Here is a 72089-nt window from a genome sequence, read left to right on the forward strand (position 1 = left end):
AGTCTGTTGTTTCAGGTCCAGTTCAAACTGTTGCTTCTTGTCCCGCATACAGGTTTCTCAGGAGACAAGTAAGCTGGTCTGGTATTCCCATCTCTAGAAAAATTTTCCACAGTTTGTTGTGATCCACACAGTCAAAGGCTTTAGCATAGTCAATGCAGCAGAAGTAGATGTTTTTCTGGAATTCCTTTGCTTTTTCGATAATCCAACAGATGTTGCAATTTGGTTTCTGGTTCCTCTACCTTTTCCAAATCCAGCTTGTACATCTGGAAGTTCTCAGTTCATGTACTGTTGAAGCCTAACTTGTACATTTTGAGCATTACCATGCTAGGCATGTGAAATGAGTGCAATTGTCCAGTAGTCTGAACATTCTTTGGCATAGCCCTTCTTTGGGACTGGAATGAAAACTGACCTTTTCCAGTTCTGTGGCCACTGCTGCATTTTCCAAGTTTACTGACATCTTGAGTGCAGCACTTTAACAGCATTATCTTTAAGGATTTGAAATAGCTCAGCTGCAAATCTAATGCCTCCACTAGCTTTATTCATAGTAACGCTTCCTAAGCCCCACTTGACTTCACACTCCAGGATGTCTGGCTGTAGGTGAGTGACCACACCATCACAGTTATCAGGGTCACTAAGACCTTTTTTTGCATATTTCTTCTGTATTCTTACCATTTCTTCTTAATCTCTTCTGCTTCTGTTAGGTCCTTGCTGCTTCTTATTGCGCCCACCCTTGCATGAAATTTTCCCTTGGTATCTTCAACTCCATGATATACCATATTTTGTTTCTCCAGTCATGTGCTGATGTAAATTTGGATAGTTTCCACCTTTTGCTTATTATGAAGAGTGCTGCTATGATCATTTGTGCACAAGGTACACACCTAGAAGTAGAATTACTGGGTCATATGCCAACTCCATGTTTAAGTTTTGAGACTGCCAAACTGTGTTCTATAGTGATTGCACCTTTTTACATCCTTCCTACCAACATATGAGACTTCTAATTTCTCTGTATCCCCACTAATACTTGTTATTTTCTGTAATTTTTTTTATTATAGCCATCCTAGTGGGATGTGAAGTGGTATCTCATTGTGGTTTTGCCCATCCCTATTACTCCCTCAAATACCAACTTCCTTCTTCAGTAAAGATCTAGAACATTAATTTCCTATTACTTTCTAGCATTGCTTGAAAAATATATCTGTGAAATGGTATGTGTACACTTCACGATACCACTTTAGATCCTACAAGTATCTTTTAAATATTATACTTATCATTTTAGAAATGGTCACTCACGTTTCTGGCAGTTGCTCATAGCTGCCTGTCCCACCTCGGTCCCTGGTCCCCCGCGCCCTGCGCTTTATGTAATAAGCACACAATAATGTAAACGCGGAAGCGCAGGCCCTTGTGCTGGCCTGCGTTTCGTCTCTTACCTGACTTTGTGCTTTCTTAAGTAACCAAAACCAGTTTTTGCATGTGGTACTTTTTCCTGTAAAGGTGACAAAATGTGAGGATTTACGGACTGAATAAAAACAGGTACACTTAAAAGGTGTAGGACTTTATTCAGAGTCAAATATGGCCAGACAGAATGCAATATGAGGAGGAGAGAACACCATTCCAGATGTGGACTCTTACTGAAAATCTTTTACCTTCCTTTCCCCAACTTAGGGTGGTAGCTTTCCCTTAATAACAAAAGAAAATATGTCCCATTAAGTACCAAAAGTATGTTTATGCATTTGAAGCAATAAAACAAGAAGACAGGGTGGAGATGCCTTCTGCAGGTGCCACACAGGTTGAGAGGCATTTCCTGCCAAAGGAGTAGCTACAGTTGGGACACCTGGGGTAACGACATATGCAAATGAGTACTGGGAAAGTATTCCTGGGATTCACCTCCATTAAGTATTATACTCTGAGGCATCATTATAGGTTATGAAACATTATAGGTCAGAAACTAAGTTTCTAATGAGAAAGAAGTGAAAAGAAGTTCAATGAAACACTGCTGTAGTTGAACAGATGAACAGGAGTGGTGGTTGGAGAAAGAAAAGGATATGATGGATCCAGGTTTTGGAAAGCTGAGGTCTTGTGAGCTGCTATACCAGTTGAATGGGGAAAAATATCCTTTTCCCACTATATAGTTCAAGTAAGCACTGCCTCTAATAATGTTGTAAATAACTGGCTTCCTTATATGTAGAAGGAGTCACATTAAAATGATTACAATTATATGAAAGTTGTCTCTCCCTCTTTTTTTTTTTGTCATGGTCAAGTAGAAGACCACTGGTAGATAAGGGTCAGTATGATCAGACTTCACACAAACTCGGAATTTTACGACCAACATCATCAGCAAAGCAGTTCAGTACATCAGCAAAGCAGTTCAGTCCAGGTCTTCAGGAGCCTACTTTATTCACAAGTAATCTGGCTAATTGATACATGTAGTCAAAGCTGTAGAGACGAAATGGGTGGTGTTTCCCAAGCGTCTTGCTCAAGAGCTGAAGAGACCCTAGAGATTAGCTAGAGTAGAAAACCTTCCTATGACACAGGTCTGTCAGGAGCTTGAAATCACTGCCAAGTTATTTCATTTCAATCACTGTTCCTTTTGTTAGGTAGGTAGAATAGGGAAAAGGAGTCCAAAATGGCGGTGGCTAAAAGGCAAGGAAGGGAAAAGCCCGCGAAAATAGAACAAAAGAAGGTCCGAGGACTGGAGTGAGGACCTCAGGTAAAAAAAAAAAAAAAAAAACACACTCCTGAATGGCCCAATTTACATAGGACAGGCCCAGGGAGAGAAAAACATATAAATAGAGGAGCCAAAGCTAGGTCTCTCTCTCTCTCTCTCCCACACGCTGGGGCGCTCTTCTCTTCGGGTCTTTGGATCGATGTGCCCTCACGCCTCAAAGATGGATTTTCCTGCTATCTTCTAAATAAAATAGAGCTGTAACATTGATTTGTCTACGAGCTATAACATGGCCCTTTTCAGACCTGAGAGCTATTAATGTCCGTCATTCCAAATCTTGGTTGTGATGAGACGAAGAACCGAGGAACATACACTCGCGTGACACTTTATTACTAAATAAACAAGGAGGAAAGACTGTGTATATAAAGTGCCTACAATAAAGAGGTTATTTAGGGAAAACGTACTAAAATATAGTACTTGTGTTTTCCCAACCAGTACTTGTGTTTTCCCAACCAGCTCCAGGCCGTCCAGCCTCAGCCTGAGTTCTACCCTAGAGGATGCTGTAGCGCATGTTCCTTTTGGAAAGCGACGGTGGGAGAAGGGTATCAAAGCTAATCTTTAACTGAGACTTTACTCTGTGAAAAACTCTTCTGCGGTTCTTAGTGGTAACTCATTTAATGGTCAAATAATCCTACAAGGCGGGTCCAAATTTACCCCTATTTTTCAGATGAAGAAATTGAGCTAGAGATGAATTACTTCCTTAAGGTCACACAGTCACTCAGCGACGGAGACCACTGCGAAAGCAGGCATTCCGGAGAGGAGCACAACCGAGGACACAAGAAGGGAGGGAAAGGGGGAGAGGAAGGGGCGGGAGGGGAACACACAGGGGAGAAAGAACCAGCAACGTCTTGCACTGATTGATATGCATATTTTCATCACTTTAGCTTCTGGCGTCACCTCCCGGAACGGAAAAGACTTCTATCTCTGTAAGGTTCAGCCTCGATAACAAAACCCTTGCAGAGGAGACGCGGGGAAGCTCCCTTTCTCACCCGCAGGTTCCCCGGCGCCGCAGGGCGGCCTCCAGCGGCGAACTACAACTCCCACTATGTACCGCGCGGGGGCCAGGGGCCCATGCGGGGGCGCACGCGAGGGTGTTCCAATGGCGCCTTGAGAAAAAGAAAAAAGCATACATCTTCCGTTCGTCTCCAGCCTTCACACTGCTCTCACTCTCAGAGGGATGCAGTCGTCTTTTTTATGATCAGCTAATACGGAAAAGCGTGTAAAGTCGCTTCTGTTTTCAGGCACAACAGAGGGCAGCTGCAACAACAGCACCCGGGAGCGAGGTCCTCGGGCCAAGCGCGGGGCAGAGCCAGCGGAGGCGGGGCGGGAACGCGGCCGGAAGTGTGCGCGGGCGGAGAGAGAAGCCTGAGTGGTTGCTGGCGCGCGCTTCCGGCTAGTGCGTTGACGTCGGCCGGCTGTACAGGGTGCCGCTGAGGGCTCTTCGGCCGCCGCGCGTACCCTGCTCTCCCCGAGGCGCTTAGTCTCCTCTCTTCTCGTCGTAGGCCGTGACGACATGAGCAGCAAAGAAGGTGGCATCCTCAACAGCTTTGGGCGTGATTTATTTATTTAATCCAGCGTTTTTGTCGCATTTTCCACTTCCCACCCTTGAAAGATGCTTTCTCCCCGCGCAGACTCGGGGGGCGGCGGCCCTGGTGATTTCCCCGGCCACATTGGCCCTATTTACCTCTTTTCCTTAATCCTCGAGCCATTTTTATCTTAGTTCGGTAATTGCCCCACCTTGTTCTAGATCAGGGAACCTATTGTGGGAGGTTTGGATGAGCTTAAGGTTTGGGAGGTGGTGGGGGAAGGTAGGGCTGCTTTTCTGTCCGTTTGCTGAGAAAGTCTCTGCGATGACGGTCCAGGGGAGGTCTGGTTTTAAGGAAGAAAGGGGTTTACGTATATTATGTGTTGTCAAGTCCTGGCGATGGGAGAGCCCTGTCCAACCTTTTTTTCCTTCTCTATGTAAGGATCAGGAGGGTTCAGGAAAAGGAAGCATGACAATTTCCCACATAACCAGAGAAGAGAAGGGAAGGATGTTAATTCATCTTCACCTGTGATGTTGGCCTTCAAATGTAAGTTCTCTATCATGTACACTGGTGAAGGGAAGAGAACTAAAGAGGTTGTAAAAAGGATCACTTAACTATGTTATGCATCAGTCTCAGAATTTTCCTGGAGGTTTTGCAGTGGTGCTCGGTCTGTCATGAAAAATTGAGATTACGAAAGTCTTGACTTTATTTTTCCCTTTTAAGTTTCACAGGTAAACATTAATTAACATCAGACCTGCCACATAACTGAAAATTACTGTGCACCGGATACACAAGCATACATATCAACTATATATGTACGGATATTTTAAACGTGTATTGGTTTTCTTTTCTCCGCTAGGCTTTTGGAGACTTTTTGGGCTTTTTTTTTTAAGATTTTTTTTTGATGTGGAACATTTTTAAAGTTTTTATTGAATTTGTTATAATAACTGCTTCTATTTTTTGTTTTGATGTTTTGATCATGAGGCATGTGGGATCCCCGACCAGGCATCGACCTCACACCCTCTTCATTGGATGGTGAAGTCTCAACCACTGAACCAGGAGGGAAATGCTGTATTTTTGTTTTCACTATATCTCTTTGCAGAGAGTGGGCACTCAAGTGCATGTAAATTTTATGTGTATATTTATTCCCAGATTCTCTTTTCTCAGTATATTAACTTGGGAAAAATGTTTCTCATTGCAAAACAAAGTATAAAACAAAATACACGTAACTCTTGTCCTCTGTCCAGCATCCTATTTTTTTTGGACACATTGTGTGGCAGGCAAGATCTTAGTTCCCCTACCTGGGATTGAATCCATGCTCTTCTGCAGTGAAATTGCAGAGACCTAACCGCTGGACCAGCAGAGAATTCCCTCAGCATCCTATTCTTTATAGTTTCTGTAGTTCAGGAATTCAAGACAGGCTTAGTTACCTGTTGGTTCAGATAACTTGGAGTCATCTGAAGACTTGAATTGAGTTGGAGGATCCACAACTATCAGTCACTTAGGCCTTGGTCTAGCAGCCAGCTCTGTGTTCCCCCGTGTGGACCCCTCCATAGTACTACCTGAGTGTCCTTGTGTTACAGCATTTGGCTTCCCCAGATAGAGGGAGGGAGAAGACCACAGTGCTGTTATGTTCTAATCTTGGATATCATACATGTCATTTTGCTGTAGTTTATTAGTTAGAAAAGAGGCAGTTTTAAAACTCAGCCTCATGTTTGAGAGAAAGGGAATTAGGTGCCACTTTTTGAAAGGAGGAGTATTAAGTAAATTGTGGACATACTCGAGGATTTTCACAGCACATAACTGTGATCTTACGTGGTGTAAGACAACTACTTGTGACTGAGGAAAGAGAGTATTGATAGAGCTATATGCGCAGTGGAGAAGCTGCACTGGGCCAAGTGCTCCCTGTCATTATGGGCTCATACACTCCATTGCTTGTTTCCAAGCGTGTTTTGCGGTCTTCTGTTTCTTCCTGCCTTTGTCTTTGTAGCTTGTTAGGCCTGGAACAGCTTCTAGCTTGGTGCCCCATTGCCCCGCTGATGTACTGCTCTTCAGGCCTGGAATAGCTTCTAGCTTGGAGAAGGCAATGGCAACCCACTCCAGTACTCTGGCCTGGCAAATCCCATGGACAGAAGACCCTGGTAGGCTGCAGTCCATGGGGTCACTAGGAGTCGGACACAACTGAGTGACTTCACTTTCACTTTTCACTTTCATACATTGGAGAAGGAAATGGCAACCCACTCCAGTGTTCTTGCCTGGAGGATCCCAGCGACGGGGGAGCTTTGTGGGCTTCCGTCTATGGGGTCGCACAGAGTTGAACACGACTGAAGTGACTTAGCAGCAGCAGCAGCAGCAGCTTCTAGCTTGGTGCTCCATTGCCCTGCTGATGTATTGTAGTTTTTTTAAAGACCCATTCCAAGTAGCTTCTTCCTACTTTTCTAATTTTTTTCTGATTTTTCTCCCAAGCAAATTTGGTGACAGACATTACATTCATTGAACATCCATCCATTTAGTCAAGATGTATTTATTGAACATCTGTGTTCTAGCAAGGGCTTCCCAGGTGGTGCTAGAGGTAAAAAATCTGCCAGCCTAGGCAGGAGATGCAAGAGACATAGGTTTGATCCCTGGGTCGGGAAGATTCCCTGGAGTAGGAAATGGCAACCCTCTCAGGTGTTCTTTCCTGTAAAATCCCATAGACAGAAGATCCTGTGGGGCTGCAGTCCATGGGGTCTCAAAGAGTCAGGACTGAATGACTGAACACTACTAATACTGTGTTTTCGCATATGTTGATAGTGAACAAGAAAGACATAATTCCTGCTTTACTGAACCTTTTCTATATATTTATTATAGCATGATCACATTCAGTTTTCTTTCCATCTGTCTCATACTGGACTGAGCTTGAGGATAGAAACTGCCTTATTTAACTTTTTATTCATAGTATCTAATTCACAGTGGTCATTAATATAGTCAAAATGTGAATGCATTTGATTGTCTTCAAATATTAGGCAAAATCCTAGCCTAACTATTATCTCAGTAATAAACGACCAGATGTATTTAGGCCTTTGTCAGCTGCTAATTTGGTTAATAGTTCATTCAAGTTCTGAATACACTTTTGTATTCAGGTTCAAAGTATGTCTGTGGACTGCCAGACAACTTGCTAGTTCTTTGGAATGATAATTCTTCTAAAATAAAGTGATTATTAAGTAAGTGCTTTATGGGTATTTCAACAGCTAGGGCTTGAGAATTCAGAAGTTGATGTTATTAAGGTTTAAAGCATAATTTGAAAATCCTGGTTAATTTTTTGTGGATATTTACATTGTGCATGGTAAGGTAATTAAAAATAACTACATAGTGAAGTAGTTGAAAGTATTTTTTGTAAGTAGTTATATGTGGTAATTTTGTGATAACAATCTCTTTATTAGAACAGATAATTTGTTACACTATATATACATCTCATTGTGAGGCTCTGAGTGGTAAAATCTAGTTAAGGCATACCTGTATGTAAAGAAAGAATATCTTGGTTAGTAGTAGAGTTTTTGATTTCCAAGTATTTTAAAAGTAAATAAGTTGATTTCTCCTATATACTGACAATATTGTTTCATTATACTTTCAAATGTAGAACAAGCATGCTTATGGTCATAATAATGTGTTTTTAGCATTTCAACAGGAACTTGATGCAAGACATGACAAATACGAGAGACTTGTGAAACTTAGTCGAGATATAACTGTTGAAAGCAAAAGGACGATTTTTCTCCTCCATAGAATTACAAGGTAAGTAAATATCTTTAAATTTGTTACAGTTGGATACAGGTTGATATGTATTTTATATTTATCAGGAAGTCAGTGGGCGGTACCTAGCTGACTTTTTTTGAACACCAGGATCAAGAGGATGTTAGTAGCAGGTGGATTTTATTTTAAGAATAAACATTTTTTAAAAAATAGGAAATTTTTCTTATTTTCAGAACAGCTAAGGATTTGCCTTGTTAAGATCATTCACAGAGATAGAACTATTGTTTATGAACATATTTAAACTTTAATGGTTTATTAGAGCCTATTAACATTAAAGCTTTTCTTGGATGATATGTGCAAAAATTTTAGTATTAGGTAAACATTGCATTCTGCTTATCTTCCCATTCATTTTTCAGTTCATTGGACATTGGGCTTTCTGCCTCACCGAACTGAAATTGAAATTGCCTTTGTTCACTCATATTGATAAATCTAGTATATACTCTTCTACTGTTTTCTTATTTAATTTTTGCAGCGTGTGGTAGTGTTGACTGTTTAATTCTTTGGGGGAATTCTGAAGTTCTTCCACCTTCAGCTCTGTGATATTCTTAAACTATGACTTGATTGTTTTTCTAGGTGAAAGTATTAATTGCTCAGTCCTGTTTGGCTCTTTGCGACCTCATGGACTGTAACCCACCAGGCTCCCCAGGCAAGAATACTGGAGTGGGTTGCCGTGTCCTCTTCCAGGGGATCTTTCCAACTCAGGGATCGAACCCCGGTCTCCTGCATTGCAGGCAGATTCTTTACCGTCTAAGCCACCAGGGAGGCTTAAATTCTTAGCAAGTTCCCCCACCTTCAGCTCTGTGACATTCTTTCTGTAGGACTTTACTGTTTTTCTAGGGAGCTCTGTATATTTGATAGATTTCTTTGTTGCAAATAAAAGAAGCGAACTTAAACTAGCCTAGATTAAGAGGAGGGAAGTGGAATATTTTATGAATGCAGCTGGGTATCTCCATTTTCTCATCTTTGTTTTTGTATTTCATTTGACTAGCTTTCTTTGCTTTTCTGTTCTTCATTGAGGTAGAAATCATCCATCCTGTAGCTCACAAAGAGAGATTTTTGTTACATTGCCAATTCCAAATGCCTCTAGAAGGCTAGCAAGGATTGGCTCCCCACTGTGTGTCTGACAAAGTATTTAAGCAAGTCCAAGTGTAATTTATGAGCTTTTTATTATTATTAAAGTAGTACTGAAGTATTCTATTCACACACAGCTTTTTTTTTTTTTTTTAAGGTGGTCTACTATTGAGTTTATTCATTATTTTTTTTTTTTTTTTAATTTTATTTTATTTTTAAACTTTACATAACTGTATTAGATTTGCCAAATATCAAAATGAATCCGCCACAGGTATACAAGTGTTCCCCATCCTGAACCCTCCTCCCTCCTCCCTCCCCATTCCATCCCTCTGGGTCATCCCAGTGCACCAGCCCCAAGCATCCAGTATCGTGCATCGAACCTGGACTGGCAACTCATTTCATACATGATATTTACATGTTTCAATGCCATTCTCCCAAATCTTCCCACCCTCTCCCTCTCCCACAGAGTCCATAAGACTGTTCTATACACACAGCTTTTAAGGTAACTCTGAAATACTTTAATTTTTCTTCCATTAAGTGGAAACAATTTGCCATATGTAGATTAGTGGAATGTGGCACTATTAACCTTTTCTTTTTTATACTTGGTTCTAAAATTAGTTTTTTGCTTGTTTTTTGAACCAGTTTTCAGGTAGCTTATACACACTTGAGCTTGTATTATGAAAAAAAGCAACACTGATCTGGTGAATTATGAACACTTTTTTCAATAGAATTTTCAGTTCTAAAACAATTGTCAATATTCAGCAGTTTAAAGAAATAGTAGAACTGTAACAGGAGAATTTCATATTTTGGAGAAAACCATATTACTGTGTAACGTCATCTTATGGTTGTCTACCAAAAAATAATAAATATTCATTATAGTAAACTTAGAAAATAAGAATCTTTAGAAATATTAAAAATGACAGAGAAGTTAAGGTACTGAGTGAAAGAAGTCAGTGAATGAAATACACTGACAGCCATTATCAGTAAGCAGATTTCATATGTTATACTTTTTTATCCGAATTGTTTCCATATTGTCCATAACGTTTTTTGATTAGTAAACTAATAGTAAACTTCAGAAAAATTATAAACTAGAGAAAGTAAAACACTTCATGAAAGAAATCAGACAGAGTACATAAAGATAACTACTTTTAATGAGCGCTTTTCATATTTTAACTATACTTTCATTTTCTTTAATAGATAAAGGCTAAAATAAATAGATAAAGGTAGATTCCACTTTCATGCATTGGAGAAGGAAATGGCAACCCACTCCAGTGTTCTTGCCTGGAGAATCCCATGGACGGAGAAGCCTGGTAGGCTGCAGTCCTTGGGGTCGCACAGAGTCAGACACGACTGGAGCGACTTAGTAGTAGTAGTAGTAGTAGTAGTAGAAGAAGATATCTCTTTACCAGTGAGCTTTGGTATTTTGATCTTTTAAAAAAACATTTTCCATTTTGTTTCATAATGTTCTTTTCTTTCTGTAGAATCTGTTGTAATATTCTCTCTCATTCCTGAAGTTGGTAATTTGTATCCTCTCTTTTTCCTGATCTCTCTGGCTAGAGGTTTATCAATTTTATTGATCTTAAAGGACTACTGTTGATTTCATTGATATTCTGTATGGTTTTCTGACATACTGATTTCTACTATTTCCTTCTTTGTGTGTACTTTGGATTCATTTGCTCCTTTTCTGAAGCATTTCTTAAGGTGGAAGCTGGGATCAAAGAAGAAACTGAGATCCTTTCTTCTTCTCTAATACAGTGCTGTCCGTTTCCCTTTTACATCTCTAAGTACATTTTAGCCACATTCCACAAATTTTGATAAGTTGTTTTTCATTTTCATTCAGTTCAACATACTTTCTAATTTTCATTTTAATCTTTGATTTCATCTTGGGTTGTTTAGATGTTGTTTTGTTTCCAAATACTTGGGAATTTTCCAAGCATGTTTTTTATGATTTGAATTCTTTTAAATTTACTGAAACTTGATTTTGACCGAGAATATGGTCTCTCTGGACCTTGTACACTTGAAAAGTATATGTACTCTGCTGCTGTTGGGTGTAGTGTTCTATTGTGTCAGCTAAGTCAAGTTGGTTGATGATATTGTTCAATCATCCAAGACGTTTCTGATTTTTATTAACATGTACTTGTTCTGTCAATTATTGAGAGATATTGAAATCTCTTGACTAACTGTGAATTTGTCTATTTCTTTTTGCAGTTCTATCAGTTTTTGCTTGATGTATTTAAGTTCTTTCATTTGATGTATTAAATGACATTTAGGATTGTTCTGTTGACTTGACTTGATGAATTGACCCATTATTATCATGATTATATCCCTGGAAATATTCTTTGTTTTGAAATCTGCTTTGTTATTAATAACTACTCTCATTTTCTTTTGATTAGTGTTAACGGGGTATATCTTTATTCATCCTTTTATTTTTAATCTATTTATGTCTGGACTTCCCTGGTGATTCAGACACTAAAGAATCTGCCTGCAATGCTGGAGACTGGGTTCGATCCCAAGGTCAGGAAGGTCCCTTGGAGAAGGGAATGGCAACCCACTCCAGTATTCTTGCCTGGAGAATTCCATGGACAGAAGAGCCTTGTGGCTTCAGTCCGTGGGGTCACAGAATCAGGCATGACTGAGTGGCTAACACTTTAACGCTGTATATATTTAAAAAGGCTTTCTTACCTTTCTTGCTTTTTAATCCATTTATCAATTTTATCTAATCTCTCCCTTTTACAGAGGTGTTTAGACCATTTACATTTAATGTGATTATTGACATGGTTGGAATTCAACCTGTGATCCATTTTCCTTTTTTTTTTTTTTTTGCCTTATTTTGGATTGAGTATTTTTTATAATTCCATTTTTTATCTTATTTGTTGGCTTATTAGTTGTACCTTTTTTCGTTTTTGTAGTGGTTGTTTTATGGTTTATAATATATGACTTGTCACAGCCTGCTGTCCTTACTTTGTACAATACCATGTTAACTTGAACTTGTGCATTTCCGAAAATCATGTCTTTCCTTTGCATGGTTCTGTGGTAATAGTTACTTTGTAAATTGAGGTCACAGTGTTGCTATGCACAGATTTCAATTAACATGATACTGTGTAGAGTAAGGATGGCTTGCATATCACTTTGCCTGTAATATATGAACCCTATATAATTCTGTTCTTTCTTTTCCATTTCACTTTTACAAGCTTGGTTGGCCTTTGTACTACTTCTGAAATACAGCTACTTCTATCTTATTTATAATCCCTATGGGTTTATACTCAGTCATGTCTGACTCTTTGTGGCCATATGGACTGTAGCCCTCTGTGCATGGAATTTTCCAAGCAAGAATACTGGAGCTGGTTGTCGTTTCTTACTCAGAGGGATTTTCCCAACCCAGGGGTGGAACCTGCACTTCTGCATTGGCAGGCAGATTCATTACTACAGTGCCACCTGACTTAGCCTATAATCCCCATAGTATACCAGAAATGGTAAATATCTGGAAAAAGAAACTTTTTAATGAAAAAATCATATTGTTTAAGTAAAAAATAATAATTATTTTGGGGATTATTATTTTTTGGAGAAGGCAGTGGCACCCCACTCCAGTACTCTTGCCTGGAAAACCCCATGGACAGAGGAACCTGGTAGGCTGCAGTCCGTGGGGTCGCTAAGAGTTGGACACGACTGAGCGACTTCACTTTCACTTTTCACTTTCATGCATTGGAAAAGGAAATGGCAACCCACTCCAGTGTTTTTGCCTGGAGAATCCCAGGGACAAGGGAGCCTGGTGGGCTGCCGTCTATGGGGTCACACAGAGTCAGACACGACTGAAGTGACTTAGCAGCAGCATTTTTACTTAAAATTTAAAAATAATATTCTTTAAATAAAAGTACTAATCCCCATAATACATTATTATTTTTAAACAGTATGATTTTTTAAATTAAAGTTATCTTTTTCCATATATTTACCATTTCTGGTGTCCCTTATTCCTTTATTAATAGGACTATGTTTTCATCTGGCATCATTTTTCTTTTGCCTAAAGAACTTCCTTTAATATGTTTTGTAGTGTCAGTGTGCCAGTGATGAATCAACTATTTCTGGTCTTGTATGGGCTCTTGAGATTATTTTGTGTGTTCACTTAGAGTGGGCCTTTTTTCAGCTTCACAAGTTCACACTAATCATAATTCAACTGAAGACATGAGTAGTCCCCTTCTGTAGAGCTCTGAAACTCTCTGCATGTGTGTTCTCCTTTGTTTCTTTGCCTTGCAAGTTTTAGGCATCTTGACCACTGTGAACTCCCATCTCCTCCACCTCCACTGCGGGAGACTCCCAGGGTCACCTAAGTTTCTCATGCCTACACTGTCACTTGGAAACTCTGCAGGCAGTCAGATGGAACAGTCATAGGGCACATGTCCTTTTTTTCACTCATCTCTCATGTTGTCCTATGCTGCTTATTTCACAATGTCTGAAAACCTTTTTATTTGTTTATTTTTTATATGTTTGTTTCTCTTTAGTTGTTTATGGTGGGATGACAAATCCTGTTCATGTGCCATCTGACTAAAAGTAGACCTCTCTAGATGTCTTGTTGTTGCTGAGGATAACTGCTTTACAATGTTGTGTTAGTTTCTGCTGTACAATAGTGTGAATCAGCTGTGAGTTTACATATATCCCCTTGCTCTTGAGCCTCACTCCCACCCAACCCCAACCCACCTGTCTAGGTCATCACAGAGCACCAAGCTGAGCTCCCTGTGCTATACAGTAGCTTCCCATTAGTTATCTCTTTTACACATGGAAGGAAATCAGTCCTGAATATTCATTGGAAGGACTGATGCTGAAGCTGAAGCTCCAATACTTTGGCCACTTGATGCGAAGAATGGACTCATTGGAAAAGACTCTGATGCTGGGAAAGATCGAAGGCAGGAGGAGAATGGGATGACAGGATGAGATGGTTAGCATCACCAACTCAATGGGCATGAGTTTCAGCAAGCTCCGGGAGTTGGTGATGGACAGGGAAGCCTGGAATGCTGTAGTCTGTGTGGTCCCAAAGAGTTGGACATGACTGAGCAACTGATCTGAACTGAGTGTATATATGTTAATGCTACTCTCCTAATTTGTCCCACTGTCTCCTTCCTCTGCAGTGTCCACAATCTGTTCTCTACATCTGCATCTCTATTCCTGCCCTGCAGATAGGTTCATCAGTACCACTTTTCTAGATTCCATATATATGCATTAATATACAATATTTATTTTTCTCTTTCTGACTTACTTCACTCTGTATGACAGACTCTAGGTCCATCCACATCACTGCAGACAACCTAATTTCATTCCTTCTTATGGCTAAGTAATATTCCACTGTATATATGTACCACAACTTCTTTATCCATTCATCCATATATCATTTTTATGAACATAATTTCTCTTGTAGTTATGGTTATGTTATAAATACAGCTTCTTATACTTCTTTACACTGAATATTACGGTAAAGCATTTTCCATTTTTTAACCTATTTTTAATAAATTATAGTTGTACTTTTGAGTTAGAAGTTTCAAGATACATAGGATATTTATTTAGCTGTGCATTAGTTGATATGTATTTTATTTCAGTTTTTCACTATCAAAACATCTGACTGATATTTTAAAAGTTCCCAATATCTTGATTGTAGTGCTCCTGATATGGAAGAAATATTGACTGAATCAGAAGTTAAATTGGATGGTGTCAGACAAAAGATACTGCAGGTAGCCCAAGAGCTCTCAGTAGAAGACATGCATCAATTCCACAGAGCCATTACTACAGGTGAGTCTAGGTTTACTTTAGTGGTAACGTTTAAAAGAAAATAGTATGTTCAATGATTTATGTATGCATTGCATGAATTATAATTAACACTTAGTGAAATACTATTGGCTTTAAAAAATTGGGACTTCCGAGTAGTAATATAATTTCTTACTTGGCTTTATTTTCCTGTGTAGTGATGATTATTTATAGATTTTGATAAAGTAATTGAGGAGACACTCTTAATAGAGAAACTGTATTCTTGAATGAGTAGAGTGTATTCAGACAGGGTGTATCTCATTCCCCACTGAGTATATTTCACTTGTGGCTCTTAAGTTTCAGTCACAGTAGTTTCATAAATAGAGGATGTATCACTTAGCCAGATGGACCAAAACATCTCATAGTGTGACTCCGTATTGGGAATTCTAGGATAATACTGCTGCTGCTGCTGCTGCTAAGTCGCCTCAGTCGTGTCCGACTCTGTGCGACCCCATAGAGGGCAGCCCACTAGGCTCCTCTGTCCCTGGGATTCTCCAGGCAAGAATACTGGAGTGGGTTGCCATTTCCTTCTCCAATGCATGAAAGTGAAAAGTGAAAGTGAAGTCGCTCAGTCGTGCCCGACTCTGGGTTTTATATATTCATTTAAAAAGTTTCATGGAGTATTGGATCTTGGTGATTATCACTATTTATAAATCAGTTGCACAAATGTTTAAAGTACTTGATCTGATCCTCCTCACCCTTTTCTTGTTGTGAGTTCACTGATAGGAGAGAGAACTGTATAATTCAGGCATACCCTAAAATTTGAAGAAAGACAAAGTCAAAGTTTGATTCATATTTACAGAAGTAAATGGAAGTTGCTTTCTATCAAAGAGCTGATTCCATTGAGCTCAGGTCAGTTCAGTAGTAAGAAATGAGTTCATTTGGTATCTGTTCAATATATGTTCAGTTTTAGTCTGAATATTTATCGTTTCAGCACTGTTTTTCAGAAATGTCAACCTGTGGTTGTTGAAATGTCTTAATATTAGTAAGAGAAAGTGCCTGCATACATGAGTTAAAGTTGAAGATACGTTATTATAAGCTAAAGTGATAAAATAGTTTTATGAAGAGTCATTATGGTATCTTCTGAAAGGAGATATATTTCCATCCTCATAATTTATTATTTACTATCAGGGATTTATTTGATTTTTAAATTAATAGCACACATAATTTAAAAGGCTTTATGAATTCCGTTTATATTGTCAGGCCGCACATCCTTGCATATGACAAATTTGGAAGGATTGGGAGAGAAGATCAGAGGTAATGATAGGAAGAAAGGTGAAGTGAAAGTTAAGCAAGCCTCTAGAAGAAAACATAGGAGAATGTCTTTATGACCTTGTAGTAGGAAAGATTTATTTTTTAAATGACAGAAGAAAGTATTAACTGCTAAAGGAAAATTGGATCAATTGAATTTTGTTAAAATTAAGAAATTCTCTTTATCAAAAGACATCATTAAGGAAGCAAAAAGGCAAATTGAAGTCTGAGAGATGACGTTTAAATACATACTTTAGATAGAGAACTCATATAGACTGTGGAGAATTCCTACAAATCAATAAGAAGTCAATTTTAAAAATGGACAAAAAAAGTTGAATAGGGGCCTCAGAATGTGAATATTCAGATGACTATGAATATTCACGAAAAAGTGCTCAGCATCATTGTTCACTAGAGTAGTGTAAAGTGAAACCAAATGAGGTACCATTCAGTCACCAGCATAACTAAACTGTAAATACTGACCAAACCATTTAAACAAACAGCTTGGCAGCATCTAGCCAAAAACCTGCGTCTACCGTATGATTACTTCTGGGTATGTACCTGAGAAAAATAGGATTATATCACCAGAAAACATGTGCAGGAGACCTCAGAACAGCTATAATCATAATATCCTGAAAGTAAAAGATCAACAGGCCAATGGGTACATTGTGGTGTAGTTGTCCAATGCAGTACTATGTAGCATTAGAAACGGTTAAAGGTGTGCAGCATCAAATACGAATTTCTCATTCTGTTGGACAAAATAAGCAGACACAAAAGAGTATCTAACTGTATAATTCCATTTATGTGAAGTTCAGAGAGGCATAATTAATCTAGAGATGTTGATTTGCTTCATTTGGCCCAGTAGGTCCTTCACTGATCAATAAGTAAAGTATAAGGAAAGGCTTTAAATAAGAGCAAGGACCATATGGATAGTGACACGCAGAATGTTACTTAAGAAGTCATGCTTGGCTTTTAGAATAAAACCGAGGAATGGGGGAAAAAGGCAAAGTGGACATTTCATTGAATCAGTAGAGTGTTTCTTAAATCAGGAAGGAAGCACTAATTCTTGGAAGAAGTTTAGTTAGGGCATTAGTAAGATAGGAGGAATCTTTCTTCCGATAGTCCCACTTCAGTATCACTGAGGATTATGAATTATTAAATCATAGTCATAGGATTATGAATTTTATGAGGATTAGTGCTTATAAGCACTATATTTCATTTAGGGCTTCCCTAGTAGCTGCCCACAATGTGGGAGACCTGGGTTCAGTCTCTGGATTGGGAAGATCCCCTGGAGGAGGGCATGGCAACCTACTCCAGTATTCTTTCCTGGAGAATCCCGTGGATAGAGGAGCCTGGTGGGCTACAGTTCATGGGGTCACAAAGAGTCAGACACGACTGAGTGACTAAGTACATATTCCATTTAAGACCTTTGTTTATGATTTGTACGTTTTGAGATTACCTACTCATGAATTAAATATTTAAGGCTTCTCTGTATCTCACTTTTCTTTAGGAAGTCTTTAAAATAAAATGAGGTTCTTTAAATTGATGCAATAAAGATTTATTTCCTTGAAGTTAAGGAATAAAACAGTCAAAAGAAGTGTCTGGGACTTAAAAATTTGCTCATAGATATTTTACTTGATAAAATAAGTTTATTTATAATTAGAGTAGCAGTAACAATGTGATGCTTATGAATAGCTTGCTGCTTGTAATTGTTAAATGCTTGTTTTGGTGTTACTCCAAATAGTTGTTCTTTTGACTTGAAGATAAAACAATTCTGGCATTGAACTAAAGGAGTTCCGTGCTTTTCCTCATTAAGAATAGTGCTAATGGCACGCAGAGCATTTCCCTGAGGGATACTTGTGTGAGCTCAAACATTGAGTATCCTACTAATAATTGAACAACAACAAAAAGTTAGGTCTGTTTTCTACGCATTTCTTATCAGAGTACATTACAGATTGTCCCAAGGGATTGTTAAACAAATGACAAATAATTAGTTACTTGAAATAAATCACTTAAAACTTTTTGGTGCCCTGTCATATTTTTTTTTTTTCCCTCTTGTTGAAAAATTAACAGTTGGGGGAAATGCCCTCCATCTCAAAGAAAAAAATATTTTTTTTGGTTTAATTTATATCATTGTGATAATATTAAAAATTGTCATTTAATTTTGAGACATCCTAGTGCAGAAAATTTAAGTTCAGACACTAACTAATATTTCAATTCTCTTATCCAAGAATGTGAATGAGTGAGTGAGTGTTTTGGGCCAGCTACAGATATTTTTTAAAACTGTTGTTCTTTATATATTAAATATTTATGTTTATGTGACCTTTGCAGTATCCCTGAGTCATAAATATTTTTACCACTTCATAAGTGGGGAAATTGAGACTTACAAGAGTTAAGCAACTTGTTCAAGGTCATAAGCTAGTAAGTGGTACCACTGCTTGCTTATTGTGTGGATTCAATTTACCTGTTGAGCTTGAGAACCTTACCGCAACTAAAAGCTTTATATTGCTTAAATTTCTCTTTGCCCAAATATGAAGGTTTTTCTTAAATAAACCAGGACACATTATAACTCTTGTGTTGCTCTCCCCCCCCCCCATAGCACTTAACAACTTTGACATACTCTCTAATCTCCTTATTTATTATGTTTCTTTATTGTTTCTCTTCCTCTACTAGAATGTGGACTCTGTAAGTCTTTACAAAAAATTTCTTGTTAATTGTTAACTGGTGTATCCCAGACACTTAATAGCTGTTTGATAAATGTTGACAGAATGAAGAGCAAAAGTATTTTAAAAGGGCTTTTTTGTTCTTGTTGTTCAGCCAAATCTTTTATCTAATGATTTGCTTTTGCAGATTTTTGTTTGACTGTTTTTTGTTGCTTCCAAAAGGAAACATGTTTCCAGGGGCTGTTGCTTAGATATAATACAAAAACAGGATCAATATTAATCTTTACAGACATTCTAAAGCGCATATCAGTACAGAAAAATGTGATATCATTTCAGTATATTAGCACAATTGAGACAGTTTAGTGAAAAAGTGAACATGAAGACATGAAGATCTGCAAGCCTTTGGAATAAATAATGGAAGAATTTAGTGAAGGGAAAAAGATACAGCTAAACATTGAATTTTTCTGTTTGTGAGACTTTGTATGCAGAGATGTTAGTTCAGGTGCTTTACCTGAACTAATGGGAATGAAGCTTCCCATTCATTCACAGGAAACAAATGGATAAACTTATGATATTTTGGTGGCTTAACAAAATAGGAATCATTTCTTTCTCATCTGAAGTCCAGGCTTTGCAATGGTGGTTTGAGTGTGCTCTGCCTACTTAGTCATTCATAGACCCAGGATCTTGGGGCTCTGATATTACCAGTATGTGGTTTCCAAGATGAGCCAGGACATCAACATACAGCTGGCAGGTTGTGGAAAGGATGAGTACAGAGTCATGCCTGAGGTTTTTATGGGCCAGCTCTTGAAATGGCATCCATCACTACTGCCCACATTTTATTGGCCAGTTACATGTCCACACCTAACTTCAAGGAAGAATGGGAAATATGCCCTCTGTGCCAAAGATAATGAAATATGTTTGATGGATAGTTAATTTTTCTTTGCCTAATTCAATAATTTGATGTCCATTTGGTTTAGTGGGAAATCCAGGCATATGCATGTTGATGGATTTATGGTTTTTTTTTTCATGTATTTTAATTTGGTTTGAAAGCATTCATTTGCCTAATGTGAAAATAATTTTAAAACTGAAAGAGACGTTGGAAGACGTCTTGTGCTACCACCTCATTTTGTAAATGAGCTTAGAGATGGTATTGGAATTGGCATCTGACTTGTTTATCTACCCTGATAAACTTTATATACTAACTCACTTTGCTAGTTAGTATTTGGTACTTTACACTGTAATTGTTTTCTGCAAAGCCAGCAGCTTTTATTTGATGATCTTAGATCCTATATCTGGTTAAAGACTCTCACTTCCTTTTGTTTTACATAGATAAAATATTTTAGTAAAATATTAATAAATTTTAATAAAATGTTTTAATTACATAGATAAAATATGTAGTTTAAATTTGCATTAAAATGTGAGATGATTCAGGGTACATTTCTTGTGACTGCTTTGATTGCAATTAATTGTTTATATCATACTACAAACTTCCGTGGTGAATCCTGTGACCATGAGAAAATCTCTCATAGGCATTTTCTGGGTCACAGAGACTGTTTGTGACCATTCTTTTAAGGTAAATGTTGGATGCACACTACTTAGACTGTCCAAGTGTAGGCAGGTCTTTTCACCCAGTTTCTCTTTTCATCTCTGAACATTCTTACTGCTTTTCTGAAATCCTATTTCATCAAGTTACTCTTGACATCTGTCAGTTGGTAAGGCTTGGGGTGGGAATGCTAAGTAGGAAGCATGGATGAGACAACTTCCTACTCAGTTTGAACATACATGCACCAAGTCAGAGAGGTCCTTATTCCAACAATAGTGTCCCTTAAAGTAATTTATTATTACTTCTTAATATGATAGTGCACGTTGAGCTAGGGTAACATTTTGAAAGAATAATGGCCTCTAAACTATGAGCTAATACATTGTAGAGAAGACAAAAAAACCCTGAAAACCATTGCTTTGTTTAAGGAAGTTTTAAATATTGTCTTATATAGTCAGGAAAAGCAAGACTTGGAGCTGACTGTGGCTCAGATCATGAGCTCCATATTGCAAAACTCAGGCTTAAATCAAAGAAAGTAGGAAAAATCCCTGGACCATTCAGGAATGACTTAGATGAACTCCCTCATGACTATACAGTGGAGGTGACAAATAGATTCAAGGGATTAGATCTGGTCAACAAAGAGTGCCTGAAAAACCGCAGATGGAGGTTCATAACACTGTGCAGGAGGCAGCGACCAAAACCATCCCAAAGCCACAGAAATGCGAGAAAGCAAAGTGGTAGTCTGGGGAGGCTTTACACATAACTGAGGAAGGAGGAGAAGCAAAAGGCAAGGGAAAAAGGAAGAAATACACCCAACTGAATGTGGAGGTCCAGAGAATAGCATGGCGAGATAAGGCCTTCTTTTTTTAATTTAATTTTATTTTAGTTTTTAAATTACTTACAATATTGTATTGGTTTTGCCATACATCAACATGAATCTGCCACAGGTGTACACATGTTCCCCCTCCTGAACCCCCCTTCCTAACAAGGCCTTCTTAAATGAACAATGCATAGAAATAGAAGAAAACAATAGAATGGAAAAGACTAGAGATCTCTTCAAGAAAATTGGAGATAACAAGGGAATATTTCATGCAAGGATGGGCATGATAAAGGATAGAAACAGTAAGGATCTAACAAAAGCATAAGAGATAAGAAGAGACGGCAAGAATACACAGAACTGTACAAAAAAAGTCTTAATGACCCTAATGTGTGGTCACTCATCTACAGCTGGGACATCATGGAGTGAAGGCAAGTGAGCTCTAGGAAGCATTACTATGAGCAAATCTAGTGGAGGTGATGGAATTCTAGCTGAACTATTTAAATCCTAAAAGATGATGCTGTTAAAGTGCTGCACACCATACTCAAAATAAACTCAAAATAGATTAAAGATCTAAATGTAAAGACCAGAAACTATAAAACTCCTAGAGGAGAACATAGGCAAAACACTCTCCAACATACATCACAGCAGGATCCTCTATGACCCACCTCCCAGAATATTGGAAATAAAAGCAAAAATAAACAAATGGGACCTAATTAAACTTAAAGGCTTCTGCACAACAAAGGAAACTATAAGCAAGGTGAAAAGACAGCCTTCAGAATGGGAGAAAATAATAGCAAATGAAGCAACTGACAACTAATCTCAAAAATATACAAGCAACTCCTACAGCTCAATTCCAGAAAAATAAACAACCCAATCAAAAAGTGGGCCAAAGAACTAAATAGACATTTCTCCAAAGAAGACATACAGATGGCTAACAAATACATGAAAAGATGCTCAACATCACTCATTATCAGAGAAATGCAAATGAAAACCACTATGAGGTACCATTTCACGCCAGTCAGAATGGCTGCGATCCAAAAGTCTACAAGCAATAAATGCTGGAGAGGGTGTGGAGAAAAGGGAACCCTCTTACACTGTTGGTGGGAATGCAAACTAGTACAGCCACTATGGAGAACAGTGTGGAGATTCCTTAAAAAACTGGAAATAGAACTGCCTTATGACCCAGCAATCTCACTGCTGGGCATACACACTGAGGAAACCAGAATTGAAAGAGACATGTGTACCCCAATGTTCATCGCAGCACTGTTTATAATAGCCAGGACATGGAAGCAACCTAGATGTCCATCAGCAGATGAACGGATAAGAAAGCTGTGGTACATATACACAATGGAGTATTACTCAGCCATTAAAAGGAATACATTTGAATCAGTTCTAATGAGGTGGATGAAACTGGAGCCTATTATACAGAGTGAAGTAAGCCCGAAAGAAAAACACCAATACAGTATACTAACGCATATATATGGAATTTAGAAAGATGGTAACAATAACCCTGTATACGAGACAGCAAAAGAGACACAGATGTATAGAACAGTCTTTTGGACTCTGTGGGAGAGGGCGAGGGTGGGATGATTTGGGAGAGTGGCATTGAAACATGTATAATATATATGAAACGAGTTGCCAGTCCAGGTTCGATGCATGATACTGGATGCTTGGGGCTGGTGCACTGGGACGACCAGAGGGATGGTATGGGGAGGGAGGAGGGAGGAGGGTTCAGGATGGGGAACACGTGTATACCTGTGGCAGATTCATGTTGATATATGGCAAAACCAATACAATATTGTAAAGTTATAAAATAAAATAAAAAAAAAAATAAAGTGCTGCACTCAAGGTATCAGCAAATTTGGAAAACCCAGAAGTGGCCACAGAATGGAAAAGGTCAGTTTTCATTCCAGTCCTAAAGAAGGGCAATGCCAAGGAATGTTAAAACTACTATAATGTCATTTCACATGCTAGTAAGGTTATGCTCAAAATCCTTCAAGCTAGACTTCAACAGTTCATAAACCAAGAACTTCAGATGTACAGCTGAGTTTTTGAAGAGGCAGAGGAACCAGAGATCAAATTGCCAACATGCGTTGGATCATGGAGAAAAAAGGGAGCTCCAGAAAAACATCTGCTTCATTAACTAAAGCCTTTGACTGTGTGGATCACAACAAACTGTGGAGAATTCTTTAAGAAATGAGAGTACCAGACCACCTTACCTGTCCATTGAGCAACCTGTATGTGGGTCAAGAAGCATCCGTGAGAATCGAACTGGAACAACTGACTGGTGTAGGGAAAGGAGTGCATTAAGGCTGTATATTGTCTCCCTGCTTATTTAACTTCTTTGCACAGAGTGCATCGTGTGAAATGCCAGTCTGGGTGAATTGCAAGCTGGCATCAAGATTGCCAGCAGAAATATCAACAACCTCAGATATGCAGATGATAACCACCCTAATGACAGAAGGTGGCAGAGAGTGAAGAGGAAGTAAAGAGCCCCTTGATGAAGGTGAAAGAAGAGAGTGAAAAAGCTGGCTTAAAACAACATTCAAAAGACTAAGATCATGGTATCCAGTCCCATCACTTAATGGCAAATAGGGAAGAAGTAGGAATAGTGACAGATTTTATTTTCTTGAGCTCCAGAATCACTGCAGATGGCGACTACAGCCATGAAATTAAAAGACGCTTGCTCCTTGGAAGGATAGCTATGACAAACCTAGACAGCATATTAAAAAACAGAGACATCACTTTGCGGATGGAGGTCCGTATAGTCAAAGGAATGGTTTTTCCGCTAGTCATGTATGGATATGAGAGCTGGAGCATGAAGGCTGAGCACCAAAGAATTGATGCTTTTGAACTGTGGTGCTGGAGAAGACTCTTAGAGTCCCATTGTCAGCAAGAAGATCAAACCAGTCAATCCTAAAGGAAATCTACCCTGAACACTCATTGCTGAAGCTGAAGCTCCAAAAGACCCTGATACTGAGAAAGATTGAAGGAAAAAGGGAGAGGGGACGGTAAAGGATGAATAGTCAGATAGCATCATCGACTCAGTGGACATGAATTTGAGCAAACTCTGGGAGACAGTGGAGGAAAGAGGAGCCTGGCGGGCTGCAGTCCATGAGGTCACAGAGTCAGACACGACTTAGAGACTGAACAGTAACAGCAACAACAAAATATTGTTCTAACAAAAGTTAATGCCCAGCATTCTTATTTTAATAATTCCCACTTCAGTTTAATTCAGTAGTTACAGAGGGCTCTTGTACCGGACACTGACATACTATTTTATATAAAACCTACAATGTAGGTAGATGTTTGTATTTTACAAATGAGGAAATTGAAGTGCAGCAACTTAATAGACTTCCCTTAGTTTATACACCTAGTAAGAGACCGGTTTGACTTTTGGACCTCACATATCCTCACTTCAAGTCTGCTTTCCCTTATGATTTTATCATATTTATTTGGGAGGAAGGCTGGAGGCAGAGAGGTGAGTCAGGAGGCTCTGGCAGTCATTCCTGGTGTGGAGTTAGGACGTCTCCATTTTGTCTTAGCAGTGGGGAGGAAGAGGAAAGGGTGTGTTCTTAGAATATGGCTTTTTTTAAAAGTGCAAAGGAAAGGGAATAAACTAGGAAAACCTTTAGGTTTCTGGTTTGGCCAGCTGGTTAAGCACAGATGTTATTTATTAAGAGATGGAAGACAAATTGGGTTTTGGATGTAGTTAATATGGCACCCGAGCAGTTTCCTAATGGGTTTAGAGACTCGGGGTGCAGTTACAGCCATGGAGGCATCAGTTATAAGCTATAGTTGAATTTATAGACAAGGATAAAATGGTCCAAAGTAAGCGTAGAGTCAGAAGAAAGCCAAAGACCTATGGAGTCTTAACTGAAGGAATTAGAATGGAATATTTGATGGACTAGGGTCCCAGTAGCAGAAGCCTGTCTCCTCAGGTTGCAGTAACAGGTTGTGAGGTCAGTTCAGGGAACCTTGGTTTGTGTGAGACACACTCCTGGAGGAGAGGGGAGCAGCTGTTTCACACAGAGGAAGGGGTCTGGGAAGGGGACTCGGCCCTGGGTCCTAGCAGACAACCAAAGGACACACACACCCAAGTTACATCATGTGCTTCCTTTCTTTTCTCCTCTGCTCTCTTCATCCTCCAGTGGTTAAAAGAGAGTGAATGATGAGAATGGAGCAGAGGTTTGGTGACCGGTAGGGAGAGATGGAAGCGGACATGGAGGCAGGCCTGTAAAGCCCCACATGGGCAGGAATCCCAGTCACGGAGTGACCATCATTTTAGTGGAAGAAGTCATGGGAAAAGTTTGATGATGTTCCCAATATCAATCATGGCTCATTTAGCTGAAAGACAAATCAAATGAAAGATCACCCTAACAACATCTGAAAATCAAGAAATGACTGAAGAATTATCAGGATGGTTTGATGGATTGTTTATGATGTATGTTAAATCACTTGGGAAGCAGGTTTTATAATACATGTATTTTAATATTGTAAGGGAATAAAAGAATATATTTAAAATACTAGGTTTATATTGATTGGTAATAATTTATATTCCTGTTAAAATATTTTGACTATCACTCCAAGGGACAAGTGAGTTCAAAGTGCTGGCAAGAATTGTTTCAGGGAGTATTATAGCGATTGCTATAGGAAAAGACTGTGATCCTCTCCCAGGATCCCAGAGTCAGCTCTAGGGAATTCAGAAGCTCTCAAGATTGCTATTAACTTTTCTGCTCATTCAGGTTTGCTTTTAACAGATAAAATTTACTCAGTGAGGTGAAGCAGAGAAAGAGACTTTGCTGCAAAAGTGACCTGGGCTTCTTTGTTGGGGAGCTGTAACAGCTGCTGCATGGACTGCTTTGAAAATTAAATGGTATATGTTCGTGGAAAGCATTTCTTACTCTGGACATAACTGTTAACAAAAGTTCTTTCTCTTCCCTGTGGAATTTAGCAGAATTAATCTGTAATAGTATGCTAAATCCTAAAATTTATTTTCATTTTAGGTAAAAACTCAGTAATACCGATTTGCCCAACATACCCTCTTCAGTGCTAAAGTAAAAGCCTTTCTCAGATAGACAAAAATCCCAATTAGTGGATTTGCATTTCTTTTACTGTTGGTAGTACATATTTATTATCTGTATACAAGTTACATGTTTGAGAATACATTTTTTTAGCAGAGTGGCCTGTGAATCAACCTTAGATGTGATTTTACTTTAATGTTTCAGTGATCTGGTAAAGGTAACTTTTGAAAAAATTCAGGTTGTACTCTTTAAAATAGCTATAAATGCCATTGTAAAGATTGAGATATAATTTGTGTATCATAAAATTAACCTTTTTAAATTGTGCAGTTCAGTGATCTTGAGCATAACCACAAGGTTGTGCAGCTATCACCACTAGCTAATACCAGAATATTTTCATCAGCCCCAAAGGACACCCCTTACCCATTGGCAGTCATTTCCTATCTCCCTTCCCTCACCCCAAGGCAAGCACTAATCTGCTTTCTGTCTACATGGATTTGCCTGTTCTAGACATCTCATAGAAACAGAATCATACAGTGTGTGGCCTTCTGTGTCTGAATTCTTCACTTAGCATAATGTTTCAGGGTTAATCTATGTCATTGCCTCTATCAGCACTTTCTTTTTTATGGCTGAATAGTATTTCATTGTGCATATATACTACATTTTGTTTATCCATTCATTAGTTTTTGGACATTTGGGTTGTTTCTGCTTATGATTATTGTTCATGATACTGTTATGAATGTTCGTACAAGTCTTTGTGTGAACATGTGCTTTCAGTTCTCGGGCGTATACCCAAGAGGAATTGCTGGGTCAAATGTCAGTATTCTGTAACACTAGATGCTTGGAAAGAAAGTTGAGATTTGTAGTTTGAGTTATGATGAAATTACTTTATGATTTTTGATGGAGATTTGGGTGGAATGTATATTGCTTAAATATTATAAGAATAAATAAAAATAATCAGAAGCCTTTCATTGGGTTTCCTTGTACATGTTCTCATAGAAAAAGATGGAAAATAACAAATTACATAAAAGCAATGTACAGACTTCTCTCTTACTGGCAGCTGATTTTGTAAATAATTCTAATTGGATTTCATCCAAGGCAGAAGCAGAATGGAAAGGCATTGTTTGATAGAATATGGCAGTAGATTGAAAATTTTCACCTTGGGGATTATTCACTGGAAATAGCGGATGTCCTTTTCATCAAGTTGAAACATAACTTGTTTAAACATCCTTTTACCTAGATGTGACCAAAAATGCTTTCAGTGTTTGGGGCCAGATGTCCTTGAACTTTCTCTATGGTATATATTGAAACCTAATTTCTATGGAGTAGAAGTTGGTCCCCTTATCTCTGAGGTGACTTAATCACATCACAAGGACAACTTAAATAATGACTTTAGATAAACTTGAAAATGTAATATTTGACAGCCACCCACCTTAATAGAGATTAATACCACAAATGAATTTTTAGGGCTCTTATTCCATATCCCTTTTTTCCTGTATGATAATAAATCAGATAAGCCCTCTAATTCTGAACTTCATTTGTTTAAACTCTATAAGTTTGTAAGAATATGTCTTTCTTAGTGGACTTATATCCAAAGTACTATAGATAAAGGACAATTAGATAGTTCTAAACATTTGAATACCAAATACCAATATTTTTGTCAAAACACTTGAGTTTCATAAAGCTATTGAGGAGGAACAGTCATTATAAATTGCATTAGAAGCAGTTTACTAAGCATTTAAGTCTGTTTTGTATATGAAGTACTATCATGGGGAATGGAGGAAGGAGCAGAGTTGTATCAAAGGGATGATTCTTGTCTTCATAGTTCTAGGGTGTAAAATAGGTGATCATGCAAAGCCTACTGAAGTATTTAATCAAAGTATAAGCTTTATTTAGTAGGTTTGAAGAAATGAGTGGTACCTTGATTAGAATGTATCAGAACATTTAAACTCTTTACAGGTAAAAAAGATTTAAGAGAGAGCAACATAGGCACAGACTAGCACAGAATCGTTAAAGAATATAGTATCAGAGATGAGAGAACAGGTAAACGAAGCATGGAGAAAAACTGACCTAGGGGTTTAGTGGGGAAAAAGTGAGAAAAAATGAGTATGTTTTACATGGAGTTGAATAAGGTAAAGTGGGAAGGGCTTGAATTTACTCCTTAAGTGGTCTGAGTGAATTTCTAGCCACAGTTTGTTCATCCATAAAATAAGGATAGTAATACAGCCTTGTAAAGTTACAGTGAGCTTTGAAAAGGTGGATGTGTAAACTATCAGATACATTATCTTACATTGACACTAAACTTAGACACTACCAATGTTTTTTTATATATTTAAAAAAATTTTTGTTGGAGACTTCTGAGTATATACTCAAAAGAACTGGAAGCGGAAATCAAGCAGATATTTGTACACTCATCATCATAGCAGTGTTAGTCACCATACCTGAAAGGCGGAAGCAACCCAGGTGTCCATTGATGGGTAAATAGATAAAATTTGGTATATTCGTGCAGTAGAGTATTGTTTGGCCTTATAAATTGGAAAGGAAGGGCATTCTGACACACGCTACAACACATGAAGATGCTCAGTGAGAGAAGCCAGTTACAAAGGGACAAATACCATTTGTTGTTTAGCTGCTCAGGCGCGTCCAACGCTTTTGTGACCCCATAAACTGTAGCCTGCCAGGCTCCTCTGTCCATAGGATTTCCCAGGCAAGAATACTAGTGTGGGTAGCGATTTCCTTCTCCAGGGGATCTTCCTGACCCAGGGATCAAATCTATGTCTCCTGCCTTGGCAGGCAGATTCTTTACTACTGAGCCAACAGGAAAGTCTGACAAATACCATATGATTCCATTTATACGAGGTACCCAGAGGAGCTGAATTCATAGAGACAAAGTAGAATACTGGTTGTTAGAGGCTGAAAGAGAGGGAATGAGAAGTCATTTAATGGGCATAGAGATTCATTATTTTGTTTTTGTTTGTGTGTGTGTTTTGAGGGGCCAAACCATGTGACTTTGTGGTATCTTAATTCACTGACCAGAGGTCGAACCTGAGCCCTCAGCAGTGAAAACATGGAATCCTAACCACTGCACCTCCAGGGAATGCCCAGTGGTGGGAATTGGTTGCAGAGCAAAGTCAGTGCACTTAATGCAGCATACCTGTACACTTAAAAATGGTTGAAATGTTTAATTTTATGTTCTTTACCCTGTTTGGTGAATTATATTTTTTTATGTGCATTTATTCATAAAATTGCAAAATTTTAGCAACATCATTCAGGGAAGTGCTTTGTTCTAGAGGCAAATGGCATTCCTGTTCAGTTGCCACATAATTTGGTTTCACTAAGATGAATTTTTTTTGATATTTCAATAGGAAGAATAGTTCATACCAGTCTAAATTTGAGAAGTACCACAAAGATCATGGTGTCTAGTACTTTTGTTTTATAGTTGAGACATAGTCCAGGAAGTTGGTTGTACTTAGTTCATTTTATTAACTACAAGTCATTTTTAAAAATCATTAAAATAATTTTCATGATTTGAATTGGCTCATGTGCATAAAACAATTCTACAACTAATGAATTCAGCCAGATATCTTTTTCTATTCATAAAGAAGTGATGTTCTACCAATATGTTCTCCTGTAGTTAGTATCTTTTTTAAAGTTCATTTAGTATTAGGAATGGTATTAAAAATATTAATTTGCTTTTTCACGCTTGTTTTCTTTTCTTTTTAAAAATTCTTATTCCTCTCCCTCTGCTGAACTTTGAAACTTGAAATTATTTCTCTTCATGTATGGAGGCTGTTTCACCTCTGTGGTTCTTGCCCTGAATTGAGCTCCACTTCTCCCCTTGCACATCCAAACATTCGTGAAAGGACATTTACTCTGGGATGCTGTTCTTAAGCACTGTGGTAGATAGGTCCTGGAATTTCAGTCTTCCCTTGAACAGAATCAAATTCCTGGACATGATTTCCCCCAGTGATCTCTGTAAGCAGACTGTCAGTGTAACTGTATTTCCTCTAGGATGATGTAAACCCCCTACTTAGAGAGCCAAGGTGGTAAGAGTTCTTGTGACGTTGAGTCACAAATTTTTCCTGTTTCCTTCTGTCTTTATAATCATAGTGTAAATATTGTGTTTTAATTTTTATTTATTTTGTGCTTTTTTCTGACATGCACATTTTCCTATTTATTAAGTGTCCCTGTAAAACATTTAAAATTTTAAATTATGGAATAGGTTTTCAAAAATGAATCTACCTCATTTAACCATATTTTTGTACTGTTATATCAGGCACAGAGGGTAAGTAGTGAACAAGGTAGTCATGGTATTGCCCTTCCAGCAAGGGATGGAAGTGGACATTTGTTAAAGATTGTTACGTTATTTAAATATTACAGCTTTGACTAATGCCACAAAGGAAGGGCTCATGGCACTAGGAGAACATATAACAAGGCCTTGACTTAGAATGTGGTGGCATCAGGCAGTTTCTTCAGAGGTGCTATTTGATGGGACGTGAAAGGATTAGTAATTCATCAGGTTGAAAAAGAGGAGAGAATGGAATGAAGGCTGAGGGAGCAGCATACAAAATCCCCTGAAGTCAGAGAGGGCACAGTGTGGGTGAGAAACTGAAGAAAATCTAGCACAGAGTCAAGGAGAGAAGACAGAAATATGTGCATAAGTTATGTGCACACTTAGTTATGTGAGCATTCTATCTCACCAGACACACAATTCCCAGAATTCTCCAGGGAAGCAGAATCAATAGGACTTATGAGGTAGGGGGATGGGGCAGGTAGGTAGTAATTTATTTTAAGGGCTTGACTCACATGATTTGGGGGTTAGCAACTATGAAATTAGGAGAAGGCAATGGCAACCCACTCTAGTACTCTTGCCTGGAAAATCCCATGGACGGAGGAGCCTGGTAGGCTGCAGTCCATGGGGTTGCTAAGAGTCAGACACGACTGAGTGACTTCACTTTCACTTTCATGCATTGACGAAGAAAATGGCAACCCACTCCAGTGTTCTTGCCTGGAGAATCCCAGGGACAGGGGAGCCTGGTGGGCTGCTGTCTGTGGGGTCGCACAGAGTTGGACATGACTGAAATGACTTAGCAGCAGCAACTATGAAATTTGTAGAGCAGGCCAGCAGCCTGGAATTTCTTTAAAGAGTTGATGCTGCAGTCTTGAATCTGAAATCGGCAAGCTGGAAACCTAGGCAGCATTTCTCTACCATAGTTTCGGGCAGAATTACTTAGTTGGGAATCCTCATGCTTCTTTCTTAGGGTCTTCAGCAGGTTGGATGGGTGTTCCCTCCACCCCCACCCCTCACCATTTTGGAGGGGTATCTGCTTCACCCAGAGTCTTGATTTAAATGTTAGTCACATCTTGAAAGTACTTTCACACCCACATTTAACAGGTGTTTGGCCTGAGCACCAGATGAACCATCACATAGTGTTACCATGAGAGAGCAGAGAAGAGACTGGTTCAGTGTAAGTGATAAACTCCCTTCTGACTGATTTCCTCTACCTTGAACTACACACTGGAATTTGTACCCTGTCTTTCAAATCAGCTTGAGATTATAGGTGTACAGATAAAGTCATCCTTCACCTATAGGCTTACACTGGCTCATACCCATTAAACTGAGATAATGCTTGCTTGATGAAATCATTGAGCCTTAACCATAAAGCCCCAGGGAAGCTTGCTTGCACCACCTTCAACTGATAGAATCTTAGATGACAAGAACTTTGCTGCTTGTATTTGCAGCATTTAAAATACTATTTTTGTTCAACATGGCCCTGAAATGTAAGCCAACTTTAGGAATTTGGGGCAAGATTATGCCTAGAAATACTGAAGAAGTAGGAGAATTCAGAGAGTGTATTCAAACAATGTACTTTTGTTAAAGGATTTGTATGGATTTACATGTCCGTCTTTGAAATGTATAACTACATGAGTATAGTTATATACTATATAAATGTATAACTACCTGCCCATGGCATGAGTTGATGTAAATGGGGGTTGAAATTAAACAGGTGCTTATAAACCATGTTAATGATTTTCCTCTGTATTCTAAGAGCCATGGAATGCTATTTAGGCGTTAAGCAGGGTGGTGATGTGGTCATTATTATTAAGCTGTTATTAATTATAGTTATTAAATAGGCAAAAAAGACTATTTACAAGACTATTAAAAACTCTGTGGTGTGAGAATGGACGAGAAAGGGGGGGAAAATAGATGGCGGTAAGGCCAGGATCCTCTTAGAATTGGCAAAACAAAGAGGGCTAGGTTTAGAAGGAATATTGTGAATTCATTGTTGATTATGTTGATTTTTGAGGTCCCTCTGATGGGATTGTCAAATATGCATTTGGATATATGTGATTCTAAACCAGAGATGTAAAGTTGGGAGATGGCAGCATTAATTGAAGCCAAGTATAGGTAATTTGTTGGAGAAGGAAACGGCAGCCCTCTGCAGTGTTCTTGCCTGGAGAATCCCAGGGACGGCAGAGCCTGGTGGGCTGCTGTCTATGGGGTCGCACAGAGTCAGACACTACTGAAGTGATTTAGCATAGGCAATTTGAGAGCCTAGGACTGGCACAGACTAAGAAGATGTGGCCAGAGAGGTAGAAAAAAGGGGAACTAGGAAAAGATGCCATAAAAAGAACCAATGGGAAGCTTGTTGAAGCAAGGGAAAAAGTGGTCAAAATGCTGAATGCTGCTATATAATTAAGACTGAAAAAAATGTCCATTAGATTCATTAACTGGCATAATTTTAAGTTAGAGCTGTTTTGGCCTAGAGATGTGCTCAAGCTGGAATGAAGTAGGCTGAGAAGTGTGAGATGTGGTTATTAAGAAATTTAACTGTGGAGGGGAGTAGAGATATCGGGCAATAGTTGCGAGGAAAGATATGGCTTATGGATGGGAGAGATCTGAGTGAGTGCAAATGCTTACAGCATCCAGTAGAGAACATCAAGTGGAAAACCTCAAATAAGGAAGGGAGCATCTGTGTTAAGGTTCCTGCTAGGATTGCATTTTGATTCTAAGGACAGGCACCTTGGCTGGCCTTCTACAATGGAATACCTGTCTATAGTGTACTAGGGGTGAAGGAGATATAGTACCACTATTTATTTTTCTTAAGTCCCTATTGTAGTTATCAGTGTCCAAACAGGAAACAAACTGCATTGTTGTTCAGTCGCTAAGTTGTGTTCGACTCTTTGTGACCCCATGGACTGCAGCACTCCAGGCTTCCCTGGGCTTCACTATCTCCCAGAGTTTGCTGAAACTCACATCCTTTGAGTTGGATGAGATGTCCATCCAACCATCTCATCCTGTCACTCCCTTCCCCTGCCCTCACTCTTTCCTGGCATCAGGGTCTTTTCCAACGAATAGGGAAGGTTTAATATAAAGAATTGACTGTATAGGGGACTTCTTTATAAGAGGAAACATGAACTCTAAAGAGTACAGGAAATCAGAGGAGGAATCCACATCCATGGAAGGAACACATCTGGTGAAGTCCACCCCTGCCCCCAACTTACCCCATTAAAGTCATGGGCCATTGGATGGCTGAGATGCTGCGCTGATAGCATCAATCTCTCCACGGGGAGGTGCTGAACCATGACTCCTTGCCCATGGAGGTGGCTCACTGGGAACCGCTCTCTGGGTCACAGAGAGAACCTGCCCCCAAGGAGAGGCCTGGTGCTGCTGCCCGCCTCCAGCCGCTGGCTCCCCACGCTTAGACGGCTGCCGCAGACTGGGCACACCGGGAACCAGAGCTCGTTCCTCCTGTGCTGTCCTTCCAGGGCCCTCTAGCAGTCACGCCTGATGTGTGCCAGCTGGCAAAAGAGAGCCGTTTGGAGGTCCACCTCCATCATGTGCATTGATAAAGCTGTGAGACAGTAAGTTGAGAAGTGGCACTTCTGTTATTGATCTTGTAAATTTTTTCCATTTTTGTGTTTATAATGATTGTAATAATGGATATTTTTATACATAAATCTTTGTGCACATATCTTCTTTAGCTCCCATTTGTAAGAGCTAATCATGGTAAAGCTGTTTAGTTATGCAATGAGTGATTCTTAAGTTTTGCTGTTTGCTTTTGTATGCCTGAAGTATTTCTGGAAGGAAATGAGAAATATAGATTGTTGTTAGGAAAGGAAACTGGATTTTATTAACCTATTCCTAAAACTGAAATTTTACGAAAGTATTTTTATTGTAAATGTTAAAAGATATTATCTGCTCTGTTAAACTCAACTGTATTGCTTCATTTCGCAGCATGTTATGGTTTATTGAACAAAGTGCTCTATCGTGTCTTGCTCTGGCAGCACCTGTTTTCTGACTTTACTTCAGCATCATTTGCTGTTCAGAATGAGTCAGGATATTTTCATTTAGTTATTTCCTTTTATTGCTGTAAGAACCAGGTCATCTATCTCCTTTTTGTCTTTGACCCTTTGCGTGGCACGTGATGTGACGATACGGCAGTGGTCAGCCTTCTGACACTGTTGCCGCCGGGCCTGGTTGTTAGTGTTAGCTACTGGGAGGTCATGTGAGTGCAGGACTGTGTCAGGAGAAGTGTTAGAAAGAGAACTTAAATGCAGATGACCCTACCAGGTTCTGACATTTATCTGAACTTATTTTCCTCTTCCTATTTTTTACAATAAAGCCTTCAAAAAGAAGACCAAGTTTCTTAAACTGGCAGTAATGATAATAATTTTAAGAAACACTTTTTTCCCTGTGAGTATTACCTTATAGATTAAGACATAAAATAATGCTGAAAAGTATGGCTATAGAATTTGGTTGTTTTAAATAGCACTATTTTTGACCTTTGCTGCTGCTGCTGCTGCTAAGTTGCTTCAGTGGTGTCCGACTCTGTGCGACCCCATAGACGGCAGCCCACCAGGCTCTGCCGTCCCTGGGATTCTCCAGGCAAGAACACTGGAGTGGGTTGCCATTGCCTTCTCCATTGTGTGAAAGTGAAAGTGAAGTCGCTCAGTCGCGTCTGACTCGTAGCGACCCCATGGACTGCAGCCTACCAGACTCCTCCATCCATGGGATTTTCTAGGCAAGAGTACTGGAGTGGCTTGCCATTGCCTTCTCTGATTTTTCGACCTTTAATTCAGAGTGGACTCTGTAGGATTTACATTTGGTGCAACTGGTATTATTACTCATTAGCTTTTTTTTTTTTTAATTCAACTACTGAAGCAGAAAGGGTTTAATTTGAAGTATGAGGAAAATGTTATTTTGAATTTTGACACTTTAACCTTCATTATTTACAGTGTTTTGGGTTTTTGACCTAGGAACATTTTAAGGAAGAGCCAAATTATCTTTAATTTTATCTCATGTGATTGTCTATTTTTGCTGCTTAAGGGAACAAAGGCTAATCTGTATAAGTTCTATTAAAGCCTACCAGAATTTTGGTAATAGCCCTTTCTTAAATCCTTTAAAAAAGTATTTTTCTGAAAATCTTTGCCATTTCTCTGTAGGAGAGAGTAGATTTTTAAGACTAAGGGACTCATGAAATACAAGGAAGACCCTGAACACATTTCTGTCTGAGCCACCTTAAGTTCAGTCCCAGGAACGTGTGCTGTGTGCGGTGCTAGTCCCCAGCAGCTAGCCCCAGGTGGTGTGTTCTCAGAACCGAATCTCGGGCTGATGGAATAGATACCGTTAAGCTTTTGTTGAGCTAGATGATGATTAGTTTGAAGTTCTTTACTATGATCTTCTTACTAACTTAGTGGTTGTTCCTTAGTAATTTTCCTGTTGGTTTTTCAGGACTGCAGGAATATGTGGAGGCTGTCTCTTTTCAACACTTCATCAAAACACGATCACTTATCAGTATGGATGAAATTAATAAACAGTTGATTTTTTCAACAGAAGACAATGGGAAAGAAAATAAGACTGTAAGAATTTAAAATCATATTTCACATTTATTACATAATTTACACAGCAGTGTGATGATTGTAGGAGATTCATTGGCTTATAATGCAAAGAATATTGCATATTGTTCTTTCTAAAGTGTGATTTCATAGATTCCCAGCTAGGGAAATGGTGTTTCTAAATACATTAGTTAGTGGCTCAACAACTGTGGGTAGGTTGGGGGGAACAGTACCCTTTTATGTAAAGCATTATGGAGTGGTTATTGTGTTAAGTCCACTTTTAGTTTTACTGTGTATTTGCCGTGTGCCCTTTATAAACACTATGTCATGTAATCCTTTTATTACTTAGGAGGTAAGAATTACTACCCTCATTTGACAAAAAGGCTTTCACAGAGTTTAAGTAACTTATTGAGCCCTAGTCAAGCAAGTGCGACAGCTAACTTGGAAACCAGGTGTCTTGAATCCAAAGCCAGGAGCGTCCCTGTCACTCTTCCAGTGTTTCTCATGTGCCACAGGGACCCCGTGCCAGGCATCTACCTCAAAGGAGTGTTTTAAAGGATTTGGTTTAAAGATTTTAAATTAGGTAGTATACAGCACATGCCACATAGGTGCCCAATAGTTAGTAGTCATTATAAGAGCCAGTATAAAGTTGTTATGATATAGTGAGAGATGTTAATCTAATCACTGAGTTCATAATGCTTGTATCTGAAATAGTGTAATTCATCTTTTAAATAAATACTGTTTTTTCCCCCCTGAGTTTCAAGACATAATATTCAGGCCATGAGATAAAATTTTGAGTATTAGATAGTCTCCTAAGATATTAATACACTTAAAGGTACAATTAAGCAGTTTTTTTCTTTTCTTTATTTTTCATCAGTTTTTCTTTCATTATTATTTTTAAAAAATCTGTCAAGTAGGCAAAAAGTGGAAGAAGGTATGGAAATCATATTTTCTTGAATGTTAATAAAATATTAATAATGAAAAGTGAGGTAATTCGGCATGACAGGTATAGCTTACTTCAGGGAAACCATATATTTTCTCAGTTTTAAAAATTATGTGAATTTTATTGAGGAAATTCATCTTGAGAAGTAAAATTCTTTCATATTTTTAGTTCATTTAGTAAAGATTGAATTACAGAAAGAAGTAAGGGGAGCCTATGTGACCCTGCTTCTTAAATATATTAGGCAAGTTACCATACTTTCCTTTCGCTTCTCTGTAATTCAGAATGGAAGTATGAGGGCAAGAAAGTAAAGAGAAATGGGAGTAAATGCTCTATTCTGAGGATTTATGTAGTAAATTATTCTAAGATTAGGATGTCATAATCATACACATGTGTCTTCTCAAAATGTTAAGACCACGTTCATAAATAATATTTCCTTTTAGTGCTAGAGATTCATTTTGGTGCTGAAAATTCTGGAAATCCAATAGGGGAAGGTATTTTGCTCTGACTTACATATTGAGAGTAGTGTCAAACCATTTAATTCTTTAAAACTTCTTATGAAAAATTCAAATGCACAAGAAAAGTGGAGAGAATAGTCATACATGAACACCCATATACCCACTATCTGGGTTCAATAATTGTTAATATTTTGCCTTATTTGCTTCATCTAAATGTTTTTTGCTCAGTTAGTTTAAGTTATAGGTATCCTGATATTTTTCCCCTAAATACTTCAAGCCCATTGTGAAAAATTGCATTTTTAAGTAATTTTATTTTCCCTGGTTTCTAATATATATTATCAGTAAAGCAGAATTTATTTCCTTGACAGTTTGTTGATTTTCTTAACATGCTTTTTTCTTCAAAATCAACTTTTTAATTATATTCAGGGAACTCCTAATGATGGAAACAAAGAACAGTAATGTTTTCTTAAGCAAAAATTATTTGTATAAATGACTTATAAAAACGCCAGCCGCTTCCCCACCCCCCCACCACTCCCACCATAATCTATGCTTTCCAAAAAGATGTCAGTTCTCTTAACAGTTAATGGAAATGAAATATAGCAGGTCAGACTATATTTGGGGAGCTGACTTTGGATACTTACCCAGTTCTAACCATTAACTAGTGATATTACCTGCAGTGTTTCTGGGATCTCATGTCTTATACTCCATATTGAGAAGATTGGAACATATGATGTCTGAAAAGTCCAACAGTGTTAGGAGTCATGTCCTGGATACAAAGCAACCAGAATCATCTATAAGACCTAAATTTGACTCTGTCATTTGCTCACTTAATTCTCAGTGTCTCTATTACCTGTAGGTGAAGTTCTAATTTCTTATCGTGGCTTTCTCCCCTTGCTCTATCCCTTGTTCTGTCTTTCTAGACTCATCCCATACTACTTCTTACTTTAAATTTTACTCTAAAGGAATACCTCACTCGTTCCTCATGTACACAGCACAGTTCTCATCTGCATGCTATTGCAGTTCCCTCTGCCTGAAATGTCCTTCAGTATAATTGCAACCCACCTAAGTCTCATCAGACTTTTAATAACAGTTCAGACATCGCCTCTTTCAGAAAGAATCCATTAGAGAGAAGTTGATGTGGAGAGAGGAGATTGGTGTGGTGACGGTAATGGTGATAGCAGCTAACATTTATTGAGTATTTACTTTGTGTTGGGCATTATGCCAAGAACTTGGTAAATGTTATCTCATCCTTAAAAATAAACCTCTGAGGTAGGTACTGTTATCCCATTTTACAGATGAGGAAACTGAGGTTTAGAGAGATGAAATAACTTGCCCAAGGGCATACACCTTATGAAGCAAGGTCCTGGAAGAGGTGGGAGGAGATGGGTCAAGGTCATTTGGAAGAGTTAACCTCAAACAAGAGGAGGGACAACTCATCATCTGAGACTGAAGGATAGAAGGTAAAGATGGATGTGGACATAAATAAGTTTTTTTGTTTTGTTTTATTTTGTTTTTAGGGATAAGGTAATTGAGTGAGCTTTTGCCAGGGGATCTGGCAAATAACCAGGCCAGTGAAAGTAGGCAAGATTGTTTACTGAGAGTGAAGAGGTTTGGGATCGAGTAAGGGGCTGAGGAGAAAAGTAGTGAAGGTTTGGAATAGTGTTCAAAGAGACGAGCGAGAACCATCTAAGAAATAAGTAAAAGGATTGGTGAGTAATTTGTAGTGGTACAAACGCTATACAGTTGTGATCATTATTATTATTTTTTAGTCTAGTGGTACTCAGTACTTGAATAAAGCACTAACAAGAATAGTTTTTAATACTGATTCAGGGTGTGTTTTTGCTGGGCAGGTGCAGTAGAAAAATAGGAGTCTGAAGAAACTGAGGAGGATATAGCAAGAGAGTGTTAGTGTTAAATCATGATGGTCAGTGCTGAGTGGGGACAGAAGAGAGGCCAGAAAGGGACTAAGTGACTGAGAAAATCATGACTGGATCATAAACCTGGAGGGCTTTATGATTTGCCATTTAAATATGTAAGCCATTGTCATGTGATGAAGTCATTAGGCCTTAAGAATATCTTTATTTTATATGTCAAGTGAAGTTGGAAATGGTTGATTTTATAATGATACAATATTAGATTTCAGAATTATCTTGAAGTCGTAAATTCAACTCCTTGCTGAGGGCATGAGTTCTTCTTGTAACATCTTGAATGGTCATTTAACAAAATGGATCATTTTATTTAGAGAAGATTAGTACGATTGACTTGCTGTTGATTTTGTACCTTATATGTATACATAGTCACTCTTTTTCACAGTGTATTTTCTTTGTGTGTGTGTGTGTTTATTTTTTTTTACCAGCCTTCCTCTGATGCACAGGATAAGCAGTGCGGAACTTGGAGACTGAGAATCACGCCTGTTGATTACCTTCTGGGAGTGGCTGATTTAACTGGAGAGTTGATGCGAATGTGTATTAACAGTGTCGGGAATGGGGACATTGACACTCCCTTTGAAGTGAGCCAGTTTTTACGTCAGGTTTATGATGGGTTTTCATTCATTGGCAATACTGGACCTTATGAGGTTTCAAAGAAGCTGTATACTTTGAAACAAAGTCTAGCCAAAGTGGAGAATGCTTGTTATGCCTTGAAAGTCAGAGGTTCAGAAATTCCAAAACATATGCTGGCAGATGTCTTTTCAGTTAAGACAGAAATGATTGATCAAGAGGAGGGCATTTCTTAGGATAATATTACTCAGTTGTTTTTCTCTTAAGAACTCCTAAGAGAGACCAATTTGTAAGACTGTTATTTAGTATATCATTTGACTTTATTGTGGCTTTAGAAATGTTTTCAGTTGTACTTGTTTTAAATTGTATACAGGCTGTACATAAAATTACCAAAATGAATCATTTCTTATATCTTACTCATGAAAATTTGCATACAGATGTGTTTGCATATATGCCTATTTGAATTTTTGTTGGCTAAACTTCGTCATTTATCTTTGTTAAATGTGAACATGCTTCAGAGTGCACTTTCTGCCATACCTGTTTTAATTTACTTTGTGTGAATTTTGGAGTGGTAATGTTTAGTGGAAGACATTTATAGTTTAAGTTGGTGATTTTTTTAATATATAGAAAGATTTCTTAGTTACACATCTGGACTTGAGTTTCCTATTTAAATTTCTTGGTAATATTGTGCCAAGCCTCCAAAATAGGCTGATTCCATAGAATAAAAATTAAAATTATTATTAATGTACTTTAATTCTATGAGGTATTGTAGTGAGAATTCATACTATATTCTGGCTAATTTTAGGTCATTTTGAATCCATATGAAACAGCCTTCCAGAAAAATTGACAGGTACCCAGATGTTAGTTTCTATATTTAATTTTTGTCCTTTATCACAGAAAGTCTGATAGAGAATTGGCACTAACATTGTAATATTGCCACTAATATTTGAATTGAATTATATAATTGCACACACAACTGAAAAGCTAATGATTATTTAGTAATTTTTCTTGTTATTATATTTCATTAGGCATGTTTGGAGGCTTTCCTATTCTAACATCTATAAGAAATTACATCTAAATATTATAATGAAGTTTTGAAATCTTTGAAATATTAAGTTAACCCAAATCTTTATAGTTGTCCAGTTGTGTTAATTGATACATAAAAAGTTGCCAAAGAAGATTTATCACATACAATTCAGCAATAAGACAATTGTCAACACAGTTGGGAATAACAAGTAGTATCACTAGTAATAGAAGCAGCCTCACTAGTAATATTTAGAATTGGAGTTTGCCTACTAAAGTTAGCTGTAGATTATTCCCTGTGGTGTGAAATTGACTTGAGCATGGCACTGTTGGCTGACAACTAGACATTTCCTTTTGGTTTTGTGAGTTTTGAGAGTCTAGATATTGGATTTTATTTTTGGAAAGATTAGCAGCTCTGTTTGCAAGGGCTTATTCTTGGAAAGTGTAATTTTCCAAAAATTATCACCTAAAGGAAAATAAAATATATACATGCCTAATAGACTAGGTTTGTTTGTTGTTTATTCTGGTGGTAGTATGTATTTTTGGTTTCCCTATTCAAAGATACTGAAATAGTTTTATTACATATTTTTGTTTCTTTTGCCACTTGAAGTTGATGGATATCTTATAGATGTTTAAAACTGAACTCTTTGAATAAAATATTAAAATATAATAGTTTAGCTTATTTTTTGATCAGTTGAGAAATACTTCATCAAACTGTTAAGAATTTTTAGCCTTAACAGGAAACTTGATACAGACTTGCTTAATATAGAGATTTATGATTTCTTAAAATGGGTCCAGAAGTAGTGAGAGTTTCAGGAAAGACACTCTTTCACCTCTCATTGACCCAAACTGGGTCACTTTCCTATCCCTTTAAACCAGCTGGTGGAAAGGAAGATGAGATCACCTTAATGTATCAAAGTGTCCATTATATGAGAGAAGAGTGAACACAAGGAACTGAATTAGGGTGTTAGCATCATAGGGGAAGGGGAAATGGCCTTTGGGCTCATAGTCAGCACCATCTGCTACAGGTGGATTGGTGCCATGGCTATTGATGCATTTCTACGTTACATGTTATACTAACACAGTAGGTGTTAGGCCTGGTTGGTAGAGCATCTCTAAGTATATCCTGAATGTCTCTCAGTTTTAAAATGGTTGCTCTGATACCATCACCTGTGATAATGTTTTTCATCTTTATTATAAAAAGAAGCTGGTTCTAGGTAACATGGCAAGTTCCTGAAAAATTCTAAAATAAAATTGGGTATTTCTTTCATAAGTAATTGCTGCATGTATTAAATCAGTGTTTTTTCCATAATAAAGATTGCAGAACCCTAGGGCTTTTTGAAGGTGCCTCAAAGAAAGGTGTTATTTAAATGAGAGATTGATGAAATGGATTAAAAGACTTTATCCAAACTCTCTGCTAACTGCAAAAGACTCACTTTAGATTGAGACTAACAAATAGATTAAAAGAATGGGAAAAGACATTCCATGCAAGCAGTAACCAAGAGAGCTAAACAAATAGACTTCAACACTTTTTTTGGCTAGAGACAAAGAACAACATGGAATGGTAAAAGGCTCAATCCATTGGGAATATATAGCAATCACAAATATATATATATATAAAACAACAGAGTCCCAAAATACATGAAGCAAAATCTGAGATAACTGAAGGGAGAAATAAACAGTTCAGCAGTAATAGTTGGATAATTTAATACCCAGCTTCCTATAATGGATGGGCAGACAAGACAGATCAGTAAGGAAATAGAGGACTTGAACAACACTGTAAACCAAACTAGACCCAGCACCATGATTGTGTACCATGACCACACTGTGGAATTCCGTCTCAGGAATGCAAGGTTGGTTCAACATGAAAATCAGTACATAAACCATATTAATAGCATGAAGAGGAAAAAAACATGACGCATGTCAGTAGAAACAGGAAAACCATTTAACAAAATCTGACACCCTTTCATGACGTAAACACTCAACAAACTCACAGTAGAAGGGAAATTTCTCATCCTGGTAAGTGCATGCATGCATGCTCAGTTACATCCAACTCTTTGCAACCTCATGGACGTATGTAGCCTGCCAAGCTTCTCTGTCCATGGGATTCTCCAGGCAAGAATACTAGAGTGGGTTGCCATGCCCTTCTCCAGGGGATCTTCCCAGCCCAGGGATCAAACCCAGGTCTCCTACCTTGCAAGCGGACTGTACCATCTGAGCCAGCAGGGAAGCTCCTGGTAAAGGGCATCTGTAAAGCACACACCATTGTAATGGTGAAAGAACTGAAAGTTTTCGCTCTAAGATAAGGAACAAAGCAAGGATGTCCAACATTGTACTGGAGGTTCTAGCTAAGGCAATTAAGCAAGAAAAAGAAAGGGCAGATTGTAAAGAGGTAAAACTATCTCAATTTGGAGATAACATGATATTATATGTAGAAAACCTCTATAAAAAATCCTTGAAACCCCTCAGACCATTAGGACTAATTAACAAATTAAGCAAGGTTGAAGGATACAAGCTCAGTATATAAAAATCACTTGTATTTATATACACTAGCAATTAGAAATCTGAAAATCAAGACAACAATTGCATTTACAATAGTATTTTTTTGTTGTTGTTTAGTCACTAAGTTGTGTCTGATTCTTTGTGACCCCATGGCATTACAAAGAATAAAATATGTAGAAATAAATTGACCCTAAGTGCAAATTGTACACTGAAAGCTATAAAATGTTGCAGAAGAAAAAGGCAGCCTGTGTTCTTGGAATTGTAGATTTAATATTGTTAAGATAGCAATACTCTGCAAATTGATCTGTAGACTCAGTGCAGTCCTTATCAAAATTGGAACTTCACTTTGCAGAAATAGAAAATCTGATCCTAAAGTTCATTTGAAAATTCAAAGGACACAGAATAGACAACAAAATCTTTGAAACAAAGAACAAAGTTGAAGGATTCACATTTTTAAAAATTTGAATCTTAAGACAAAGGTACAATAATCAAGATAGTGTAGCATTGGTGTAAGAATAGATACATAGAACAATGCAATAAAATTCAAATTCTAGAAAGAAATCCATATATCTATGGTGAATTGAATTTTTAATTAAAGATTTTATTTCTCTGGAGCAGTTTTAACTTCACAGTAAAATTGAGAGGAAGGTACAGATATTTTCCATACATCCCCTGACCCACAGGTACCTCCTGTCATCCCCCAGCAGAGTGGTTGGTGCATTTGTTACAATGAGTGTGACTACATTGACTTGTCATAATTGCCCAAGGCCCATAGTTTATAATACAGTTCACTTCTGGTGGTGCACATTCTGTAGGTTTGAAAAAGTCAATAGATTTTGGACAAAGGTGTCAAGACTATTCTGTGGGGGAAGAATGGTCTTAAAAAAATGGTGCTGGGACATCTGAGCATCCCTTGAAAAGAATGAAGTTAGATTCTTCAAATTCTACAAAATTTAAGGGCTTTCCTGGTGGCTCAGTGATAAAGGATCTTCCTGCCAATGCAGGAGACATGGGTTCTATCCCTGGTCTGGGAAGATCCCACATGCTTAGGAGCAAGTCAGCCCATGAACCACAAGTATTGAGCCTGTGCTCTAGAGCCTGGGAGCTGCAGCTACCGAAGCCTGCATATTCTACAGCCTGTGCTCTGCAACAAGAGAAGCTATTGCAGTGAGAAGCCCGTACACTGCAAGTAGAGAGCCCCACTTGCTGCAACTGGAGAAAAAGCCCTCTCATCAACAAGACCCAGCACAACCAAAATAAATAAAAATTTTTTAAAAATTTAAAATAGAGCAAAGACAAATATAAAAACTAAAACTGTGAAATCCTTAGAAACAGGTGTACATTTTCTTGACCATAGATCAGGCAATGGTTTCTTAGGTCTGACATCGAAAGGACAAGCATCAAAAGAAAAAAAATAAATTGAAACATCCATCAAAAGAAAAACTTAAGTGTCAAAGGACACTATCAAGAAAGTGAAAAGGCAGCCCACTGAATGGGAGAAAATGTTTGCCCATCATTATCTGATAATGGTACAATGATAATAGATAAATGCATCTAAAATATATAAGGAACTCAATATAAAGTGACAACCTCATTTAACAGTAGGCAAACCAATTGTAAAGGTAGTTTTGTAAAAGTGACATGCAAATGGCCAGTGAGCACAGGAAAAGATGTTAAACATTAACCATTTCATGTGTGTGTACTCAATTGCTTAGTTGTGTCTGACTCTGCGACCCCATGGACTGTAGCCTGCCAGGCTCCACTGTCCATGGAATTTTCTGGGCAAGAATACTGGAGTGGAGGGAAATGCAAATCAAAATCATAAAGTACCACTGTACATTCAGTACATATATATTTTTTATGTCTTCTATATAATGAAAGAAGGAGAGAGAGAAGGAAAGGAAGGAAGGAAGAAGAGGGAGGGAGAAAAGTAAAACAAAAACAAAAAAAAAAACAGAAGGAGAGGGAAGCTTGTGTATGAATGTTTCCAACAGTGTTACCTACAGCCAAAAAGTGGGAACAACCCAAATGTCCATCAACTGATCATACTCCTGCCATGAAATACTTATTCAGCCATAAAAAATGAAATGCTGGTACTTGCATCATGGATGAGCCTGGAAAACTGCTAAGTGAAACTAGATATACTTGGACCCAGAAGTCAAGAAAGTACCTCATGGTCAATAATTTGTTCAAGTCAATAGGTGTCACATTTGCAACTCATAATCTTTTTTGCTGTTGAGACTTGGAAGGTTTTAAATGATTTATACTTTAAATTCCAACCCATGGGTTAACAGTAGGACAATAGGACTTACTACCTTTTGTCTACAAGTGCATTTATATAAATTCAGTTGATTCTTAGAGCTCTGATGTAGGCAGGACATGGTAATATCCGCTCCTTGATACCCCCTTTATACATGAATAAATATATAAGTAGTGTAACTAAGACCTAGAGAGAGGTTAAGTAGCTTGCTCAAGGTTACCTACTACACTAGACAAAGATTTGGGATTGGAAACCATGTCTAATGAAACTTAGGTGACAGCCTTTCTGCAGTGGCACACCACTTTTTGTGGTTCTTAATATTACATGTGACCTTGAGCAAGTTTACCTCAACCTTAGTCTTTCTGAACCTTAGTTTTATTATCAAATAATGCCAGCCTTACTTTTCTCAGGTGTTTTTATGACTGGACAGTATAATCTATGTGAAAATGGTTTTCAGGGCATGAAGAACCCAGGAATGTCACTTCTTGAATAGTCTATATCTGCAAAATTTTGCATGTGATTTAAGCATACGCCTTCAGAAGTCCATCTATGGATGCTCTAAAACTAAGTCCCTGAGACCAAGATTAAGAGACCTTGTTTCTGTTTGGTTTGGCTGTGCTGTGTCTTTGTTGTAGCATGTGGGCTCTCTAGTTGTGGCGTGCGGGCTTAGTTGCCACTAAGCAGGGTCTTAGTTCCCCAACCAGGTATCAAATCCACGTCCCCTGCATTGGAAAGCAGATTCTTAACCACCGGAGGACCACCAGGGAAGTTCCAGGAGACATTGTTATTGGAGCAATTCAAAAGTGTCTTTCACATTGTACACTTGCATAAGCGTGCAATTTCCATTGTGATATTCCAAAAGGGGCAGATACTCAATTTTGTTGTGTGAGTGAAATGCTGATATTATATTAGAGAGTTTCTCTAATGAGAAATGCCTGTGACTTTCATGTCATTCTCAAATGGGTAGATGAAGCAATTTCTAGGATTTATGAAGTAGTGGGATTTTCTTTGGTTCTTTTGTTTGTTAAACCATAAGTGAAGTTCTGTTGAAGAATGTTCCAGTTATTGCTTCCCTTGTCCCCTAATGAAAGTTCTTATGGCTGAATAATAATATTCCATTGTATACAGTCAGCTGTTTTTTATCTTTAGATTTTGGATCCATGAATTCAACCAACTACAGATCAAAAAATATCAGGGAAAAAAATTCCAGAAAGTTCCAAAAAGTAAAACTTGAATTTGCTGTATACAGGCAACTGTTTACACTATATCTATAACTATTTGCATAACATTTACATTGTATTAGGTATTATAAATAATTTAGAGGTGATTTAAAATATTTGAGAGGATATATATGGGTTATGTACAAATACTACGTTATTTTATTTAAGAGACTTGAATATCCATAAATTCTGGTATCTGCAGGAGAAACCAATTGCCTTTGGATACTGAGAGTGACTATATATGCCACATCTTTATCCATTTATCCATTGATGGACACTTAAGTTGTTTCCATATCTTGGCTATTGTGAATAATGCTGCTGTAAACAGGAAAGTGCAGATATCTTTTTGATATCCTGTTTTCATTTCCTTTGAATGTATACTTAGAAGTGGGATTGCTGGATCATATAATTCTATGTTTAATTTTTTCATGAAACTCCATACTGCTTTCTATTATAATGGCTGCACCAGTTTGCATTCCCACCAACAATGCACTAGGGTTCTGTTTTTTCCCCACCCTTCCAACATTTGTTATCTCTTGTCTTTCTGATAATAAATAGCATTTTCTAATGGGCATGAGGTAACATTGTGGTTTTGATTTGCATCTCCCTATTCATTAATGATGTTGAGCATCCTTTCAAGTATCTGTTGCCATTTGTTTGTCTTCTTTGGAAAACCGTCCAATTCCTCAGCTCATTTTTAATGTTTGTTATATCAATAGTTTTCTTATTATTGAGCTGTTTGAATTCTTTATATATTTTGAATATTAACCCTTTTTGGTTATATGACTTGCAAATATTTTCTCCCATTCAGTAGGTTGCTTTTTCATTTTGTTGATGGTTTGATTGTTTCTTTTGATGAGCAGAAGCTTCTTAGTTTGATGTTGTCCCATTTAATTATTTTTGCTTTTTAAAATTTTTAATTGGATGATAATTACTTTACAACGTTATGTTGATTTCTGCTGTACAACAATGCAAATCAGTAAGTGTTTTTGCTTTTGTTGCTGTGCCTTTGCCATCAAAAGTACTTTTTTAACTGGTCTACAATTTGGGAGGAAAATCCTATTTGTAACCTATCTCAATGATCTTTTGAATAGTAAGCAGTTAATTACACATGCCAAATCCCAAGTCTTGCTTAAGAAACATGATGAAACAGCATCTAGGAAGTATAAGAACTCAAGACTCAAAGTCCAGAACTTTTTTCCATACTCATAATACAAATAAAAGCCTCCAAACCTCCTTGTCTACCTAATAGTACCCACAAGTGCACATGTGCGCATGCACGCACACACACACCCACAGTACTTTGAACACCTCTTAGTATATCCCTGCGTGGAGGGAGAATGGATAGAAGGCCTTGGCAACACCGAAGAGGCAGAATCCTAATGGCACTGATCTTTAGCAATCACGATTTGAGGCGCCGCAGGTAAAGCATCTCAATTAACTGAAGTTCTGACTGAAGGCATAGGAACCATAGAAAGAGGTGTAGAAGAAGAAAATTATAAATATCAGCTCTCACCTTGGGAGCAGTTGCAGAAACAAGTCGTATTGAACTAAAAGAGGAACGGAGACCAGAGATGGATAGAGACTGATGGGACTTTCTAAGGGAAGACAGTGAACCACTTTGGTTGCATGAAGGATCATTGCCTTACATTAGATGGAAGCATGAAGTGGTTTGAAGGTTCAAAGCTAGCTGGAAGGGTGTGAGTGCCGCAAGCCAGAGGAGTGGACCATGCTGAGCATTGCGTATTGATACTCGGTACAAAGGTCTTCCCAGTTGGTGCAGTGGTACAGAATCCGCCTGCCAGTGCAGGAGATGCAAGAGACATGGGTTCAATTCCTGAGTCAGGAAGCTCCCCTGGAGTAGAAAATGGCAACCCAGTATTCTTGCCTGGAAAACTCCTTGGACAGAGGAGTCTGGTGGGCTGTAGTCCATGGGGTTACGAAGAGTTGGACATGATTGAGGGCACACACACACTCTTGGTACCAGGGCTGCCTTCTGAATTCTCCCTGTACTGTTGGAGGTGGAAGCTTAGAAGCCACACTTCCTTGATTTCCTTGCTAAGAGGGTTTATTTGCCATCTCCCAGTGAGAGGTACTTGTAATATTTGAAGAACAAGAGAAACAGAAGCCATAATTGCTCTGCAGCATCGGAGGCAGAGAGCCGGGCTTGCTCAGAGGGCTTACGTGAGGATTTGCAGGAGCTTCTGCTCTACTAATCACCTGCTTCAGTGCTGCCAGCAGCTGAGCTCATCAGCTGTGGTTTCCTGCAGTTCCTGTGACTTCTTGATTTCCTGAATTCACTGGCAGCGTTCCCTGAACTTCCTTTCACCCAGCCCTTCCAAGGTTTTGGAAGCACCTGTGTTAAATCCTGTCCTGTGTGATACTTCGAGTGCTTTCTGTTCCCGACTGAATGCTGACTACCAGGGAACAAGCATGAGAAAGAGGTGCCTGTTATCTCTTGCAAGAGAAATGCAAGTAAAAACTACAAGTTGGCCCTTTTCACCTATCAGCTGGATAAAGAGTGGACGACTGGTAGCAGTATGTTGAAGTGGGGAAAGTTGGCTTCCACGCTGCTGTAAAAAATGGAAATTGACATTAATCTATGAAATTGGTGATTCCCAGGTGGTGCTAGTGGTAAAGAAGCTGCCTGCCGATGCAGGAGTCACAGGAGACATGGATTCAGTTCCTGGGTCAGGAAGATCCCCTGGAGAAGGAAATGGCAACCCACTTCAGTATTCTTGCCTGGAGAATCCCACAGAGAGAGAAGCCTGGAGGGCCATAGTCCGTGGAGCCGCAAAGAGTCGGACACGACTGAAGCAACTTAGCATGCATGCTATGAAATTGACATTGATCTCTACAAGGGGTATTTTGGTAATATCTATCACGTTTATTCATACATTTGTGAATTACATGTTTAAAACATACTTCTTATAGCATTGTTTTGAAATACTGAAATGTTTTAAATGTGAGTGTCCTTTTATGAAGGACAAATTAAATCAGTTATGGTGCAACCATATGATTAGATGCTATAAAGCTGTTGAAAACAATGAGGCAGGTCTGCATATTCTGTTATGGAAAGATACTCATTTTATTGTAACTGAAACTAGAAAAATGTAGATATGACACTGCCATGCAAAGGTTAAAATAATATGTTTTTGTTAACATGCAGATTATTTCTAGAAGAATGCACACAAAATGACAAGGGTGATTGTTCGCTGCCCTCCTTTCAAATGGGTGAGGAGAAAAATTGGTGGCACATTTGTAGGCCTTTTGTGATGTAAAGAGCTTGAAACCAAGGATAATATTGGATTATTGTTTTTTATTTTTATTAACTTTGTCGTCTCTTAGGAAGATTTCAGATTTAAAAAGTGATTTGGGGGCAAGTACCAACCAGTCCATTCTGAAGGAGATCAGCCCTGGGATTTCTTTGGAAGGAATGATGCTAAAGCTGAAACTCCAGTACTTTGGCCACCTCATGCGAAGAGTTGACTCATTGGAAAAGACCCTGATGCTGGGAAAGATTGAGGCCAGGAGGAGAAGGGAGCGACAGAAGATGAGATGGCTGGATGGCATCACTGACTCGATGGACATGAGTCTGAGTGAACTCCGGGAGTTGGTGATGGACAGGGAGGCCTGGCGTGCTGTGATTCATGGGGTCGCAAAGAGTCAGACACGACTGAGCAACTGATCTGATCTGATCTGATCTGAGACCAGAGAAAAAATGAAATCCCAGGGACAGAGGAGCCTAGTGGGCTGCCGTCTATGGGGTCACTCAGAGCTGGACACGACTGAAGCGACTTAGCAGCAGCAGCAGCAGCAGACCAGAGAAGGGCTTCCCAGGTGGCACTAGTGGTAAAGAACCTGCCTGCCAATACAGGAGACACAGTGAGACAAGGGTTCGATCCCTGGGTCAGGAAGATCTCCTGCAGGAGGGCATCACAACCCACTCCAGTGTTCTCTCCTGGAGAATCCCATGGACAGAGGAGTTCTTTAAAACTTTTAAAACCACATTTGCTCCAGACTTCTTTCCAAAGAATTAAGATGTTACAGTTTCACCCCACCTCCACTATCCCCAGAGGCAGTTATCAACCACAAGATTGGAATACATACTCTTTTGATACTTATTTTCTCTTTTTACTGCTCATGTATTAATCCACAAACACTTCTGTTTTGTTTGCATTTTAAAATTTTGTAAATACTGTCATAGTATACAAATCTTTTTGCAACTAGATTTTTTTCATTTAGTATTTTTCATTTAATTTCATTTAATATTTAAAATTTTGAAATTTACTCACATGGATATATGTAAATTCCAGTTAATTCATGTTAGCTGATACATAGTATTCTACTTTTAGGGCTTAACCAGATTATCCATTTCCCCTAGACTATAGCTGTACCCCAGACCACCTTCCTGTTTATTAATTTAGGTTTATTAATTTATTTAGCTCCTGGTTTATGCTCATTCTTTCTGTATCAGACCCATTTTAATTCAATGGCAAGTTCAACATACATGAATATAATTCTAACATACTGGGCTACCAGGGAAGTCCTGTTTACTACCATGTTGAAAGATCAGTTTACCCCTTTCTAGTATCCCAACTCTAACAATTCTTAAGACCCCACTGGACCCTTCAATTCATTGACCTTTCCACTACTCATTAACCTCTGAGTAGCCTCTTTCCCTTTATCTCCCAGCTTTAACGTCCTTGCTAATAATTCCCTTTCTTTTGCACACACCTTCAGCTCACCTGCTTTCTCTTACTTCATCATACTCATCGGTGAAACTAAATCCCAGATTAAGTCCATCTCTTTAACTCCTTTACGCGTGCCCCTGTGGTGCTGAAGAAAATACAGAAAAAGTAGATAACCACACTGACGGGTCTCACTTTATGACCATGGATATCATATTGGTCTCATGCTGCCTGGCAGTCATACTGTTTTTCCTCAGTCCATTCATTCTTCCGCCCTCATCAATGACATTTCACACTGTCTCCTCCTATATCGTCTCCTCCTATATCTCCTCCTCAGCCTCCCATTTGGCCAAGGGCTAGGAAGACTGAAGACGACAGAGGAGAATTTCCACAATCTCATCACACTTATCAACCAGCATTTGGCTTCACCTCCTCTGCCTCCCTGCCTCCTGCTATCTGTGTTTTCTCTAAGGCCAGCCTCTCCACCTGTGTCCTGGGTCCGCTCTCATCTGTTCAGTGGCTCCAGCAAGTCTCATCTCTCTCCTTCCTGAATGATTGATTTTATTCCCTTTCTACTGGAATTTCCCGCCAACATACAAACATATCTTTAAAAACTTCCTGAAAGAGATGTGTATACTTTCTGAATCTAATTCTTCTCCCATTCTCTCCAGGATCCACTCAGACTTGTCCCCAACAATTCACCTGAACTTCAGCTCTTTTCCAAATGTTGGGGTTTTTTTCTTTCTTTAAAAATTAATTTTTAATTGTAAGATAATTGCTTTGCAATGTTGTGTTGGTACACAACATGTACACTGTGTTGTATGTCTACTGTACAACAACATGAGTCAGCTCTAAGTGTACATACATCTGCTCCCTCTTGAGCCTCCTCCCATTCCTCCTTGCATATGTCTTTGTTTTGTTTAGTTTAATATATAACTGTCTGTCTTACTCAACCTGCAGCAGCATTTGACAGGTGGTGATGGATCTGTCCAGGACCTTCTCCTTGGATGCTGTTTTCCACTGACTTCCAGACACCTCGTTCTTGGTCTTCCTCCTGTTTCTCTGGCTGATTCTCAGCCTCCTTTGTTGATTCCTTCTTATCACCCTGACCTCACCTTGGAGGACCTGAGGCTCAATCCTTGGATGTCTTCTCTAATTACATTCATCCTCTTCATGGTTTTATGCAGTCTTATGGATGTATAAAACCATTAAGGGCATGTGTAACTCAGTGAAACTAAGCCATGCCATGTGGGGCCACCCAAGGCAGGAGGCTCATGGTGGAGAGATCTGACAGAATGTGGTCCACTGGAGAAGGGAATGGCAAACCACTTCAGTGTTCTTGCCTTGAGAACCCCATGAACAGTATGAAGAGGCAAAATGATAGGATACTGAAAGGGGAACTCCCCAGGTCAGTAGGTGCCAAATATGCTACTGGAGATCAGTGGAGAAATAACTCCAGAAAGAATGAAGGGATGGAGCCCAAGCAAAAACAACATCCAGCTGTGGATGTGACTGGTGATAGAAGCAAGGTCCGATGCTGTAAAGAGCAATATTGCATAGGAACCTGGAATGTTAGGTCCATGAATCAAGGCAAATTGGAAGTGGTCAAACAGGAGATGGCAAGAGTGAACGTCGACATTCTAGGAATCAGCGAACTAAAATGGACTGAAATGGGTGAATTTAAGTCAGATGACCATTATATCTCGGAGAAGGCAATGGCACCCCATTCCAGTACTCTTGCCTGGAAAATCCCATGGATGGAGGAGCCTGGTGGGCTACAGTCCATGGGGTCGCTAAGAGTCAGACACGACTGAACGACTTCACTTTCATTTTTTACTGTCATGCATTGGAGAAGGAAATAGCAACCCACTCCAGTGTTCTTGCCTTGAGAATCCCAGGGACGGGGGAGCCTGGTGGGCTGCCATCTATGGGGTCATACAGAGTCGGACACGACTGAAGTGACTCAGCAGCAGCAGCAGCAGACCATTATATCTACTACTGCGGGCAGGAATCCCTTAGAAGAAATGGAGTAGCTATCATGGTCAACAAAAGAGTCTGAAATGCAGTACTTGGATGCAATCTCAAAAACGACAGAACGATCTCTGTTCGTTTCCAAGGCAAACCATTCAATTTCACAGTAATCCAAGCCTGTGCCCCAACCAGTAACACTGAAGAAGCTGAAGTTCAATGGTTCTATGAAGACCTACAAGACCTTTTAGAACTAACACCCAAAAAAGATGTCCTTTTCATTATAGGAGACTGGAATGCAAAAGTAGGAAGTCAAGAAACACCTGGTGTAACAGGCAAATTTGGCCTTGGAGTACGGAATGAAGCAGGGCAAAGGCTAATAGAATTTTGCCAAGAGAATGCACGGGTCATAGCAAACACCCTCTTCCAACAACACAAGAGAAGACTCTACACATGGACATCACCAGATGGTCAACACTGAAATCAGATTGATTATATTCTTTGCAGCCAAAGATGGGGAGGCTCTATACAGTCAGCAAAAACAAGACTGGGAGCTGACTGTGGCTCAGATCATGAACTTCTTATTGCCAAATTCAGACTGAAATTGAAGAAAGTGGGGAAAACCACTAGACCATTCAGGTATGACCTAAATCAAATCCCTTATGATTATACAGTGAAAGTGAGAAATAGATGTAAAGGACTAGATCTGATAGACAGAGTGCCTGATGAACTATGGACGGAGGTTCGTGACATTGTACAGGAGACAGGGATCAAGACCATCCCCATGGAAAAGAAATGCAAAAAAGCAAAATGGCTGTCTGAGGAGGCCTTACAAATAGCTGTGAAAAGAAGAGAAGCCAAAGCAAAGGAGAAAAGGAAAGATATAAGCATCTGAATGCAGAGTACCAAAGAATAGCAGGAAGAGATAAGAAAGCCTTCCTCAGTGATCAATGCAAAGAAATAGAGGAAAACAGCAGAATGGGAAAGACTAGAGATCTCTTCAAGAAAATCAGAGATACCAAGGGAACACTTCATGCAAAGATGGGCTCGATAAAAGACAGAAATGGTATGGACCAAACAGAAGCAGAAGATATTAAGTAGAGGTGGCAAGAATACACAGAACTTCCAAAAAAGATCTTCACAACCCAGATAATCACAGTGCTGTGATCACTCACCCAGAGCCAGACATCCTGGAATGTGAAGTCAAGTGGGCCTTAGAAAGCATCACTATGAACAAAGCTAGTGGAGGTGATGGAATCCCAGTTGAGCTATTTCAAATCCTAGAAGACAAAGCTGTGAAAGAGCTGCACTCAATATGCCAGCAAATTTGGAAAACTCAGCAGTGGCCACAGGACTAGAAAAGGTCAGTTTTCATTCCAATCCCAAAGAAAGGCAATGCCAAAGAATGCTCAAACTACCGCACAATTGCACTCATCTCACACGCTAGTAAAGTAATGCTCAAAATTCTCCAAGCCAGGCTTCAGCAATACGTGAACTGTGAACTACCAGATGCTCAAGCCGGTTTTAGAAAAGGCAGAGGAACCAGAGATCAAATTGTCAACGTCCACTGGATCATGGAAAAAGGAAGAGAGTTAAAAAAAAAAACAAAACATCTATTTCTGCTTTATTGACTATGCCAAAGCCTTTGACTGTGTGGATCACAGTAAACTGTGGAAAATTCTGAAAGACATGGGAATAACCAGACCACCTGACCTGCCTCTTGAGAAACCTATATGCAGGTCAGGAAGCAACAGTTAGAACTGGACATGGAACAACAGACTGGTTCCAAATAGGAAAAGGAGTACGTCAGGCTGTATATTGTCACCCTGCTTATTTAACTTATATGCAGAGTACATCATGAGAAACACTGGGCTGGAAGACACACAAGCTGGAATCAAGATAGCCGGGAGAAATATCAATCACCTCAGATATGCAGATGACACCACCCTTATGGCAGAAAGTGAAGAGGAACTAAAGATCCTCTTGATGAAGGTGAAGAGGAGAGTATAAAAAGTTGGCTTAAAACTCAACATTCAGAAAATGAAGATCATGGCATCTGGTCCCATCACTTCATGGGAAATAGATGGGGAAACAGTGGAAACAGTGTCAGACTTTATTATTTTGGGCTCCAAAATCACCGCAGATTGTGACTGCAGCCATGAAATTAAAAGACGCTTACTCCTTGGAAGGAAAGTTATGACCAACCTAGATAGCATATTGAAAAGCAGAGATATTACTTTGCCAACAAAGTTCCGTCTAGTCAAGGCTATGGTTTTTCCAGTGGTTATGTATGGATGTGAGAGTTGGACTGTGAAGAAGGCTGAGTGCCAAAGAATTGATGCTTTTGAACTGTGGTGTTGGAGAAGACTCTTGAGAGTCCCTTGGACTGCAAGGAGATCTGACCAGTCCATCCTAAAGCAGATCAGTCCTGGGTGTTCATTGGAAGGACTGATATTGAAGCTGAAACTCCAATACTTTGGCCACCTCACGTGAAGATTTGACTCATTGGAAAAGACCCTGATGCTGGGAGGGATTCGGGGGCTGGAGAAGAAGTGGACAACAGAGGATGAGCTTGCTGGATGGCATCATCGACTCGATGGACATGGGTTTGAGTGAACTCCGGGAGTTGGTGATGGACAGGGAGGCCTGGCGTGCTGTGATTCATGCGGTTGCAAAGAGCCGGACACAACTGAGTGACTGAACTGAAGTGAACTGATGGATGTATATACTGTCTACATGCTGACAGTTTCATATCTCTGTGTCGGCATCTCTTCTGAACTCCAGATGCACATGTGTGTTCTGTCATGTTCGACTCTGGGACCCTGTGGACTGTAGGCTGCCAGGCTCCTCTGTCCATGGGATTTTTCAGGTAAGGATACTGGAATGGGTTGCCATTCCTTCTCCAGGGGATCTTCCCAACCCAGGGATTGAACCCACATCTCTTGCATCTCCTGCATTGGCTGGCAGATTCTTTATCCACTGTGCCACTTGGGAAGCCTCCCAGTTATACCTGTCAATTCCCAATTCAAAATCTCCACTTGAGTGTCTGATGGATGTATCCAAGTTAACAGGTCCAGAACTTAGCTTGTTTCTCCCGTCAAACCTTCTCCGTCTATCTGCTTCTTCTCATTTGATGGCGACTTCATCCTTGTAAACGATCAGGCATGATGGTAGTCACCTCAGTTCCTCACTTTGGCTCACATTCCATATTTAATCTGTCAGGAATTCTGTAGGCTCTATATTTAAAATATACCCAATTTCTTTTATCATCCTTGTCCACGCAGTCACCGCCTTTCACCTGGGTTACTGCAGCAGCTTCCTGCTTCCATCCTTGTCCCCTCCCGAGTAGGCAGAGTGGTCTGTTAACCTGCAGTCAGGTCAGCTTGCCTCTCTATTGAAATCCTTGCAGTGGCTACTGTTTCATTCAGACGAAAATGCCCAAGCCCTTGAGATGGCCACAGGACTCTGCACTAGAGGTCCTCGGCCTTTTTGGTACCAGGGACTGGTTTCGTGGAAGGCAGTTTTTTCACAGACCTGGGGAGTGGGGAGGACAGTTTGGGGATGATTCAAGCGCATTACATTTATTCTGAACTTTATTTCTATTATTATTGCATCAGCTTCACCTCAGATCATCGGGCATTAGGTCCCAGAGGTTGGCGACTCCAGCTGTATACAATCTGCCTGCCTCCTCTTATTTTAGCCTAATATTCTCCCTCTGGGCTTCCCTGGTGGCTGCTCAGTGGTAAAGAATCTGCTTGCCAATGCAAGAGATGCAGGAGATTTGGGCTTGATCCCTGGATTGGGAAGCTCCCCTGGAGGAGGAAATGGCAACCCACTCCGGTATTTTTGCCTGGGAAATCCCATGCATGGAGGAACCTGGTGGGCTACGGTCCATAGGGTTGCGAAAGTCAGACATGGCTGCAGGCGCACGCACACACACACACACCACACTCCCTCTGACTTACTGCGCTCCAGCCTCACTGGCTTCCAGCTTGTTTGTTTTTTTTAACAAGATTTGTTTCTTCTTGTCTCTTTTTTTTATTCAGATATCTGTGCACTATTTTCCTCATCACTTTTAAGTTTGTGCTAACAGACCACCTTCCAAATAAGGCCTGCTGCTGCTAAGTCGCTTCAGTCGTGTCCGACTCTTAGCGACCCCATGGACAGCAGCCCACCAGGCTCCCCCGTCCCTGGGATTCTCCAGGCAAGAACACTGGAGTGGGTTGCCATTTCCTTCTCCAATGCATGAAAGTGAAAAGTGAAAGGGAAGTTGCTCAGTTGTGTCCGACTCTGTGCAACCCCATAGACAGCAGCCCACCAGGCTCCTCCGTCCATGGGATTTTCCAGGCAAGAATACTGGAGTGGGGTGCCATTGTCTTCTCCAAATAAGGCCTACCACGATCTAATTTAATCACCATTTGCAGCCTACTCCCAATGCACTTTCAGAGGCTGGCCTGTACATGGAACACAGTACGAACAGTGTCCTTGGCACTGTAGAAAGTACCATTCCCTTCTTACATGGGTAATATGTAACCAACCAAAGTGTTACACTTGCTATTTTTCTCCCTTAACTAATATGTAAGCTCTCCAGGGAGAAGTTTGTACTCCCTGGTGTATTTCAGATATATTGAACAATCCATGGGTACACATAATGGGTACTTAGTGAATACTTGTGGAATGAATAGACAAGGAGATTGTTTTCAGTTCTTTGGTATTACAAATAATATTTGTAATAGAGTAGTGAGTACCTGCGGAGAAGGCAATGGCACCCCACTTCAGTACTCTTGTCTGGAAAATCCCATGGACAGAGGAGCCTAGTGGGCTGCAGTCCATGGGGTCGCTAAGAGTCGGACACGACTGAGCGACTTCACTTTCCCTTTTCCCTTTCATGCATTGGAGAAGGAAATGGCAACCCACTCCAGTGTTCTTGTCTGGAGAATCCCAGGGATGGGGGAGCCTGGTGGGTTGCCGTCTATGGGGTCACACAGAGTCAGACACGACTGAAGCGACTGAGCAGCAGTAGCAGCAGCAGTGAGTACCTGTGATGATTAATTTTATGTGTCAAGCTGACTGGGCTAAGAAATGCCCCGACATTTCATCACACATTATTCTGGGTATGTCTGTGAGGATATTTTTTGGATGAAATTGACATTTGCATCTATAGACTGCATAAAGCAGCAGGCCCTCCCTAATGCAGGTGGACCCCATCCAACCCTGAATAGGACAGAAGGCTGGAGGGAATTTTTCCCTGACTGCTTGAGACTTTGGTCTTTTCTGGCCTTTGAACTCAGACTGAAATACCAGTTTTTCTTGGTTATTGAGCCTGCTGGATTTTGAACTGAAACTTATACCTTCGGCTCTCACGGGCCTTCAGCTTGACAGCTGCAGTTCTTGGGACTTCTCAGCCTCTATAATTGCAGGAGCCAATTCCTTATAATAACTCTCTTTATATATATCTATATGCATATTACATGTATGTGTCTATCTGTCTACCTACCTATCGATAGTTACATACACATGTGCCCTATTGGTTCTGTTTCTCTGTAAAACTGATGAATACAATGTTCTTAGCTTGTCTCCTTGTGAGCATATCTAAGATTTATCTAGGTAGATGATATGGGAGAGAAATTGCTTCGTCTTAGAATGCAGACATTAAATTTTACTAGATATTATAAAGTGCTATACTAATCTATATTTCTTTCTGCAACTGTGTAAAAGTTTGTGGTCCCGCATCATTTTGCCAACCCTAATAACCAACCTGATGGTTTTCATTTTTATTTATTTATTTATTTTTAAATATTTATTTATTTGGCTGCACCAGGTCTTAGTTGGGACCCGCAGAGTCTTTGGTCTTCACTGCAGTGTACAGGATCTTCAGTCGTGGCATGTGGGATCTAGTTCCCCAACAGAGCCTTAGCCACTGAACCACCTGAGAAGTCCCAACCTGATGGTTTTGAAATGGTATCTTTTAAAATGATTTTGTCCCTCACTGTACTTGTTTTACCTATATGAAATTGCATTTTTGTGAGCCAAAAACTATTGAACACTGATAATTCAATGGGGTCTAATCTGACAGTGACTATCTCTGCAATTACAAACTCTTTGCCATTCATATTTCTTCTTTTATAAATTACTTGTTCATATGATTTCAACATTTTTCTATTATATTATTTCCCCCAACTCCCTCATGGCCTTTCCCCATTTTTGCAATTCTTCTTTATATGAATACCTTTTCCTGGTCTATGGTTGGGAGTGTGTTTTCTCATACAGATATGTGTTATTTTAATGCCATCATATTTACCATTCTTCTTTGCTTTGTACTGTTATTGTCTTAAGAACTTCAACCGTACCCTGAGGTCATAAGTATGTTATTGTATATTTTGGTCTATCATTTACAAAATTTTTATTTTAAATTGAAGTATAGTGTCTCAGGTGTACAGCAAAGTGATTCAGTTTATACATATATGTGAATATACATATATATTTTTTCAGACTTTTCCATTATAGATTATTACAAACATTGAATATAATTCCCTATAATATGCCATAAGTCCTTGTTGTTTATCAATCTCATATACAGTAGTGTGTATCTGTTAATCACAAATTCCAAATTTATCTCTCCCTCTTCTCCTTTGGTAACCATAGGTTTGTTTTCTGTTTGTGAGTCTGTTTCTGTTTGATAAAGAAGTTCATTTGTATCTTTTTCTTTTAGATTCCACACGTAAGTGATTTTGTTGTTGCTCTTGTTGTTATTGTTCAGTCTCTCAGTCATGTCCAATTCTTTGCAACCCCATGGATTGCAGCATACCAGGCTTCCCGGTCCTTCACTCTCTCCTGGAATTTGCTCAAACTCATGTCCATTGAATCAATGATGCTGTCCAGCCATCTCATCCTCTGTCGCCCCCTTCTCCTCTTGCCCTCAATCTTTCCCATCAGCAGGGTCTTTTCTAATGAGTCAGCTCTTCTCATCAGGTGGCCGAAGTATTGGAGCTTCAGCTTCAGCATCAGTCCTTCCAGTGAATATTCAGGGTTGATTTCCTTTAGGATTGACTGGTTAGATCTCCTTGCTGTCCAAGAGACTCTCAAGAGTCTTCTCCAGCACCACAGTTCAAAAGCATCAATTCTTTGGTGCTCAGCCTTCTTTATGGTCCAACTCACATCTGTACATGACTACTGGAAAAGCCATAGTTGATATGATATTTGTCTTTCTCTTTCTGACTTACTTTACTTAGTATGATAATCTCTAGGTCCATCCACATCGCTACAAATAGCATTATTTCATTCTTTTTTTATGGCTGAGTAATAATCCATCATATATCTGTATCTATATCTATCTGTATCTATATACTACCCTTTCTTAAACCGGTCCTCTGTTGATGGACACTTGGGTTGTTTCCATGTCCTGGCTGTTATAAGTAGTGCTGCTATGAACATTGGGTTGCATATATCTTTTCAAGTTAGAGTTTTCTCCAGATATATGCCCAGGAGTGGGATTGCTAGATCATACGGTAATTCTATTTTTAGTTTTTTAAGGCATCTCCACACTGTTCTCCACTGTGGCTGCAATTTACATTCCCACCAACAGTGTAGGAGGGTTCCCTTTTCTCCACATCCTCTCCAGCATTCATTTTTTGTAGCTTTTTTCCCCCACATTGTATGACCTATGGGATCTTAGTTCCCCAACCAGGGATTGAACCTGGGCCCTTGGCAGTGAAAATGCAGAGTTCTAACCACTGGACAACCAGGATATCCCCTGCAGACTTTTTGATGTTGGTCAATCTGAGCAATGTGAAGTGATACCTCATTGTGGTTTTTCTTTGCATTTCTCTAATAATTAGCTACAATGAGCATCTTTCCATGTGCCTGCTGTCCATCTGTATGTCTTTGGAGAAATGCCTATTTAGGTCTTCTGCCCATTTTTTTATTGGGTTGTCTATAAATCTTTAAGTTTTGCTTTTTCCATTAGGTTTTGGATCATTGTGGAAATTATTTTGGTATTCCAGGGTATGGTGTGTGATATGGATGAGAGAAGGGGTCTTATTTTTCCATGTGGATTGAACACTTTATCGTTTCCCCATCAGTTTGCAATGCCATCTCCATTATCCTAAGTTCTCCTAAGAAACGTGGCTTTCTTTTGGCTCCCTTTTATGGCCCACTGGTCTATTTGCCTGTCCTTCCACCAATAACACACTTACTAATCACTGTTTATACTGAGTTTTGATAAATGAGAGGGCAACTATTCTTGCCTTTTCAAATTTGTCTTACTGTTCTTGTATTATTTCTTCTTTCAGTATTGGATAGAATTGTGCAGTGTGTTTTAAACTGAATTTGCTAGTCACTTGAAATATACCTTTTCATAAGGAGGAAAATATCTTTAACTTTGTTCCTTTGTTATGGTTGAGTTAGAGTGAGTTATGTGGAATCAGTGAATTAATTATCACCACAGCCAGCAGGGAAAATCAACAGTCCATGACAACAAAAAAAAGGTTATGACAATAAGTGATCCATTCTCTACAGCAAATACGGTGACTTTCCTATTACAAGCATGTTCCCAGTGGCAGAGGTACAAACCAACAGTCTCTCGAGCAATTTAAAATTAATATTACAGGAAAACATGATGACTTCATGATGTCAAGGTACAGAGTAAGTATACATTTAACTTTATATAATCATAGGCCTGTATGTTTTTATTAATCTTTCCTTTACCTACCTAACAAGATGTAAGGGCTCATTCAGGGCTTGGAAACAGACTTCCCAGTTCTCCCTGCCCCACTTCTCCAAGTTCCTGACTAGCAATTGCTAGCTCTTCCTGGCAGCCTCTGGGTCAAATGAGCCTTGCTATCCAGTCAGTAAATTAGTTAGTATTCAGCAGTTTTCTTAATGATAGCTTGCAGATCTCTCATAATCTCTACTTTGGAACTTAATTTGCTATGTAATTCATCTATTAAACTTGTTGGTGGAGAGAATCAATTTTTTTTGTTTCAATAACTTTTTAATTTCTGTAAGTTTTATCTGTTTTTCATTCCTTCCTGTTCTATTTTCATAGTGTCTTATTCTTTTATTTTCTATTCCTTTCTTTTAAAAATCTCTCTAATTTTTAAATATGCTTATTTCATAATATCTTTCAGACAATCCTTGAGGGGCTAATCCTGGTGCATCAATGGGAATCATGTGTTCAGGTATATTATGTACTTTTTTTTAATCTGTGGTTTACCACTTAACCTAAAGTTTTATCTCCTGTCCTTGAGTGTCATTAAATCCAGGCTCCTGGTGTTTAGTACCTACTGTTAGGTCTCCTGGGAGCAGCATATCTATGTGCTTTCAACCATGGGCATGGTCAATTCATGTGCATCTCAGCCTGCATTTCAGATCACTCTTTTCTCAGACACTTGTTTTCTTTTTCTGTGTTCCTTTATGTGTCATTTCTCTGGGTTTATAGTATATGGCATTCTACTTCAGGTCATTCTTCCATGTTGCCAGATCTGGTAGTTAAATTTTTGAAATAAAAATTTTTTTTACCTAATTTTTATATGTATATTGTTGAAAAATCTAAAGTCAAAAAATTATGTTCTGCTTGAAGAGATGATTACTATTCAGTTCAGTTCAGTCGCTCAGTCGTATCTGACTCTTTGCGACCCCATGAATCACAGCACGCCAGGCCTCCCTGTCCCTCACCAACTCCTGGAGTTCACTAAAACTCACGTCCATCGAGTCAGTGATGCCATCCAGCCATCTCATCCTCTGTTGTCCCCTTCTCCTCCTGCCCCCAATCCCTCCCAGCATCAGAGTCTTTCCAGTGAGTCAACTCTCCACATGGCCAAAGTACTGGAGTTTCAGCTTTAGCATCATTCCTTCCAAAGATCCCAGGGCTGATCTCCTTCAGAATGGACTGGTTGGATCTCCTTGCAGTCCAAGGGACTCTCAAGAGTCTTCTCCAACACCACAGTTCAAAAGCATCAATTCTTCAGTGCTCAGCTTTCTTCACAGTCCAACTCTCACATCCATACATGACTACTGGAAAAACCATAGCCTTGACTAGATGGACCTTTGTTGGCAAAGTAATGTCTCTGCTTTTCAATATGCTGTCTAGGTTGGTCATAACTTTTCTTCCAAGAAGTAAGAGTCTTCTAATTTCATGGCTGCAGTCACCATCTGCAGTGATTTTGGAGCCCAAAAAAATAAAGTCTGACACTGTTTCCACTGTTTCCCCATCTATTTCCCATGAAGTGATGGGACCAGATGCCATGATCTTCATTTTCTGAATGTTGAGTTTTAAGCCAACTTTTTCACTCTCCTCTTTCACCTTCATCAAGAGGCTTTTTAGTTCCTCTTCACTTTCTGCCATAAGGGTGGTGTCCTCTGCATATCTGAGGTGATTGATATTTCTCCCGGCAATCTTGATTCCAGCTTATGCGTCTTCCAGCCCAGTGTTTCTCATAATGTACTCTGCATATAAGTTAAATAAGCAGGGTGACAATATACAGCCTTGATGTACTCCTTTTCCTATCTGGAACCAGTCTGTTGGTACATGTCCAATTCTAACTGTTGCTTCCTGACCTGCATATAGGTTTCTCAAGAGGCAGGTCAGGTGGTCTGGTATTCCCATGTCTTTCAGAATTTTCCACAGTTTATTGTGATCCACACAGTCAAAGGCTTTGGCATAGTCAATGAAGCAGAAATAGATGTTTTTCTGGAACTGTCTTGCTTTTTCCATGATCCAGCGGATGTTGGCAATTTGATCTCTGGTTCCTCTGCCTTTTCTGAAACCGGCTTGAACATCTGGAAGTTCATGGTTCACGTACTGCTGAAGCCTGGTTTGGAGAATTTTGAGCATTACCTTACTAGCGTGAGATGAGTGCAATTGTGCGGTAGTTTGAGCATTCTTTGGCATTGCCTTTCTTTGGGATTGAAATGAAAACTGACCTTTTCCAGTCCTGTGGCCACTGCTGAGTTTTCCAAATTTGCTGGCATATTGAATGCAGCACTTTCACAGCATCATCTTTCAGGATTTGAAATAGCTCCACTGGAATTCCATCACCTCCACTAGCTTTGTTTGTAGAGATGCTTTCTAAGGCCCACTGGACTTCACATTCCAGGATGTCTGGCTCTAGGTGAGTGATCACACCGTCGTGATTATCTGGGTTGTGAAGATCTTTTTTGTACAGTTCTTCTGTGTATTCTTGTCATTTCTTCTTAATATCTTCTGCTTTTGTTAGGTCCATACCATTTCTGCCCTTTATCGAGTCCATCTTTGCATGAAATGTTCCCTTGGTATCTCTAATTTTCTTGAAGAGATCTCTAGTCTTTCCCATTCTGTTGTTTTCCTCTATTTCTTTGCATTGATCGCTGAGGAAGGCTTTCTTATCTCTTCTTGCTATTCTTTGGAACTCTGCATTCAGATGCTTATATCTTTCCTTTTCTCCTTTGCTTTTGGCTTCTCTTCTTTTCACAGCTATTTGTATGGCCTCCCCAGACAGCCATTTTGCTTTTTGCATTTCTTTTCCATGGGGATGGTCTTGATCCCTGTCTTCTGTACAGTGTCACGAACCTCAGTCTATAGTTCATCAGACACTCTATCAGATCCTGTCCCTTAAATCTATTTCTCATTTCCCCTGTATAATCATAAGGGATTTGATTTAGGTCATACCTGAATGGTCTAGTGGTTTTCCCTACTTTCTTTTTATAATTACTATTAGCATTATATTAATTCTATTTAATTATCTTTGTAATCTTGTTTCTGTGTGCATATGTATATATGTATGTGTGTGGGTGTGTAAACACTAATATTATTAAGTTAAAGAGGTATTATTCTCATTGTACTATTTAATAACATGATTTGCAAAAATTAAATATAATGTCAAAATATTTACATATTAACCACTATATTCCTACTAGGTGCTTTTTAAAGGCTACAAAGTATACCATCATGGTGCTATAATGTAATTTATTCCATCAATTGTGTTGTTGAACATTTTTAAAATGTTTGTGGTTATAAACAATACTGATACCAATGACCTTAGAAGTGCGTCTTTGCCTGTGTCTTTATTTATTTAGAATAAGTTGCTGAAAGCAAAATAGCTGGGTAATATGAATATTTTTGTTATTTACTGACAAATTGAGTTGTTTTCTTCTGGGACAATTATCAGCCAGACTCCCTTTCCTAAATTCTTGTTTACCAGATATTGAAGATTGAAATGACATGAACATATATTTATATGTGTCTCTTCCTAGAGCTGTAGGCATAACACTAACATTTCCTCCCAGGGTTAGGGAGTGAGTTTCTGGCATGTCTTTCCTACCAAACTCCACCCTGTCAGGGTTAATAGGAATTCCACGTGGCACACGTGCTCTGAAGCATCAGCACGTGCTCTGAAGGAGAAAGGGTTCTCTATGATTACTTTTCAACCTGAAAAAAAGTATATATGCCTCACGTTTATCTGCTCCACCTACCAGCACCCAGCCCCCATCCTGCCTCAGTGAACTTAATGAGATTAACAGATGCTATTTCTTTTTTTAGTATACTTTTTTATTTTGTATTGGAGTATAGCCGATTAACAATGCTGTGATAGTTTCGGGTGGACAGCTAAGGGACTTAGCCATCAGAATGTACCCATTCTCCCCCAAACTCCCCTCCCGTCCAGGCTGCTACATACCACTAAGCAGAGTTTCTTGTGCTATACACTAGGTCCTTGTTGATTATCTGTTTTAAATATAACGGTGTGTCCTGGTCCATCCCAAACTCCCAACCTGCCCCTCTGTGCTTAGTCGCTCAGTCACATCTGACTCTTTGCAGTCCCATGAACTGTAGCCCACCAAGCTCCACTGTCCAAGGGGATTTTCCAGGCCAGAATACTGGAGTGAGTAGCCTTTCCCTTCTCCAGGGATCTTCCCAACCCAGGGATCAAACCCAGGTCTCCCACATCGCAGGTGGATTTTATGCCATCTGAGCTACCAAGGAAGCCCAAGAATACTGGAGTGGATAGCCTGTTCCTTCTCCAGGGGATCTTCCTGACAGATGCTATTTCTTTACTCTGTGTTAGTGTACTGTCAGGGAACAGCATCATTCTGAGGTTACTAGAACTGAAGCACAGAACAGTGATGAGAGATGGACAAAAAAATCTGCGAGAGAATATTCTTCACGTCTTCCAATTACAGTCCCTCTATACTTCCCTCTAAAGTCATTTATATAACAGAATGCTATATCAGAAAGCTCCAAGCTGGTTTATTACTCAAGTATTCTTTTGGTTAAATTGTAGATTATGTAAAATCTTGCCATTTATTCTTGTTTAAAAACATTGAAAGGAGGCATGATATCACACTAATAAATTATCATTAATTTTAAGTTTCATAATGGCATCTTGTCATAGAAGAATATGTTGTTGTTTAGACACTAAGTGGTGTCCAACTCTTTTGTGACCCCATGGACTGCAGCCCACCAGGCTTCTCTGTCCATGGGATTTTCCAGGCAAGAGAATACTGGGGTGGGTTGCCATTTGATCTTCCCAACCCAGAGATCAAACCCTCGGCTACTGTACTGACAGGCAGATTCTTTACCGCTGAGCCAACAGGGAAGCCCGTAGAAGGATATACACATGGGAATTCGCCGGCAGTCCAGTGGTTAGGGCTCTGTGCTTTCTTTCACTACCAAGGGCAGAGGTTCTGTCCCTGGTTGGTGCACTAAGATCCTTAATGCTGTGCAGCGTGGCCAAAAACAATATGCATATGTATTTTAGACATGCATATCAAAGCACACGAAGTCTGGAATTTGCTCTAAAATTCCATGGAGTGGGAAGGAGGGAAGGGGAGAGGAATCGGTGGATAGTTGAAGCAAGTGTGGCAGAACTTTATGGGGTCATTGTATTATTCTCACTTTGTGAACATTTGATAGTTTTAAAAATGTAGTAAAAAGGTAGTTTCTTAGGGCAAGAGAGAGACGGAGAGAGATATTGAGAGGGGTTGATTGATTATTCTGTTGAATCTCTGAGTTAAAAAACCAAGGGAAACCTGTCTGACAAAGGGAGAAACCTGGCTGAAGTGGGCTTTGTTGTGAATGAGCCCCCTGCTGCCATCTAAGAGCAAGAGATTCCCCAGTGGCACAGTGATAAAAGAATCCTCCTGCCAATGCAGGAGGACCAAGTTTGATCCCCAGGTTAGGAAGATCCCCTGGAGAAGGAAATGGCAACCCACTCCAGTATTCTTGCCTGGGAAATCCCATGGACAGAGGAGCCTGGCAGGGCTACATTCCATGGGGTGGCAAAAGAGTTGGACACAAGTTAGTGACTAAACAATAACAAGCCATCTAAGGGCACAAATAGAAGCAGGGCTGTGTCTTTGTAGATACATCCCTCTACCCCATACACATACGCAATTCCCATTGCTCTAAGCCTGTTCTGTAAGAATGCAGTTAACTTAGGATTTAATAGTGGGAGGAATATTAGAGACCATGTAACCTACCCTTTTTCTTGAGTAAATGAAGAAATCAAGTAAAATACATCTATTTCCCTGCACAAGCATCTTTTAAAATCTCATCTCATTTACCCTCACAACAGTTTCGAAAGGTAAAAACTGGAGATGTTGCTCTATTTTTATAAACGCAAGTGAGGCCTTGTGTGTGTGTTGGTGGGGGGTGGGACAAGTGTCTTTGCCACTTTAAAAAGTCTACACTGAAATGAACGCTTTCCTTGAATTTAGATTTTTTTTTTTTAATGAAGCTTTGTATATTGACTTTAAAATTTTTACTTACATTAATTTATTTGGCTGCACTGGGTCTTAGTTGCGGCACATGGGATCTTTAGTAATTGTGGCATGTGGAATCTTCTTTTAGTTGTGGCATGCGGGATCTAGATCCCAGTCCAGGAACTGAACCAGGCCTCTGCATTATGAGTTTGGAGTCTCAAGCACCGGACCACCAGGGAAGTCCTGAATCTAGGCCTTTTGAAATCTATCCCAGACTCCTTGTATTGTATTTCATAGAACACTAGGAATTAACAAGCCCTTAAAACAGAATTAAAAGTTATTAATATCACTAATATGTGAGTAGGGAAACTGTTCTGACGCCATCTCATTTTTAAAATTGAAGGCCTAAGTTTTGATTCTGATATCATAAATTCCCTTTAGTGGCTGTAAAATTGTGCACGTTCAAGTTCAAAAGTCAGTAGTGAAATGTTTAAAGTTCAGCAGTGACATTAAGGTCTGGATGAAAATATGAGATTTTATTTGTAAGACAAGCAGAATTACAGAAATAATGTCACAATTTCTCCAAACCTAAGATACTCATCTGTGACATCTCTAATGAATTACCTCTGCCTGCTCCCCTGACTCCCTCTAGGTTCTGTAGGTAATGTCAGCTTCCCAAGCACTTTGAGTGTTTTTCTCTTTTCTGGTTTTCCTAATGCTCCTTCCTCTTTGCATGCCTTCTCTTTTAAGACTGAGCTCGGATTCTACCTCCTCCAATTTGATGAAATCTTCCTTACTAGCCTGCATCATGAACTCTCCCTGTTTCCTTTGTTAACTTCTCCCTGTTAACAAAGTAACACAGATGGAGAGGCTTAAATGACCGAAACATATCTCATACTTCTGGGAGCAGGATCAGCTCTTTCTGGGGCTGTGAGGAGGGCTGTGAGAGCCCTTCAGGCCCCTCCCCTTGTTTCTGATGCTTTGCTGGTGGTCTTTATTCCTTGGCCTGTGGCGGCATCACCCCCAGTCTCTGCCTTGGTCTTCACATGGTGCTCTCCCTGTGTGCATGTCTGTCTCTAAACATCTGCTTTATTAAGGACACCAGACACATTGGACTGGGCCACTCTACTCCAGTTCTACCCCATCTTAACAAATGATACCTGCAACAGTGTATTTCTAAATAAGGCTACATTCTAAGGTAAGAAGAGTGAGAACTTCAATATGTGGATTTTTCTGGAGACCCCAATTCAACCCATAAAATTCCTTCTTTTGAATTTTCTTCCCAGTTCCTTTATATTTCATTCATGGAATGTATCACATTCTGTGTTGTTAACAGTCTTGACTCTCCTCCTAGACTGCAAGATCTTCCAAGTCTGGTTCATCTTCATATAACTGGAAGTGTCAAGCATAGAGGATGGGTTTGTCAGGGGCCTTATATAGTTTTCACTATGGCTACCTCTAGTCCCCAGGTTAGGCTATACCTCCAAATGGCAACAGGCAGGATTTTATTAAAATACAATTTCATTTTTTCAGGTACACAGTCTGTGTACCTGAATGCATGCAGTTAAGTTTGTGTACCCTTGTTGAAGGCAGGACAAAGTGCTTGGGCTCTGAAAGTCAGGTGGACAACCCAGGCTGTAATAGTCCACTTGATGGTGTCAGCCAGGAGAGAGAGAGAGAGAGAGAGAGAGAGAGAGAGAGAAGCAAGTATGACTTTCAAAAAAAACTAGGGAAGACTCTGAGTTAGTGGCTGAATGGGTGGATGCCTCAGGAGTAGTGGATACAAGCATTAGGATTATAAGAGCATTCTGAAACCTAATGCTAATGTTCTGGGGACAGAGATTCTGCAGGACTTGACGGGGAGGAGTGAGTATGAAGACAAAAACCAATTACCGGTAACCAGGACACATAGCCTGGTTACCGGTAACCAGGACAAAGGGGCAAAATATCTGTGCCAGGGTCTATGCCAGCCCAAGGATCTGGACAACACAAGCACAGATGTCAGAAGCAAGAGATGAGTTTGATGATGAGCCAGTCCATTGTCTTTTTCCAGAAAGCTTGCATCATTGTGAAGGAAGTTCCCCCAGTTGGGAGGAAGGGATGGCTGGAGCAGGGAAGGGTGGCATACTCCTCAGCCCAGCCTCAGCAGCAGACTCACAAAAGGCCAGGCTTCGTTTGCTGTTCATTCAAAGTACTGAACTAGACAACTAGGGAAAAAAGTCATGGTCCCTTCACTCAAGAGGCTTACAGATCTACAGGGAATAAAACACAGCCAAGGAAAAGTAAACACTCATCCGGGACCCCACATTTGGGAAAGTTCCATAGTGAGTGGGAAAGGAGGTCCCTCTGTTGATGGAGATGCTGTCTCCAAGTGTGGCCCTTGGATGGTGGCATCCGTGTCACCAGGACCTTGTTAGAAAGACAGATTCACAGGCTGCACTCCAGACTTATGAAATCAGGGTCACTGGAGGTGGGGCCAAGGAATCTGCATTTAACCAGCTCGGAAGGTAGGGGATTTCTTGTGCACATTGAAGTTTAGGAGGTACTGCACTTAGGAGCAGCCGGGAGGATGGGAAGCAGGAGGCAGGAAAGGAAATAGGGAGATGCAGACATGGAGTGAGTGATGTAGGAGAGACTTTGGGGACTGATTGTGACTTTACAACTTTCCAAGCCTTTAGTTAGGAGCTTGGAATCTGCAGGATGGAGAACAGGGCAAGTAGGAGAGCATCACACTCCCTTGGATGCCAGAACTTGACTCCCTCGTTTAGATTAGCCTTTTCCCCAAACCAGAGATGCACCAAGAATAAAAGGATTCCAAGAACAGATGCCTTTGGGAAACGCTGGATTCTGTTCACACCTCCTGGAGATTTATAGTGCACATGAGCATGATAAAGACATCAAAATTCTTTTTTAAAAAATAATGATCTATTTAATAAGTTTTGATCCTTTGCTCACTCAGCACGTGATCTGCAGACCAGCAGCATCAGTAGCACCTGGGAGCTTGATGGGAAATGCAGAGGGACTTTCCTGGTGATGCAGTGGCTAAATCTGCACACTCCCAGTGTAGGGGGCCCAGGTTTGACCCCTGGACAGGGCACTATTAATAGATCCCACGTGCTACAAATAAGAATTCGAAGGCTGCAACTGAGACAGGGTGCTGTCAAATAAATAAATTTTTTTAAAAAAGAAAATGCAGAATCTTCGTCTCTACTCCAGAGTCAGAGGCTTCATTCAACAGCATCCCAAGGTGACGGATATGCTCATTAGAGTTTGAGAAATGCTGGTTTAACCCATTGTTCTGTGAAATTCACTTTGGAAATGCTGCTTTAGGCAATGAGAAGCCAGAGATTTTGAACAGGAAAGCAGCAGGATGAGAGCAGCCTTGTCCTACACAAAGCCCCTGAAGGAGTCTTTCCCTTTCTCCTCCTGGTGCTCCCTCCCCTTGAGCACTTCCGGTCATTCTCCTTCACTGCAGGAGACCTTGTTCAGGCAAGAAGCCCAACAGAGACTTTTCTGGGCAGTGCCACACTGGCGACCTGTAAACCACTGATCCGTGAGCTCCTTGCTCTCATGAAATTCAAATAGCTTTCATCGACCTGGAAACCCAGCCATTGTTCATACTGATGATCAGATTCTAGTGCTTCATCCAAACTTTCAAGGCATCTTTGCATCCCCATCATTTAACAGTCTCTCTGTGCAGTTTTTAGATAAGATCTACCAGGGTAGTCTTCTTTTCAAGCATGGCCATTTCTTTACACTTTTTTTTAAAAAAAAAATAACTTGAAAAATTATTGTGTTAAAATACCATTCTGAATTATTCGCTAGT

The 72089-nt window shown here is 39.4% G+C and overlaps 1 protein-coding gene and 1 long non-coding RNA gene across 8 annotated transcripts; both read left to right on the top strand.

Moving 5' to 3' along the window:
* The first annotated feature begins 4092 nt into the window (after positions 1-4092).
* TSNAX (translin associated factor X) lies at positions 4093-41445 on the top strand. Of its 6 annotated transcripts, XR_008717064.1 has the most exons (7): positions 4093-4248; positions 4687-4791; positions 7902-8016; positions 14750-14880; positions 35924-36051; positions 38721-38885; positions 39782-39919. XR_008717064.1 is itself a non-coding variant. In XM_055588211.1 (6 exons), the coding sequence occupies exons 1-6, from the start codon at positions 4233-4235 to the stop codon at positions 40157-40159; spliced, it is 873 nt and encodes a 290-aa protein (XP_055444186.1). In that variant the 5' UTR covers positions 4093-4232; the 3' UTR covers positions 40160-41445. The 6 variants fall into 6 exon arrangements, 5 of the variants coding, with proteins under 5 accessions (XP_055444186.1, XP_055444215.1, XP_055444194.1 ...); XM_055588211.1 differs by lacking the exon at positions 38721-38885 and having other exon boundaries at positions 39782-41445; XM_055588240.1 differs by lacking the exons at positions 35924-36051; positions 38721-38885 and having other exon boundaries at positions 39782-39924.
* Positions 41446-48180: 6735 nt separating this feature from the next.
* On the top strand, positions 48181-52437 carry LOC129641803 (uncharacterized). Of its 2 annotated transcripts, XR_008709448.1 has the most exons (3): positions 48181-49799; positions 50098-50162; positions 50277-52437. It is a non-coding gene; the product is annotated as an uncharacterized LOC129641803 (long non-coding RNA). The 2 variants fall into 2 exon arrangements; XR_008709449.1 differs by lacking the exon at positions 50098-50162.
* Positions 52438-72089: the final 19652 nt, after the last annotated feature.

The sequence above is a fragment of the Bubalus kerabau genome, chromosome 1 (assembly GCF_029407905.1).
Source record: "Bubalus kerabau isolate K-KA32 ecotype Philippines breed swamp buffalo chromosome 1, PCC_UOA_SB_1v2, whole genome shotgun sequence".
Classification (NCBI taxonomy): domain Eukaryota; kingdom Metazoa; phylum Chordata; class Mammalia; order Artiodactyla; family Bovidae; genus Bubalus; species Bubalus kerabau.

What these genes read in the sequence shown, in the direction of transcription:
- TSNAX (XM_055588211.1), top strand. An exon ending in TGTGATGTTGGCCTTCAAAT is followed by an intron (nt 4,792 to 7,901) that starts GTAAGTTCTCTA and finishes ATGTGTTTTTAG; the next exon opens with CATTTCAACAGGAACTTGAT. An exon ending in ATGGGAAAGAAAATAAGACT is followed by an intron (nt 36,052 to 39,781) that starts GTAAGAATTTAA and finishes TTTTTTTACCAG; the next exon opens with CCTTCCTCTGATGCACAGGA.